This window comes from Pleurodeles waltl, chromosome 11 (genome assembly GCF_031143425.1).
Source record: "Pleurodeles waltl isolate 20211129_DDA chromosome 11, aPleWal1.hap1.20221129, whole genome shotgun sequence".
Lineage (NCBI taxonomy): Eukaryota > Metazoa > Chordata > Amphibia > Caudata > Salamandridae > Pleurodeles > Pleurodeles waltl.
The window spans coordinates 719,940,211-719,995,393 of NC_090450.1; the positions used below are offsets into that span (position 1 = coordinate 719,940,211).

Consider the following 55,183-nt stretch of genomic DNA (forward strand, 5'->3'; position numbering starts at 1 on the left):
TCTCCTGCATTTCTAAACACCACCTAAAAAGAAAAGAACGACCTTACTTACCTTTCACCACCTCTCTCCTATACAAGAACTTTCCAATTTAGGGTAATTCCGTGAAAACTGGAATACCAAAACAGAGGGGAAATAGAACTTGGAGGTAAAGGCAAATCACTTTTAGCACACTTTCTGCCTCATACCGAAAGATAAACACAAATCAAACAAACGTATGAGGCCCCAAAGTGTGACATTTGTTTTGATCACCAAACACAGGTTAATAAAAAGAGCACACGAGCATGGCCACACTAGAGCTGTGTTTAACAATGGAATGCTCTTTTATATGTAACAGAAGTGAACGTGGTTTGAAGGTCACATTGACAATGCATATGGAACTCCCAGGCAGAAATTTTGCCTGTTTGGATTTGAAGAAGAAGGGTAGACGCAAACTTAATATTAACCCCAATACGGAGAAATAAACAGTCCACACTGCACACAGGGCGCTTGCACTTTTTCATGCTCCAGTCTATCGGCTGGCTCAGCCCAAACCTGTGCATTCGTTAAGGCTGCATAGATAAGGCTGATCAAACGTTTGGCGACTGGCAAAAAATGAGACAACAGACCAAGAAATAATAAATTAAAATGTAGCATAGTAGAACAGGGATACAGCAGAGGGCTGGGACAAGAGCAGACTAAGCACTACATCAATTTAGAGTTCACCTAGGGATCAGCTGCATTAAAGGTTTGCCACATCTGTTAATGGTAGGTGTTCGCAAACCTTATTTGTATCTATAAATGTGGAAATATGCTCACGAAGCTGTGTTTTAGTAATTTACCTTTTACACTGCAGCCATTTCCCTCTCGGATATACTTTAGAAATGAACACTGTACCAGCCGCTGTTTCTCCTTTAGGGAAGAGCATCGTCACCCTCCTGCCTAAAATGCCCCCCAGAGATGAAAAATAAAATGGTAATAAAGTTCATTTATTCCCATTTTATTTTCTATCCTCCCATCCTGAACCGAGTTTCAGGACTGGGCGGGGCCACTGCTGGTGAGTGGCAGCAGTGAGCTGAGCACTTAAGTTTAAAGCGCGCATTTTATTTTTGGCCGGCTCTCTTGCAACGACCAGTTAGACATGCATACTTTAAACTTCTCTAACCCAGCTATCTTTAGGCAGCTGGGTTAGAGAAAGCACATGCCTCCAGTGCTCTTGTGAACGCTGAGAGAGGCCTCTGCCTCCAATCCTGATGCTTCTTTCATGCTGGTTACCAGCATGAAAGCAGCACCAGGATTGCTTCTGGTAATTTGCTGGAGCCAGAGAGGAGGCCGGAGTGAGGAGGACATTGGACGTCGCACACTAAGCAAGGTGTTTTTTTCTTTTTGTTTACACCACTCACCTTGCACGCATCCACGCACCCACCAGCACCACATTTTCCCGCCCCCCCACTCTGCCTACATGACAGCTGCTACTGCACTGTACCCTCACATGCACCTCACGGTCTCAATGTGCAGGAACAGTCCAGTGGCTTATGAGTTATCTAGTTCAGTCGACAATCAGATCACTCACTCAACAGAAATCCGAATGAGGATGCTGGCAGCCTCTCAATATGCCACTGGTCTGAAAACACTCAGGAGGGATAGATTTGCAAGCAACGAAGAGGCGGGGCAGGGTGGGCACAAGGGTTGATTGGGGACAGGCCACATGTTATCTCTGCATTACCCAATTGGTGGAGCAGCTATTGAGAGGAAGAAGCGCCAGAGTGGGATCTGGAAACCCCTGCATGACTCCACCCTCCTAATCTTGGAGGGTGAGAAAGGAGGAAACGGATGGAAGAATGAACTTCTCAGTAATCCATCTGAAAGCATTCAAGGATGATTTGCAGTCCTGGGCCTTAAGGCACTATATACTCAGAGAGCGTAACCTGGCTGTGCCATTATGCCTCTTAACCCGTGAAATTAAAGGGTGGTTGTTTTTCTACTTAGCAAAACAATTGTGTTTTAGCATGGTGCACTGTAAAATATACAAGACAAGTGCACAGGCGAAGGCAATGTTTTATGTATGCCATATTTTATCATTGTTTGAAAGAATGTTTATGTTGCAGTGTTTTTGAAATATTATTCTTTATAATCATTATATATTTGACAGAAGAGAAGAACAAGTTACTTACCTTTGGTAACTCCTTTTCTGGTGGATACACTAGCTACCTGTGGATTCCTCACATAATGAATTTTCCCCCATGCACCAGCATCCAACGGAAATTTTCTTCTAGCTCTGCACGTCGACGAGGACGTCACAATTGCCCGACTCCCACACGACGCTGTCTGACATCATCCAGGCAATAAGAGGTCCTCGCCGGCGTGCTGACATCAGTTTTCACCATTTTTTACTTGCCTTTGAGGCGAACAAGTCACAAATTTAGCCCACCTGCTAACATAGATAGATTTGGTGGAGTGTCGCCTGGCCGATAAAATAACGTCCACCACTTCTGGCTGGAGAGAAAAGGAACTCAGATTGCCCCGTTCAATCTCCAGGCATGAAGGTGCAGGCTCTGGGGGTGGGGGTGAAGAAGCTGCGACTGCGAGAGGAGGTCTGCCCTGTAAGGGAGATGGAGTGGAGGGCACAGAGAGAGTTGGAGAAGATCTGAGTACCATACCCTTCTTGGCCAATCCGGAGCTAACAAGATAACTGGGGCCCGGTCTTGGTGAATCTTCCTCAGTACCCAAGGGTTCAAGGGTATGAGGGGAAATGCGTAAAGCAACTGGCGGGACCAGGACCTCTGAAACGCATCTCCCAGCGCTCCTTGCACCGGATACTGGAGGCTGCAGAACGATGGGCAGTGCGCGTTCTCTTGAGTGGCAAACAGGTCTATCTGTGGATACCCCCACACCTGGAAGATGTAAAGGACCAGGTCTGGATGAAGACGCCACTCGTGATCGGTCGAGATGAGCCGAATGAGACTGTCCGCACGTATGTTCAAAACCCCGGCCAAATGGTTTACCACGAAGCAAATCCGATGGTCCTGTGCCCAGGACCAGAGTCGCAGAGCTTCTCTGCAGAGAAGGTACAACCCCACTCCTCCCTGTTTGTTTATATACCACATCGAGGTAGTGTTGTCCGTCAGGACCTGGACAGGCCGACTGCAAAAGGAAGGGAGGAAGGCTTTGAGAGCCAGACGTATTGCCCGCAATTCCAACAGATTGATGTGAAACATCTGTTCCACTGGAGACCAATGACCTATGATCTCCAGGTCCCTCAGATGAGCTCTCCACCCTAGAGTGGAAGCATCCGTTATCACCGTGGCCACTGGAGGAGGTAGCGAAAACGGCCGTCCTTGGGAAAGGTTGCCGCCCGCAGCCCACCATCGTAGATCCGCTGCAGTGTCTCTGGAGATCTTTATCGACTCCTCGAGATCCCCTCTGTGTTGAAACTACTGCCTGCAGAGGCACCACTGAAGAGATGTGCCAGCGTGCATGAGTGACCAACAGAATGCAAGAAGCGAACAGACCGAGCAGACGAAGGACCTTGAGGACTGGAACGACCGCTCCATTCTGAAACATTGGAATCAACGCCTGAATGTCCTGAATCCACTGAGGCGGAGGAAAGGCCCGACTCAATGTTGTGTCCAGTACTGCCCCTATGAACAGGAGGGGTTGAGAGGGCTCTAGGTGAGATTTGGGCACGTTCACAGAAAAGCCCAGATCGAACAACAACTGGGTTGTGATCTGCAGATGGTGCAGCACGATCTCCGGAGACTTGGCTTTCAACAACCAATCGTCCAGGTAAGGGAATACCGCTATCCCCCTCCTCCTGAGTTCTGCTGCAACCACCGCCATCACCTTTGTGAAGACTCGATGTGCTTAAGTAAGACCAAACGGAAGGACCACAAACTGATAGTGTTGCAATCCCACCACAAACCGGAGATACTTCCTGTGCGACTTGAGTATAGGGATATTAAAATAAGCATCCTGCAAGTCGACAGACACCATCCAATCTCCTTCGTTCAATGCCAAAAGTACCTGCGCCAGGGTCAGCATTTAGAATTTCTCTTGTTTGATCCCCATCCTTCTTGGGGATCAGGAAATATCTGGAATAACAACCCAGACCCCTCTCCTGCTCTGTAACCAACTCCACTACACCTTTTGACAAAAGGACTAGAACCTCCTGTTGTAACAACAGGAGATGGTCTTCCGTACAGAAGGATGGGCTGGGAGGGATGGGAGGAGGAAACTCCCAAAAGGGAAGGGCATAGCCTTTCCCCACAACATCGATGACCCAGGAGTCCGATGTTATTGACTCACACATATGGAGAAAACTCAACAGCCTCCCCCTACAGGAGATGCATGTGAAGGGATTGATGGAGGACTAAGGCTGCTTTCACTGCTGCACCCCTCTGGAGGAAGAGGAAGAGGCAGTGTGCTGCTCGGTGGCCCCTCTCGTACAAACTCTACCCTTCCCCCTATATGATCTATAGGGGTGAGCAGTATTAGGTTGCTGACCTGCTGACTGGAATCTCCCCCGAAAGGAAGAGCCAGGCCCAAACCCCGTGAACCTCCTAAATGATCTTAAAGGAGTAGAGGTGGAAGCTTGTAAGCCCAAGGATCTTGCGGTAGCCCTACTCTCCTTGAACCGTTCCAAGGCAGAGTCAGCTTTTGTTCCGAAGAGTTTGTCCCCATCAAAAGGTAAGTCTAGGAGGGTAGATTGTACTTCGGAAGAGAATCCCGACAACCTTAACCAGGCCTGTCTTCTGGTCGCTATGGATGTGCCCATTGCCCTGGCCACCGAATCAGATGTGTCTAGCCCTGACTGGATGACCTGAGTTGACGCTGCCTGTGCATCAGATAAAAGGCTCAGAACATCCTGTGACAACCCAGTCTGTGCAGTCTTGGCCTCCTCCATTAGGGCATAGATGTGCCTGCCCAAGACACAGGTTGCATTTGTCGACTTTAGGGCCATACTACATGAAGAGAAAGTTTTCTTTGCGGACTGTTCCATTTTCTTGGATTCTCAGTCTGACGGGACCCCAGGAAAGGACCCGGGAGCTGTACGCGAAGAACATGAGGCTTGCACCACCAAACTCTCCAGAATCGGGTGTTTTGAAAGAAATCCTTGATCCCCAGGAGCCACTCAGTATCTTCTCACTACAGATCTATTCACTGCTGCAGAAGACACAGGCTTTTTCCACACTTGCAAGATTGGATCCATGAGCGCCTCATTAAAGGGGAGAAGCGGTTCCGCCACAGCTGAAGCAGGGCGCAATACCTCATTTGAGGATGTTAGTCTTAACTTCAGCAGCGGGAAGTAGAAGGTCAAGAAAATCCACCACCTTCCTCACCACTGAGTGAAACGATGCCGCCCCTTCAGTGTACTCCCCAGGAGAAGCCAAGTCCCATTTCGGGGAAGTGTCCAGACCGCTGGTGGAGTCCAAGCCCTGTAGGTCCCCCAGGGGCTCTCCGATCTCACCTTCTTCCCTCCTATAATCCTGCTCTTCAAGTAGTCGAGAAGCTTTTCTCCTGGAGCGCAGTCTGGCCTCAATTCTCGTAAACGACAAGGCGTTTATCGACGCTGAAGACCTTGGTTGGTGTCAATCATCGGATCCATCCGACGCCAGATCCATCTGCGCCGTGGGTTGATGGACCACCCTCCCTGGCGTCGATTGAAGCTGAGGCGAAGACATCTGCGCCGGGGCAGAAGAAGTCGTTGGCGTCACAGGCCTTGTAGGCGACGCCACCGGTACTGGCCCCGAATCAGCACTTCCCACAGGCCAGAAGGGCATGAAGGGCGTCGGTCTGCACGGAGCCGGAACACCCAAGTCAAATGCCATAGAACCTGAAGGTCCAGCAGATCCACCGCCCGGGGCCATGTGGGAAAAGATATTGAACATCGCATTAAAAAATGCGTCTGGATCTGTACCTGGCGCTGGGAATGCCGGGTACTCCTGCGACGCCGGTGCTTGAGGTAGAACCGGCGTCGGCTCGGGCACCTCCGATTGCGCGGGTGAGAAGGCCGGACTTTGATGAGGTTCGACCTCATAAACAGATGGTGACGGAGAAGCAGGAGGTGTCGACGGTTGAGGTGTCAAAGTCGGGCTAACTTCCCAACTTGTACGGCGCTGAGCTGACGGAGACTTCGAGCGGGACCGGTCTTTACTCGACCGACATCGTGAACCATGCCGGTGCTGTGAGTCATGACGACGCCTCTTATGAGACTTCGAAGACTTAGAAGAAGATGTTCGATGATGAGGTTTCTCCTTCTTCTTCTTCGACTTTGCCAAGAATAACTTCGCTTCCCGCTCTTTGAGTGCTTTGGGGTTCATCCGTTGACATGAACCGCATTCCTCGACATCATGATCGGAACTGACACACCACAAGCAATCATTATGTGGATCCGTAACCGACATACGGCCACTACACTCGTGGCTGATACATTATTAACTAAGTATCACTACACAGAGATACAGTTGCTCCCAGGAGCCTTGAAGAAATAACCGTTACTCAAAGGCACGGAAAAAAGGGAACTGACGTCAGCACGCAGACGAGGACCTCTTATTTTTCTGGATGACGTCAGACGGCGTCGCATGGGAGTCGGGCAGAGCTAGAAGAAAATTTCCATTGGATGCTGGCACATGGGGGAAAATTCATTATGTCAGGAATTCACATGTAGTTGTATCCATCAGAAACGTAGAATTTATATAACCCGAGTGTATTCATGTTTAATTAGTTGGCCGGAGTGAAGGCCTATATTTTTGTGCAGTCTGCTTTTGAATGTTTTTCTAAAGCTGCAAGTGTCCGAATCCAAGATTGAGTTATTAGGGAGCTCATTGTTTGAGATGAAATGAAAAGCCCAGCGGAATGCTTATTGAAGCTGTGAGGAATATCCTGGGCTGGCAGCTGTAACTCTTGTGAAATTCGAGAGCACAAGGGTGTACCAAGGTTGACGCCAAAAATCCAGAAGGCCGAAATGTCAATTAGTGTAGTAAAATTTGTGGTCATTTTTTGTACTAGGAAAGGTATTTGCTAATACGCTCATCCTTGATAGAAACAGGATTTAAGTGGGCCTTAGTTAGCAGTAAGCTTACGATTCCCTCTGTCCTTAGCTGAGACCAGACCTTACTTAGATACTTCTCTTGAACTCTAATTTTGTGGCTTCATGCCACCATACCTCTCTTGATGGAAACTTCTTCAGAAGTTCTGTTGTGCTGACTGCTTTCCCGAACAGAAAGAATATTAGCATAGTTGGAGAGAGAGTTAGATGAATGATTAGGCAGGGGAACTTTGATATGTACTCTATGCATCAATTGCTTTCCCTCATTTTCTGCATTGTCGCTATTCACTTACTGGTTCTTTGTATGTTTGTTTAGTTTCATATTGTACAATGTTTTGATTCACCCTTGGTTATTCTGCACATTTATACCATGATTTTGAAACTCATATATGTAAGTTTGACTTTGAGTCTAAATAAAGTCCTTTGAACTATATTTTGGTCTCTGAGATTGCATGTGTGACTATCGAGTTACACTGAAATTAATTTGAATAACTTGATGCATTCTCTCCTCACTCTTCGAAACAGAATAAAAATTAACCGGACCCCAGAATTTAGAGTTAGGGCCAAGAGCTGGATCAGATGGTAGTGACAAGGATGGTTCTCTTTCTGAACTGAGGAGAGCTGGAATTAGGCTCTGGAACAGTGAGTCCCCAGTTTCAACTTTCGATGCTCGTTTCAAGACTTGAAAGATCGGTGGAATCATGGTAATTTAGAGAAGAGTTGACCTGGCAGTGGATGAGTGGGTGTTAACAGGGTTGCAGATTGCGGTAGTTGATGTTATTTTGCGACAATTTTGCAAATAAGTTATGTGTTGCGGAGATGCTTTTGCATGTTGTGTCACTGCAATGATTTATAGCGGAGATTAAAGAGGTTATCGGGTCCAACATGGCCTAAAATCCTGGGATAGTTTAAAAAGTGTAAAAGACACCACAGTAAGTTGTCTTTTTCTCAGAGGTTGTGTCGTTGTGAGACGTTGTTAATGGCATAGTTAAAATAGGAACTTTCTTTGTGTGAATGTGAGGCAATTGGTATGGGGAGCTTAATGCGCAGAGTGAAGCTATACTGATCTCGTGACACTCCGCAGGTCGAGGTTTCATCAGAAGTGACTGTAAACTCTTCTGTATGTTTGAATCTGTTTTAGTAGAGCAGACAAAGGCTTTGTATTTTGTGTGTGTTATTGTGAAGCGAGAGTGCATGCAGATTGTAAAGGAGGGTGGCTGCTGTGAGGAGGTCTAAGTCACAGTGTACAATCGTTGGTGTAGTGTAGCGCTGTTATTGGTGGACAACGTCATACGGCGTCATGCTGCGATTAGTGATTGCATTGAAGCAAGGAATTGTGGATACATTATTGTTCTAATTGAATTGAGGTCTTAATTGTTGGAAAATTAAGGCCCTCATTATGACATTAGCGGTAAATCCCACTTACTGCCATGCTGACTGCCACCAACATACCGCCGCGGATATCCATTCACCATATTAGGACACACACACACCAATCCGTCACTATTCAGCCACATACACATTTTCGCCACTCCAAAGGTCAGTGATAAACTGGCGGTATCAAAACCCACACCGTTACGCCAACAGAACAACGGCCATCACATTATGACCAACAAATCACCACAGCGGACATGCAACGGCGGTAAACCATTTGCGGTACATACCGCTGCGCTCAAAATACACACACACATACAAAACACCACCACATTGAACAATTCAAACTACACACACCTGACACACATACACACACCACACACACCACTATAAAACACACACCCACATTACCCACAACCATATACCATTACAAACAATTGCCACCAGATAGAGACAGCAAGACCACTGACACAAACAGAGCCACATACCACTCACACCTATACACCACTCACGCACCCAAACACATTACCCTACACACCTCACACAACACCCATGCCACCACAAAGGCACCCCCGATTCTCAGAGGAGGAGCTAAGGGTCATGGTGGAGGAAATCATCAGGGTAGAGCCACAGCTATTTGGAGCACAGGTGCAGGAGATATCGATAGCTTGGAAGATGGAGCTACGGCGGAGAATCGTGGACAGGGTCAACGCCATCGGACAGCATCCAAGAACAAGGGATGATATCAGGAAGAGGTGGAACGACCTACGGGGAAGGTGCGTTCCATTCAGCAAGACACCAACTCGCTGTTCAGAGGACTGGCGGTGGACCCCTATCATCTCCCCCACAACTAACAACATGGGAGGAGCAAGTCTTGGCAATCATGCATCCTGAGGGCCTGGCTGGCGTAGGAGGAGGGCTGGACTCTGGTGAGTCAACTCTATACTACTATCACACCCATACCAGCATGCCATCACATACCCCCACCCTCACCCTCACTCCCATCACTCCACCACCTCCCACACACCCCACCATCACATCCCACTCATTCCAATGCCAAGCCCTGCATGCACTACCAATCCATGGACATCACTCACAGCCCTGCATGGACACCTATCACCAAAGCATGCACACTAGAGAGAATCAGCTAGCCCACCACATACCAACTTACACAAGTGAAAGCTGCCAGGGCAAATACAACCAAATAGGGCCACCCTCCGATGCACAATATGTCACACACAGAAACAGTAACACATCATTTACATCCCCACAGGTATCCCAGCCAATCTCACCGGAGAGGAGGTGCCAGCAATATCCAGTCCCACAACTGAAGAGGCCCACAGTGATGACAGCACCTCTGTCACCTGGATCTGGTGACCAACCTGACCCCTATCAGGGACCTCTGGACAGTCTGTTACCCAAGCCCAGTCACACACCACTACAGAGCCTCCCCCATCTGGAAACACCACCACAACACCCACCCAGCATACCGATACCTCTGTCCCCGGGACATGTCAATCAGCAGAGTGTCCACCTCTACAGGGACCCCAGGGCACACCTCATACCCAAGACAATCAGGGACCTGGGGTCAGTAGCAGTGGGCATACGGTTCAGGGGACAGAGGCACAGGACAACAGGGAAACTGGGAGGATTGCTGTGCGCCAGGGGGAGGACAGGCCCAGGGAACCGACTCTCCAGGAGGCACTCACCGAGATCCTGGGAGCCTACCAACAATCCCAGGACACGATGGGCCAGATCCTGGACAATGTGCAGGAGAACAGGTGGCTGCAGGAGAGAAAGTACCAGGAGATCAGGGAGGACTCGCAGGCCATCAACACCACCCTGGTCTCCATAGCAGGGGGGCTGGCAGACATGGCCAACATTATGAGGGAGGCAGTCTCACAAAAGCGGGCCCCTGCCACTAGCCAGACATTAGAACTGCCTTCCACCTCCGCTGCTGCTGGTGGACAGGAGGCCCTGCCACAGGACTCACAGGCCACCAGCACACCTCCCCCTGCAGAAGGAGAAGGAGAACCACCCCGCAAACGTATCCTGCGATCCAGGCAGAAGTTAGACACTATTGACAAGACCCTCACCAGGAAATGAGACTCTCCTGGTTGTCACCCTTGTGTCCCACTCTGTCACCCTGACCACCTTGAACTGCCATTGCTCTCATTCCTATGTCCCATTGGACAATGCATCTGTGCTACAAATAGACTGGAACAATACCCTGAACTTTCCTCCATCATGACCCCATCCCATTGCACTTGCCCCTCTTTTGCTTAACACCCTTGGAAAAAATACAAGTATTGAGTATGTCACATTTTTCAAGTATGTATACGTCCAACCAGGTACAAACATTGCAATTCAACTGTACAGTAAATGAGCACATAGGAAAGACCTGTAGTTGGCTGCAGTGATCACACCAGGAGCTATAGTGGGGCACCAACATCTGTAAAATGAATTGCCAAAGGGTACAGTAAGTGGGCATAGAAGTGGGAAATAACAGCATGCCAGTGCCAAAGAATTTCAAAATAATGACAATGAAATGTGAAGTAACACTGTCTTACCTGTGTGTCACTGGAAGTATTGTTGTATCACTGCTGTTCTGTTATCCTCATCTTCATCCTCTGCCTCCTCATCCTCACTGTCCACAGGGTCCACTGCTGCCACATGGGCATCTCCAGCCTCCTCCTCTTGCAGAAAAGGCACATGGCGTCTCAGGGCAAGGTTGTGCAACATGCAACATGACACTTTTATCTGGCAGACCTTCTTGGGTGAGTAGCACAGGGATCCACCTGTTAGATGGAGGCACCGAAACCTGGCCTTCAGGAGGCAAAAGGTTATTTCTATTATCCTTCTGTTTCGCCCATGTGCCTCATTGCAACATTCTTCTGTACCTTGTCCTGGCATTCCACACAGGGGTCAGTAGCCATGATAGGTTGGGGTAACCAGAGTCACCTGCAAATATCGAGGGACATTATTTAGCCACACACTATCCCATATGGCCCACACCATACCCATACACCAACATATACTGGGTGGGGACCAGGGCTCACCTATTAGCCACACCCTGTGCCTCTGTAGTTGGACCATCACATTTGCTGCTATTCCTCAGGATAAAAGCATCATGCACCGACCCAGGATACTTAGCATTGACATGGGAGATGTACTGGTCTGCCAAGCACACCAACTGTACATTCATGGAGTGGAAACTCTTACGATTTCGGAACACCTGTTCATTTTGATGGGGGTGGGGACAAATGCAATATGTGTTCCGTCAGTCGCCCAAATTATGTTGGGGATATGTCCCATTGCATAGAAGTCAGCCTTCACTGTGGCCAAATCCTCCACCTGGGGGAAAACAATGTAGCTGCACATTTGTTTAATCAGGGCAGACAACACTCTGTTCAGCACTATTGAGAACATTGGCTGTGACATTCCTGCTGCCAAGCCCACTGTCACTTGGAAAGAACCAGTTGCCAGGAAATGGAGCACTGATAGTACTTGCACAAGGGGGGGGGGGTCCCAGTCTGGTGACAGATAGCAGAAATCAGGTCAGTCTCCAATTGGGCACACAGCTCTGTGATTGTGGCCCTGTCAAGTCTATAGGTGAGGATAATGTGCCTGTCATCCAGTGTTGCCAAGTCCAACAGGGGTCTGTACACGGGAGTATGTCTCCATCTCCTATTCATCTGCAGCGGTAAAAACCTGTGTGGAGGGACAGGTGGAAGTGAGGTAATTCCGCTGACGTTGCGTGCCGATGTGGGAGGCTGTCAGGAACTGCTGTGCAAATCCTCATTGGTTAACATTGGGCCCTGTGGGGTACAGTAGCCAATGGTGATGTACGCCGGCGGTGACGGTATGCACCGCCGTGGACATGACCGCCATTTTCTATCTGATCACTCACTTGCTACCTGACCTTCAACAGGAGAGGACCTACACTGCATGTGCTGCTGTGACCTGTGTCTGGAACCTACCATGGCCCGTGTGACTGGGGAAAGGGCTCCTGCCTTCACCTCGGCAGAGTTGAAGCAACCGGTGAATGGGGTCCTACCCTAGAACAGACTGCTGTATGGGCCTCCAGACCAAAAGGTGAGTACACTGTAGGCACGATGCATGTGACATGAATGCATGGAGTGGTATGTGAAGGCCTCGTGTACGGGGGTGGGTGGATGTTCTCTGGGCAGCGTATTGGTTGTGTGCTGGGCCATGTGTGTGGAAATGGTGATGTGAAGGGATATGGTGGGCCAAAAGTGTAACAAGCAGAACTGTCTGACTGATAGTATTTTCCTGTGTGTATTTCCTCTGCAGGTCAGCGCCAATCAAAAGAGGGGTATATGGCGTACCATCATCAATGACATGCAGACCCTGGGGGTCTACGGCAGACAGAGCACCCACTGTCGGAAACGGTGGGAGGACCTGAGACGCTGGGCACGGAAGACGGCGGAGGCCCAGCTGGGGATGGCCTCCCAACGAGGAAGGGGTGCCCGTCGAACCCTTACCCCCTGATGGCCCGCATACTGGCGGTGGCGTATCCTGAGCTGGATGGGTGCATGAAGGCATCACAGCAGCCACAAGGGGGTGAGTACAGTTCCCATCATTACAACTTACGCATGGTAGGGTGGTATCCGGGTAGGGGATGTGTGTCAGTGGGTGCCCCTAGGCCAGGCAGAGTCCACAGACAGTGAGGGCACAAGTGGGACGGAGGGCGAGGGGAGCACCACAGCAGAGACTGGAGGGGACAGTTCAGATACCTCCTCCGATGGAAGCTCCCTGGTGGTGGCGGACACCTCTGTGACCACCCCAGCTACAGGTACAGCCGCCACCCCCGTACCAGCACCGCCCTCCAGGCAGGCCCTCAGAGTTGCACGTGCCCAGTCACCCAGGAGGGTGGGCCTCTCCTTCGCCCCAGGCACCTGAGGCCCTGCCCCAGTGAGCCCTGCTGCCCTGAGTGAGGAGGCTATTGACCTCCTGAGATCCATCTCTGTAGGGCAGTCAACCATTGTGAATGCCATCCAGGGGCTGGCAGTCCAGATGCAACAGACACATGCATTTCTGGAGGGCATTCACACTGGCTTGGCGGCCCAACAGAGATCGATCCAGGCTCCGGCCTCCTCTCTGATGGCAGCCATTGCCCCTGTTTCCACCCTCCAACTTCCTCTTCCCAGTCCCATTCTCCTCAACTCCAACCTATCCCAAGCACACAGACAGACGAGCATGCACACAAGACAACACACAAGAGTGGCACAGGCAAACACAAGCACCACACATCAACCCACAGGCACTCACACAAACACCATCCAGATGCAGCAATACCAACATCTACAATTTCCACTGTCTCCCCCTCCTCCTCCATCTCCCTCCCAGTTCTATCTACACTCACGCCTGCATGCACTACATCCTCATCCACTACCAGCATCACCTACACACCTAGCAGAACACACACCTCACTTGCAGACACCTCTACAACAGCCATGCACACAAACCCTGTGTCCTCTTTCACTGTGTCTGTCCCCCCTCCTAAAGTACACAAACGCAAGCACTCAGACACCCAACAGCCATCCACCTCACAACAGCATCCAGCCATGCGCCTGCACCCAAAATCAGCAGACACCTCCTAAAACCACTCCCTCTTCCTCCACTCCCAAACCTTCTCCCTCTTCCTGCCCAAATGTCCCTAAAAAGCTTTTCCTATCCACCACTGACCTCTTCCCAACCCCTCCTCCCCCACGTCCTTCACGTCTGGCCAGGGTGCCAAAAACCCAGGCAAGAACCCCACCCACCCAGTCCATGGGCCCAGTAGTCGCCACACCCACCCGTGGTGGGAAAGGATCCAGGGCACATGTCCTGAGGGTGAAGAAGCCTGCCCCAGCTGCTGCCCAGAAGACCACGGAGCCTGCCCGAGCTGCTGTCAGGAAGGACAAGGAGCCTGTCCCAGCTGCTGCCAGGAAAAGAAAGGAGTCTGCCCCAGCTGCCGGCAGGAAGAGCAATGAGCCAGCACCAGCTGCTGCCAGGAAGGGCAAGGAGCCTGCCCCAGCTGCCAGCAAGAAGAGCAAGGAGCCAGCACCAGCTGCTTACAGGAAGAGCAAGGTGCCAGCACCAGCTGCTGCTGTAAGGAAGGGCAAGGAGCCTGGAGCAGGGATCTGACAGAGCCCCCACCACCAACCATGGTGGTGCAGCCACCTGAGGCTGCAGGTAATGGGCTGCAGCCTCCCCCCACCAGCAGCAGCAGCTGCAGGGGATGGGTTGGAGCCTCCCCCCACCAGCAGCAGCAGCACAGCCACCACCAGTGGGCAGCTGCCCGAGGCTGCGGGGAATGGGCTGCAGCCTCCCCCTACCAGCAGCAGCAGCAGCTGCAGGGGATGGGTTGGAGCCTCCCCCCACCAGCAGCAGCAGCACAGCCACCACCAGTGGGCAGCTGTCCGAGGCTGCAGGGGATGGGCTGGAGCCTCCCCCCACCAGCAGCAGCAGCACAACCACCACCACTGAGCAGCCGTCACCGCTGGCAGATGGTATGTAGTCCTGCCTCCATGGGCTGCTGTGCGGCCTGTCCCCTGCAAATCCAGTGGGTATGACACCCACCTGAGAGACTTTGACCTTGCACTCCCCAGGATCAAAAGCACAGGGCACGATGCCCCCTCCAGAACCAGTGGGTAAGTCACCCACCAAACCCAGCCTCCCAGGATCAAGAGCACAGGGCACAATGCCCCCTCCAGAGCACGTGGGCAAGTCACCCACTTGAGAGCCTGTGGCCTTGCACTCCCCAGGACCAAGCACAGGGCATGTTGCCCCCTCCAGAACCAGTGGCCTTGGTCCATCTCCCGGCTGAGGTGACCCCCGTCCCCCTGAGGTGCCTGCCTATTTTCCAACTGATGCCCCTGCAGTGTTCTCTCCATGTTGATGCAGGTGACAAGTGGGGCCTTGGACTTTGGCCTGTGGCCCACGCACACTGAGGACTGGGCAGTGTCCCTTGAACTGTACAATTGTATATATCTGTTACATTGCATATTATTTATACTGTGTTGATCTTATTACACTCACTTTAGTAAATTCTTGTTTTCCTAGCATTATTCATCCGAGGTATGGGGTAAATATGTTTTAGTACTGCAGCTGATTGTGTGTATAGTGTTCGGGGTGGGGGTGTGTGTGGTGCGTGTATTTCACTCTCTTTTTCCTCCCCCCTTCCCCTGTGTGCTAGGTGGCTGTACTCACAGTCTTCGTCTTTGCTGTTGTTGGTGTTCGTGGTGGAGGAGGACGTAGAAGAGCATGGGGAAGATTGGGCTCCATGGCTGCGTGGTTGTTCCCTGTGTCTCCAATGGTGAGTCCTTTCCCTTCTGCGCAGTGTTTCAGCCAGGCTTTTGATGTCGTTGGTACCGCCCCGGAAAAGGTGGCGGTTTCCTGGGTCATAATATAGTGGGCGGAAAATTGACTTCCGGCTGGCTGTAGGCACCTACCGCCGTGGTGGCTGTTGTTTCTATCCTGGCGGTCGTTGTGGTAAAGTGGCTGTCTATTGGAGTTCTCACCACCATGGTCATAATTTGACGGCAATTACCCCCAGCCTGCTGGAGGTATTATTGCCACTTTTACACCAACCGCCAGGGTTGTAATGTTTTTCAAGATTAGTGCAGAGGTAATGCTCATATTCCTAGCAGAGCTAGTGAAGTGGCACCTCCCATAGGTACTCTAGGTCATTATATGGCGATTAATGTAGGGCTTCATACATGTGTTTGGCTTGGTCAGTGGTACAAGCTTACAGAAAAGGATGGCCTATTGGATTTCCACAATATGGCACATTTAATTTGTGGATTATTGAAAACTTGAGGAGGGTACAGTTTGAAATGAAACCACCTCCTAGACCTGCACAATACGAAGCACCTAATGCTTAGAACGTGCTGCTCATGTGAAGGAAAGGGAGAGATAACAAGGTAGGGCATAGAAAGCTATGCTTTCTTATGGAGATGCTAGATGGGATGGTGAGCAAAAAAGGTGGAGAACGGATATGAGAGAGGGGGTTAAGCTGTATCTGGCTTTGTCCACAGATGTGCCCGAAAGAGAAGGGGAAAGAAATAAAATGTAGAAAGCAAAAGGCGAAGAAGCAAAAGGAGCCCGATGACATGAGCATAGATGATGATGAAGATTCTGGAGAAAGTCTTTTGGATGTGCTACTGTCTGAATGTCCACCCCGTATAATGAAGCTAGAAATGAGAGTGGGAACAGTGGCATTGGAGGCAGTGGCGTAATTTCCTTTCCTACGCCTCTGGATAAGAGGGCTTATAGTCCTATAGGACCTATTCCTACTAGTGTTCCTTGCAAACTAAGAAGTGAGGGTCTGAGAGAACGTGCCCCAGTTTACCACACCTTGGGTATCATTGATGCTCTCACGGTACCAGCTACTATTGGCCCGGTAGTTCCTATGTATAAATCAGAAGGTTCTTGGAGAAATATGTACAATTTGGCATTACTTAATAGTGCTGCAGGATCAATAAATGCCCCCAAATAATTCAGGTAATAGAGAATTGGTCCCTTTGATTCCTACACGTACAAGCACTCAATATGCAGCAAGTATAGACAGGACTCAGAATATGCTGGGATGCACTTCAAAGGGCACATATCAGAAATTGCCAACTCGGACAACTCCTGTATGGGAACCACCTTTGAATTTAAGGAAAGGTGCTCAGGGAAATGATTCCACACGTAAGATTCCTGTAGTAACCCAATCTATTACTGCAAAGGAGACAGACAAATGGGTACAATTCTTTAATGGAAGCACTCCATCTAAAAAGAGTACAGGCATAGAAAAGAGTCAGGGAACACTTCCATTGACACCAAGAAAAAGGGCTTTGGATGTAGCGAAATTGACAGTAGAACTGGACGCAATAATTGTTGGAAATCTTGGTTTATAACAATTGGAGACCTATCAAGAGGAGGGGCTCGCCTTTTTGTGCGGGGACATCACTAAGCGAGCAGGTCAAGTTCATGATAAATTATCAGAATTGTCTCAGAAATATGAAGATGACCTAAACAAGACTAAGGCTCGGCAAAGGTGCTATAGATTATGTTTTAGTGAAAAGACATTGCTGATATAAGAACTCAGGGCTAAAAACTCAGATCAAAGAATATATTCAGAGTATTAGGAAATGGAACAAATTAGATGAATGGGAGTCTAATTGGGCGAAAAAGATGGAGGTAAAGAAACCTTGAAGTGAACCACCACCGGTTGGAGCAGAGGGAGGTGTTGTAAATGTCTGTTTGTGAGATGTACCTGGTGGAGGTTATGTACACGTGTCATGGAACTGGAGTGATCTTGCTTCATTTACCAACAATTGCTCAAAATTGTGAGAGAAGCTAGTGGAGTGGTATTGACAAGTTGAAAGATTTGTGAAAATGTCACAGGTGTGGATTGATTTGAATAAATTTTTGACATTGTTGTTCCAAGTGACCTGTGGACAGAATTTAAGATAGCTTTTCGATGGCCTGCAGTGGAACTGACTAGAAATACATTGACAAAGGGTCCTTTACCCCTGGTAATGAAGAAATATCATGTGGTTATGACATTCCTGAAAGGGAAGGTGCCTCCTCAGGATGTTGATTGGGTCAAAATTGACAGAACGTCTCAAGAACCAAAGAAGTCGATTCATGCTTTTTATGAGAGGTTGCTGCAAGCATTTAAACAGTATAGTGGTACGGGGACGTTAGAGGCAAATTATATGGTTCATTTTGTGTCAAGGTTTGTGACAGGGTTGAGGCCCGAAATAAGCATGATGATCCAGTAACATTTGATCTGTTATTGATAAAATGTTATGTTACACAAAATATTGCCATGATGAAATAGCTATGAAGCAGAAAAAGGCCAAAAGAAAAACTGATGGTTGCCCAAATGAAAGCTGCACCAAGAACTAGCCAGAAGCAACTAGCAGTAAATAATATGGGCACAATGCAAGGTGTATATACCAGCAACCACAAAATCCTATTCAGGGAAGAGGTCGAGGAGCCTCTATAGATCCGGGTAAAGAGATGGATGTAAATAGTCTAATAAGATCAACACAGTGCCACATATTGAAAGTGGAAATGCAATTTAAAGCCAGCAAATCAGGTCCAAAATGTCAGATTTGTACCTTCTCAGAATAATAATACAAACTAGAGGGAGGGTGTGCAGAGATTTAGGAATCAAAATTTCAGTGTGCCCCAAGCTTCCATAATGTAAGTTCCTCAACATCTGCTGTCACAGCAAAATGCTGTTGGGTTAAGTCAGAACATAAATCAGGGTTCGTGAATGAAAACAAATTTGACACAGGATAATAACCCTTTTCAACAATTTCCTCTGTTTAATCTGAATGATGGAAAGGGCCCGATCAATCAGCTTGATAGTGCCCGAGGGGGAAGGAAGACTGAGAACTTGGCACTCTGGTGGACTATTAATAGATAGTGAGGTGAATGGCCACACTGTGTCATTCTTGGTCGATGCTAGTGCCAACCATTCTACATTGAGAACAGTAGAAGTCCCAAACCATCCCTCTCAGGAAAACAAATCCAAGTTGTTGGTTAGGAGAATAAACAAGTGACTGCCCCAGTTAATGTGAAAATAGGATTGTTCAAGAATAAACACAAGTTTATCATATGTGATCGCAGTCCAGTGAATCTCTTGGGAAGAGACTTACTTACAAAACTCAATTGTGTTACTTTTTGCACTGCAGCAGGAATGGCAGTCCAAATCCATGATGAGGATGCTGTCTTCAAATTGATGAAATATGAGCCGTGTTGCATGATGGTGACATTGCTAACACTTGAAGATTGGCCCCCAAATTTGAGAGAAACTGTCAAACCTGAGGTGTGGGATTTTATTGGAAAGGATATTGGACTGATTAAGGGTGTAGAGCCTGTCCAGATTCTATTAAGCCTAATGCTGAATTTCAGAGAACCCCGCAATATAATTTGACACCAGAACGATTGCTGGGATAACCCCGGTGACTGAATCCAGGATACAGCAGGGAATTCTGAAGAAGATAATGGGAAGTCCTTGTAACTCTCCCATTATGGGTCTTTAGAAACCAAGTGTCATATATTGGATTGTAGAGGGCTTGAGGAAAGTAAATAATGTTGTTGTTGTTGTTCCTTGTTGCCCCATGGTACCGAATCCAGCTGTAATACTGTACCAGATTCCATGTGAGAATGAGTGGTTCACTGTCATTGATTTGTGTCAGGCCTTCTTTTCTAAACCATTGCATGAGGACAGTCAGTTCTTTTTTGCATTCCATCTCAGAAACAGGATCCTAACATGGGTGGTGTCATGCTTCACAGGTGTATAGTGAATTTCTAATCAGATTTTAAAGAAAATTTAGAATCCTTAGTCATGCCTTGCAGCTCAGTTTGGATCCAGTATATTGGCAACCTCATGGTGGCGTTGAATACCCAATAACTTTTAAACAAGACACTACTGTATTTCTGAACCAGCTGGCTGAGAATGGGGATAAAGTTTCATCAGAAAAGTTACAATATTGTCAAAATCAGTCCAGTATCATGGATACTACATTGAAAAGGGAGTGAGGAAAGTGTCACAAGAGCAGATTGAAGCCATACTGAAAATGAGTCTGCCAACCACACAGACTAAAGTAGGGATGTTTCTGGGAATGGTGGGCTACTGTAGACAGTGGATACCTAACTTTTCCCTGATGGCTAAGCCTTTGTAGAGGCTCACACACAAGGCTGTGTCTGACCTTGTACCATTGGATAAGGACTATCTTGTCGTGTTTCTGGAGCTGAGAGAATGTCTCTGTCATGCCCGGGCTCTAGGGATGCTCGATTATAACAAATCTTTTGCATTTTTCTGCAATGAGAGGGAGGTCCGTACTGTCACTGAACTGGGCACCAAACTGAGACCAGACATCAGAGATGTACCATTACCTGAATCTCATTATGTCCTCTATGTTGACAGTTCATGCTTAAGAGACAATGGAGGAAGTCTGAAAGCAGCCTATGCTGTCTGTACCCTTTCTACCAATAGTCAGTACGGCTTTGGTGTAATTCATGATTTTGGACAATTGTGGTCTCAGCAAGGCTTTATGACGTCTTCTGGAACCCCGATCCAGAATGGTAAACAAGTGTGAAACCTCCTCGATGCACTACAATTGCCAGAGCAGATAGCAGTGGTTAAGTGCCCTGCACTTCGTTCTGGAGATGATTATGCTACTTTGGGCAATAGGTACATTGGCAAGGTTGCAAAGTACTGTGCACACAATGTTTGTACATTCAATGGTGAATTCACAAATGAAGCAATGGATGAGACTAACTTTAACCTCTTGTTGACAACAGTTGATACCTGGGATGAAGTGAAGAGGCTTCATGAGGACGTGTCTAAGGAAAAACAACAGAGTTGGGTCAGGAAAGGTTATGTCAAGAGAGATGATGACATTTGGGTTTAAATGGACAGATGATCAGTGTTGCGGAACAGTCTGTTAACTCCTATGGCTAGACATTTCCATGATCTAGCTCATATTGGGGCGAGGGATGCCATGGTGAGATTGTTTAGGCAGACTTGGTTCAAACCTAAATTTAGGTTGATGGTTGAACCATTGTGTCATAGATGGCTTGTGTGTCAACAGAACAATGTTGGGAAAATAAGTGCAGCTACTCTGAGCCATATAGGAAGGTCAGGAAGGTATTTCAACAGAATACAAATGGATTTCATTGAAATGCCTGTGTGCAATAGATTGAGGTATGTTCTGGTTGTAGTGTGTATCTTTTCCTGTTGGGTCGAGGATTACCCAACTAGGCAAAAGGACAGTGGTGGCTGCTGCCAGGAAGGCTTAGAGGGGCAGTGCACGGAGCGGGGCAGAATAATAATAAAAAACATTTTTTTTTAAAACAATACAAATATTTTTTTTTTTAAAAGACGTACCTGCCGTTGCCGGCCCTCTGTGTTCCTCTGCTCCTGCCACCTTGGTTCTTCTCTTCTTGTTCCCCCTCCCCATCCACTCCAGACGCTTCATTCATGCTGTTGTCCAGCATGAGAGAAGCACTAGGATTGGCCTGAGCAGGCTGAAATGCCGCTCAGTTAGGGAGTGGGAGCCTGCACTGGTTCTCCACCTCACGCAGCTCGGTGGAGAGTTCTAAGTGTGCATGTCGGTTTGGCCGGCCTAAGACAGCCGGACAAACTGACATGCGCAGTTAGAGTGCACTGACTACTCCTCCTCCCCTGCTTACGCAGAGGATGCTAGCCGTGCCCCACCCTAGACTCGGCGGACTGGCGGTAGCTAAGCAGAAAAATAAAAATAATAATAAAATAATTGTATTATCATTTTATTTTCCTGATTTTTGCTACCTTTCAGCACTGGGGCGACCCATGCAAAATGGTAGTCTCACTGTAACTAAGCTGTTATTGTGAGAACTCATTCCGAGGTCCGGTATCCCGACCTCTTTCGAATCAGATTGAGGAAATCGCTTCAATAATGCGGTCCTAAAATTGCTCTGCGCAGCATTGCATATGGAACTGCAATTGTGAAGCAGGTGAATGGCACGCTTAAATCCGTATTGGCAAAGGTGTGTGCTTCATCATCACTGAAATAGCCTGAAGCTCTGCCTCTTGTGTTACTGATTTTGCGTAGTATTCCTGATCGAAAGACCGCACTGTCCCCCGTGAGTTCAGAACTGGGAGGGTGATAAGACTGTAAATGCACTTGTGAATATTATTGATGATGTGGTCCTCGATTATTGCAAAGGACCAGCTGATGTGGTGCATTCTGTGTCTCATCAGGTTGGAGCCACCACAACAGTTCCACATTAAGAACAATGCTATGGCCTCAATCCAGGAGACTGGTTCTTGGTGAAGAAGCTTGTCAGAAAGGCATTTTGAACTTTAGAACTTTGCTGGCGTGGACCTTACCAGGTGATCCTAATAATGACGACAGCCGTAAAGTGTGGAGGTCTCCCCAACTGGATATGCGCTTTCCATAATTGCACTGTTGCTTGTCCCCTCGACACAACAGCATCTGTTCCAGAAGAATCAGTGGTGTGAGAGAGAGGACAAGAACAGGACACATAGGCTGCTGGGGATCAAAGGGAGCCAGACACAGTACTAGACCAAGCTGAACGTGGTCTTAAACACGCTATATCTGAACCAAAGGAGAAACAAACACACCTTGGCCTGTGGTGAATAAGAGACTCGGATTCAGACCCTGAAGAAGAAACTGCTGCTGGGAGAAAGTGAGTGGAAGCTAGAGACCATTGGCCTACAAAGAAGGAAAGAGAGAAAGTGAGTCTACCCAAGGAACGTGTGCCACCAACAATTGCTGAAGAAGCTTAAAGTTCTGATTTGAGTGGAAGTGACGACAAAGGTGTGGCACTAAGAAGGTGAAAGAGAGAAAGAGTGCCTAGTCGTAGGTATTCTTCACCAGAGTGAACTTACTTCGCAAATGACACAGTCACAGATAGAGTTCAGGGAATGTTGAAGTGAACATACCGGTTCAGCAGAATCTCTATGAACTGGATGTCAAGGTTGAGTTGTATTTTTAATTTTCACTGCCTTCAATTAACTTGGTTCGTGTAGATGTTAGAAACATTGTTGTTGATTGGGATAGATAATTTAGAAGATTTCCAAGGTTTCAGTTAAAGAAGGAAGAGGGTTGTCATTTAGATGAACACGGAGTAGTGTTAGGGAAGTTTCACAAAGATTTACACATTGTTGCTCAATGAACTTTGAACTCTGTTGCTATTCACTTTTGTTAAACCAACAAAGATATCTTGCTGCTGCAGTATTTACTCTACTAAGAGATCTGATTCTAAAGACGACATGGAGCCAAACAAGAAAAATACGAGTAGATACATAAGTGCCTTATTGCTTTTTTTCCCTTGTAGTATTAGTAGTATTACTAATAGGAGTGTTTTCTTCTGCACATTCTGAAGGGAAGAAATTAATTAATAGTGTTCCCCCACAAGCCCTTAGTCCTAATGACAATAATGTTTGTATGTTGGATGATAAAGCATTACACTTAGATGAGTCTAGAGGAGATTATTCAGATAATGTATATTTAAAAATGTTGTACGAGTATGTAAATTCAATGAATGCTAGAGACTGCTATGTCTGTACGCAGATATGTCAGAATGCATCACATATCATCATATCCCACTGATATATGTCAGAGTGATCCACGGACCGCCAGTGGTCTGTGACACATTCCCAGGGGGTGCCTGGGCCGGCAGGAAGGCATTTCTCCAGCTGCGGCCTCTGATAAACGTGTATCTTAATATTTATTACTTCCTTTGTGCAGCACTTTTAAAAGCACTGCAAAGTTCCTTAAAAAACAAAAGTGTCAAGATAACTCCAGTGATTAATGTACCTGCTGGAGAGAGAGATGGAGTTTAGTCTAGTGGCAGTTTTGGCTCAAAGGTAACGGAGATGGTTAATATGGCTGCTGCAAAGAACGTGTTTCATGCAAAGACCAGCATTGTAGGCGCATAGCACATTGGGTTACTGCTTTTGTCAAAGAGTTTCTTTTGTTACTGTGCAGTTCATAAGTTACAATCATAATCTAGCACAGTGAGCTATAAACTGCCATTAAAGAGCTGCATGCAAACTGTAAGGCACAAATTAGAACGTTGTTTTATTCCCAGTCTTTTATTTTCCTTATGTTGCTAAAAAAAGGTTTGCTTGCGTAGAAATACATTCTTATTATTAAAGGCAGAACTAGCCACAGTGTTGTCATCTGCACAGCCAGGAAACACAACTACGTGGGGGTGTGGTTCACAGAAAACAACACAGTAGGGGCACAGAAAAATGCAATTAGACACAAAGCTCATTACATATGGGCTTGCCACATTAAATAATCAACTCAGAAGCGCCTCGGCCGCACCAATACTGAGAGTGACATTACTCCGTGCTCTGCAATGTGGCCACCTGGCATTCCCGGGGTCCTAAGAACCCACCATAGAACAGGTCCACTGCAGAGCATACTTAAAAATTTTACAACAACCAAAAGTACACATGTTGCACCAGGCTTAGATCGGAAATGGGCCTAATGTCACAGCTGATAGATTGTCAAGCCGCAATCTTGAAATATTACATCAGCCAATTTGCTTACGTTAAAACATCACCTGAGAAAGATTTTCGAGCCTCTCGGCAACCCGTGGTACACGCAACTAAGTAAAGCACAGAAGACTTTCATAACGGGAGCTTCCATTCAGCTGTCAGACACAGTGACCTACAGCGTTTGGAAAACATTGATTAATAAAAGAGCAAAGGAACTCTCTTGAGAGTTAAATATATTGATAACTAAAACCCCAACAACAGTGCCAGCAATAAATGATTCATATTTGGTCGTAGCCCCTCAACCATAACTCCTAGAAGCAACAAATGCAGACGTGCGGCATCAAATCCTCTATATGCGAACATTAGTCCTCCCAATTAAGGACTTTAATCCTTCTTGGTCCGCACACAGGCAAAATAGCACCTGTAAGCTCTGCTCTTACCACCAAGAAAGCTGGCTACACCTTCTGTGCTGCTGTCCTAAATTAACAGCTGAAAGAAGACTGCTAATAATTCCAGTAGTGCTGGCTCAGGGAGCACGGTCCTGTATGGAGGCATCCAACCTTTGTTTTTCACATTTCGCGCCCTGGGCTTTGGCAAGATGTTCTAAATATGTGACAGCCCTCAGGAGGCTGCTAGCTCAGGCAGGTGGAGCAGCTAGCAGCGCACATGACGGTTCTAATTGTTTGTAAGAATCCCCTTGTTGCAAAAGAGACAATACAGAGACTATTTTTACTGTTTTTTTTATTTAAATTTCATTAGCTTAATAATTAACTTTGAATGTACACAGTGTTTATTTTATTTTTAATAGTTTTAATTAACTGATCAATAAATTGACAAATACACTGTGCTGTGTTCTGAATTCTGAATCCTGAGTTTGTGCTTCTCTAGACTAAGCACTCTTAGAAAATGCCTACCAGTGTGGAAGACATGTGAATCTTACATCTTGTAGTTCCCTGTAAAGTGCTCTGACACCCTACACTAGTATGAGAGGTGATACCAAACAAATTAATTACATGTGACAGAGATGCTATGGAGAGCTGAGAGCCCCTTATGGTTTTACTTCCTTTCCCCACCACGTATTTATGTGTTTTGAATCATTTTTGTTAGCTTTTCAGAGAATACATACAAAACAGTTATGATATTGCTGTACACATCATTCCACGGATATTTCAATGTCCAGTGGTAGCATTGTACATATGCTTCTAAGGTGAGACAGGAGTTACTGGTTCAGTCATTGTAACTTCTAAGCCAGCAAAACTTAAATCAAACAAACAAACTGGAAGATTCATGTAAACAAGTGGCAATAGGATTACAAACAAGCACATTACATCTCTTACGGAAAGGTGGAGTACAATGCCCCGCACCAATTGCTGTGTGTCATTGTGAGCGATATGTCTATATATTTATGACATCCCGGTATCCCTAGCACCCCACCTCCTATAGCCTGCAATAGTAAACCAGTCGCCTTCTACATTGCCTAGGATGAGATATTGATATGTGGTACCTGATGTGTGGATGCCAGACGGGGGACACCACATATTTATGTGAAAGCTTTCTCAAATCTTAGGTACCTAAAAAATAAAAACTGAAATCGCTTGGGAAATGTAGAATCTGACCTGGGGGTTTAACTTTCCTAAATAAAACATTGAAAAGTTAGTCACCCAGATGCAGCGCCAACCTTCCGATTACAATGTTTCAACTTTTTCATATTTATTCACTATAAAAAATGTATATCTTTAGTAACTCAAGAATTTGTTTGGTGTGTACGTGTTTGTGCATTTTTTGCGAATTACCATTTTAATGTTTGAAATTTAAATCGTACAAATTACTTGGGGGTCCCTGGCTTCCAGTAATGATTCATTGGGAGTCGTCAGGTGTCAAAAGATTGGGAACCACTAACGTGGTATTTCTTGCAGTTTGCTCCTAAGTATATTTTACAATGAGGGAAGTTTTTAATATTATTTTTTGAATTACGACTTGGTGTTGCCAGGCGATCCTTTCTTTAAACACCTGAATAAGAATCCGTATTTTAAAGGTGCAGAGATTGCAGGAAAATATTTTGTGTCATTTAAACCTTTGGACACTGCATGTGCACATAGACACAATTTGACCTTTTCAATGACTGAAATAGAATAAACGTTTTTAAATTTAGTGGAGGATAGAAGGAGGGAATTAGAAACTAAATCCAAACAGATAAAGATCTTTCAACACAACACAGATGGAAGAAGGAAAAAAGAGAACATCAAGTGCAAGGGAATTTACCAGCTTTAACCTTAGACTGGCAACATAAAGGGAAACTGTGCATACACATTGATCTGAGCTATTTTGATCCTTTGCTCGTAGGGAAGAGTGATTGTGAGCATGTGTTTGATGTCAGAGAAAAGAGTGAATTCGTTTTTTGAAGGCAAGGATCCTGTGATACCTGGAGTGTATTTTATTCGTGGACCGTATACGTATTTTAAAGGATGGCATGATACATGTTATCTAGTGATAGTATTTCCAAAGATCTATCATTTGGAGCATCTTGAAGATCTTGTGTGGAAGGTGCAACTCAGAATTAAACTAGGGGCTAGTGCTGCAGAAATACTGAGAGATTATTTTTGGTGCACTGATTCCATCAGTAGGTGTGATTTTGAACGACCTGAAGATTAGAAAGCGGTCTACAATACCGGATATGCTGGCTACTAACACAGTGAACTGGTTGGCAAATACTGAGATGGTTGCAATAATATCAGTGGTTTTACACAATCGACTTACATGAGACTTGTTGCTCGCAAAAGAGGACGGAGTCTGCTGAAGGCTGAAAGTTCCTTTGTTCCAGACAAAAGTAACGATTTCGAAAGATATATCCAGAACCTTTCAGGATTGACAAACGATTTGAAGAGGTCGGAAGCGACTGGTGCATGGGAGGCAATTGGAAATGGATTTTCTGCTGTAGGCAGGTTGATTGGGAATTTGGGAAGTAGAATTGTATGTTTTGTGTTGAGACCAGTGTTGATTATTTCAATAGTGGGGATAGTCTTGTTGGTTGGATACAAAATGTTTCAAAGGAGGAAGTTCCAGAGAGGTCAGAAGAGAAAGAGAGCAGACGTGGGATTGGAAGAGAGTAAGTGTAAATATGATGATATGAAACCTTTGGAAGAGTCAAGGCAGAAACTGTTCAAAACAACTAGGTTCTAGAGTTTCATTTAAGACTGAAAGGGATTTATGATGATTCCAAAAGTCATCAGAGGGAGGGTTGAGAGAGCTTAACCTGGCTGTGCCATCATGTGTCTTGAACTATGAACTGAAAAGGTAGTTGTTTTTCTACTTAACGAAAGCATTGTGTTTTAACATGTAGAATATACAAGACAAGTGCAGAGACAAATGCTTTTTTGTTTTATGTATGCCATTTGTTATCACTTTGACAGAATGTTTAAGTTGCAGTGTTTTTTAAATATTATTCTTTATAATCTTTATATAGTTGATGGAGGAAGCTGGCCGGGTGTGTGGTGAGCAGCTATGGTGTGATCGCCTTATACCATGACGAGGTATCCTCTATTAGTGAAGTGTAGGCAGTGTATAGTAAGCCAGGGCTCTGTAAAGGTAGCTGTGGATGAGCAGCCAAGACTTACCTGGGAGACATGCAAAGTGTATGCAATGCCACCATAGTCACACAGCACTTACACACATGAAAGAACCAACCAGTGTTACAACAATAAAGGTACATTGTAAGGTGGGACTATCTTGCTCAGGTTCCTAGAATCATAGAAGTCCTCCCTGATCCTGGTTTCCCTAAGTCTAAGACTGCTGCCACCATGGGGTGATAACCCCAAATCCTGTCTCTCCCTTTCCACTGCTAAGGCCTTCTATCTAGGGCTAGCTGTTGCTGCTGCAGCCTCAGCTTGGCCTCCTCCAGCCTCAGTTTCCTAAGTTCCCTATTTAAGGAAATGTCCCCTAAGTTGGAGCAGTGGATCCCCTCAGATATAGAGGAGACATGGATATTGACAGAGGAGAACCTGTCCCTCCTTCTGGGAACTCTCTGAACCAAAACCCTAGGAATAAAGGTGGGCCTACTGGAGTGACCCCACTTCTCACTACCTGTAGTGCTCCTAACAGGGCTTTGATGTTCCCCAGCTTCTTCCTGACCCTTCCCAGTGTAGCTTAAATCTACCCTATCTAGGACTGGAGGGTAAGTTTCTACTTCCTCCTCCTTTTGCTGTCGGCATTGTCTTGGTCAGCCTGGAGGAGTAACCCTAGAAGCAGACACTTATTGCGATTTCTCCCTGTCTTCAGTTTTCTAGAGGCACACATCTCCCTCAGCTCTTGGAAAGTAAGACCCTCACAGTGAGAGTCTGGGGCCTGAGAGTTGTGCTCTACTGAAGACATTCTTGCTAGAGTGGTGTAGGTGTACCTAACTATTCTAACAACTAGGCTCTCTAGGAAAGTGTGGAGCAAATGCTATGCTAGGCCCCTAGCTTACCCAAACTTAGGAGACTAGAAATCCTAACAACTAAATGTAGTGTGTACCTAACAGCTATTAATAGTCCTTCCTGTGGGAAGTAACTAGTGACAGAGTGGTAGGGCAATTGCAAGTGTCTTATCCCACCGCTGCACCTCAAATGTAGGAAGCTGGCCTGGTTTGTGGTAAGCACCTATGGTGTTATCACCTTATACCAAGTCCAGTTATCCCCTATTAGTGAAGTGTAGGCAGTGTCTAGGAAGACAGTGCAGCTCTAGAGGTAGCTGTGGATAAGCAGCCGAGACTTATCTAGGAGATATGCAAAGCTTATGCAATACCACTACAGTCACACAGCACTAACACATATGAAAGAACCACACAGTGTTACAAAAATAAAGGTACTTTATTATAGTACCACAAATACTAAAATACTGTATAGGGAATACCTCAAATGGAGGTAAGTAAACACACTATTATATACACATTTGCAATCAGTAAATAGCATAGAAAGCAACAGGCACTGGTAAAAGCAATAAGAAATAGTGAAGGCCCTACGGGAGGGCCAAACCGTATACTAAAAAAGTGGAATGTGAAAGGCAGTCCCCCACACAAGGAAGTGGAATCAGTAGAGGGGAGCTGGAGGAACTAGGAACCCCAGGAGGTGAGTACCAGGCTGACCCCCAGCGACCAGGAGAGCAGAGGTAAGTAGCTGGTTTTCCCCAAAACCAACAGGAGGACTTTGGAAAAGGATTGTGCAAGACCCACACAAGACTGGAAGAACCCAAAGGTGGATCCTGACAGAAGAGGACCTGCAAAGGAAGGGAACCTAGTCCAGTTCAAGTTGGAGTGTCCGGTTTTGGCAGGAGCCACTACCCACCCTTCTGCGGATGCAGGGCTAGTTCGACGGTGGACGAAGAAAGACAGCAGTGCTGCATAGGAGCAGAAGTGTTGTTCCAGAAGTGATGCAAGTGACGTCTCATGTCGGGAGTCGTGATGCAGTCGGTTAGTTGTACTGGAAATCTACCAACAAGCCTTGGCAAATGCAAGAGTTGGAGCAGAAGGTTTTGCAAGGCTGAAGAGGACCAGCAAAGTCCAGGGGACCGGACCCAAGGAGGGCAGTCTGGGGTGAACCTCAGTAGCTAGGAGAATCAGAAGAAGAGGAGGAGGAAGCAGCCCCCACAGGCAACCCACTAGCAGCAGGCACAAGAGTCGCGTGAGGCCCACTCAGCACACCTGAAGAGGAGTCCCATGTCGCTGCAGCAGCAGCAGGCAGGAACCTGTGTTTTGCAGGAGGGAGCGCTGGAGGCCGGGGCTACAGGGAGCCTGAAGATCCCTTGGAGGAGGAACAAACAAGCCACAGTAGCTGCAAAACTCACGGTGCACAGGGGAACTTTCCTGCAAGGAAAGGTAAGGGCTTACTGTCTCCCAAGTTGGACAGCTGGTAGAGAGGACCAAGGGGATCACTCCAGACCACCACCTGTGAAGCAGGATCAACGCAGTTCCGGAGATGAGAGGACCCACAAAGCCGGTCGTCATTGCAGTTGATGCCTGCGGATGCACGAGAGCGACTCCTTCACTCCAAGGGAGATTCCTTCTTGTGCAGGCTGAAGACTCGTCATCCTCAGAGGATGCACAGCTGGGGAAATGTTGCAGGAAGGAGCTGGAGAAACAATGTTGCAGAGAGGAGTCGTCGCTGTAGTTCCTGGAGAGTCCAGTTGCAGTCCCGGTGGGCAGAAGATGAAGTAAACGATGCAGAGGAGTCCTGCTGGGATTTTGAATGTCGGATCTGAGGACCCATCCAAAAGGGAGACCCTAAATAGCCCAGGAAGGGGGATTGGTCACCTATCAGGGTGACTACCTATCAGGAGGGGCTGTGACGTCACCTACCTGACCTGGCCTCTCAGATGATCCCACCTTGGATTCACGATAAGAGAATCAAGTGGACACCTGGAGGTGCTCCGGGCACCACCCCTGGGTTGGTGATGGACAGGGGAGTGGTCACTCCCCTTCCCATTGTCCAGTTTTGCACCAGAGAAGGGCCCGGGGATCCCTGGACTGGTGCAAACCGGTTTATGCAAGGAGGGCACCAAATGTGCCCTTCAAAGCATACTGGTGGCTTGGGGAGGCTACCCCTCCTAAGCCATGTAACACCTATTTCAAAGGGAGAGGGTGTTATCTCCCTCTCCCACAGGAAATCCTTTGTTCTGCCTTCCTCTGCCTGAGCTGGTGTTGAATAATCCAAAACACTTGGATCTGTTTTCCAATTCCTTTATTTGAAGTCTTCTTCATAAAGCCAACACCTCTGTTTCCTTTCAACTCCAGCTGTTATCTAACTGCCCCCACATTTCATCCAGTCATAACATTCTCTCCTACCTCACTACATTCTTCCCATCTAAACACTAATCAACATTTCATGTAATACATAACACATCTTCCCCCTTATATAATGAAAAGAAAGAAAGAAATGACAAAGGCGAGATATAAAGATACATAACCTTAGGACAACTTACTTCACAATATAATCTTGTAAGATAATGGTGGTTTGATAAAATGCATAACTTTATGACAAACTACTTCAGAATATAATCTTGTAAGTATAATGGTTGTTTTGATAATTCTACCTTGTTTACTCTTATAGGTTTCATTCCTCATATCATGTCCAATACATTCCTTTGTAGCATCAGCATCCTCACATGTAGAACGTCCCTCTCCAATTTCATTCTTAATTTCCTTCCTAGTTGTGGCATGATCCTCAACGCCTTGTGCAGCATCTAACCAATAATAATTTTTTGTTGAATCCTTACCCAGAACTGTTGATCCTGTTTTGCATTTTGCAAATCGACACATGTGCCACACCCGGCCATCACTCAACTTGGCAGAATTCTTGTAAAGAGATTTTTAGATCTCACAATCCATCACCTTTAGCAGTCAGGGTATAGAGAGGATAGGACAACCCTCCAATATTCCTTGTACTTTACACCTGAGAAAGCCATGAAACAGTCAAGGTAACTGGCTGTTTGTTTTCCTCTTCCTTACTCTACAATATTGCATTTGTTGGTCCATAACTGTACCATGCAGCTGTATTCTCCCTGCCGACAGGCCCTTCCCTACTTTTCCGTCACCTCCGCTGTGCTGATAGAACTGAACCAGGAATATAGAGAAACTCCAGAGCAGTATAATACATTTTGCCCTCAAGACACAATAGGTATGTGTGCCCGCTTTGTGTGTCCCTAGGGCACAATGGCATTACAGAAGGGGCCACAGGTGCTTGTACAGCCCTTCTGCAATACTGATAGCACTAGTGCACATGTAGCACCATTGCTATAATGAGAGGATGTGCCATCTTTTGCATGGGGGCATGGCCCCCATGCAAATGAGGGGAACTATTTGCCTCTGTGCCTGTGCCATATTACAGATGCAGGCACAGATGCAAACAGGCCACCAGAGTTAGCCACAAAATGGTGGCGCACTGTCAGTGGACCTCCTGAAGCCATCCTCCTGGAGGGATTTAAGCGGGTCCCATGGACTCTGTAGCAGGCTCTCAGTATTTCGCTGATTGTGCTGCCCCAGTTGTAGTGCATATTTACTGCTGCCCCAAGGGTAGCACATTCATCATAATAGCGCACACCTTCACTGTGTGTCAGGTGCACCTATCCAAAGGTGCACCGTGACGCTAACAGGGAAAGTGCACTATAGTTTTAATACAGGCCCATTATGCCATAGAAGTGGGAGAGCCGAACTAGGGATCAGGCTGTAATAGCCTATCAGAAGCCGAGCCGTGAAAATATTTGGCATTTAAATCATGCAATAAACATCATAAAAAAATATACTAATATTTGTTCAAAATTCAAATAAGTGTATCTCTTTAACATGCAGAAGACTGAAGGCACTATATAATTTCAACACACAAAGTTCTTTTGCTTAAAATGATAGAACTGGCAGAACGTGTCTCTAAAGAGCACTTGTCAGGTATTTAGATTGAAGGCCATTGGTTTAAACCTAAATCACAACTCATAAATAAGAATGACTGATAGTTGCTCAAAAAATGCAAAATTGCCACAGAAAAACCCAGTAGCATGCAGCAAAGTATACATTTCTGTGCCACAAAATGTTCACATCCATGCCACAATATCCTTCGCGCTTATAAAGTAAAAACGATGCGCCATCTGACTCCAGCCAGAATGAAGGCTATGTTTGGGGGCTCTGATGGTGCTGGATGGACTGTCAGATAAGAGGCTCTATGATGCATATCTGTTATTCCTCTGATTCAGCTATATTTGGTATCTTTATTACACCTTATAGAAGTTATAACGGGCATTGTCATGTTGCTTGATCCAGTTGTACTACTGCTGGGACACCCAGGGGGAGGACAGGGTATACCCCAATCATTCACATACTGGACACCTCACAATCAGGATTCAGAGACAACCACAGCACTGAGACAGCCCTCATCACCGCACCTGACGACATTAGCTTCCTGCTCGACAGAGGAGATTCAGCAGCCCTGATCCTGCTCGACCTCTCCACAGCCTTCGAGACCGTCTCCCACTGCATACTCATCCACCGTCTGAGACAGATCGGAATCACACATGATGCGCTCAAATGGATGGTATCCTTTCTCTCGGGTTGCACCTAGAGAATCTGGCTCACCCTTTTCCCCCCGAACCCAGTCACACCATCTGTGGCCTCCCTCAAGGTTCCTCCCTCAGTCCTACACTCTTTAATATCTACATGACTCTACTTGCTGACATCGTCAGAACCCACAAAATCCCAGCTCATCCTCTCGCTCTCAGCCAACCCCATCACGACAAAGACCAATTTCTGCAATTGCATGAAGAACATCTCAGCTTGGATGAAGAACCACTGCTTGAAGCTCAACACGAGCAAGACTGAAATACTGATCTTCAGCAGATACCTCCCTCTAGAATGACTCCTAGTGGCCATCTGAGCTCAGATTCACCCCCACTCCAAAAGCCCACGCCCACAGCCTCTTCATCATTCTGGATACCAAACTCTACATGAAGCTTCTTCCTGCTTCCACACTCTTCCCTTGCTCTGCAAAGTCTTTAAGTGACTCCCAGTCAACACCAGGAAAATGATGACGCAGGATGTCATCACAAATAGACTAGACTACAGCAACGCACTCTATGCCGGCACCAGCACTGAACTAATGAAAAGACTCCAGACGATCCAGAATACAGCAGACTGATCCTCAACCTGCCAAAAAGGGCCCACATCACCCAATACCTGAAAGACCTCCACTGGCTCCCCATCCAGAAATGATAACAATTCAAGCTCCTGACACATGTCTACAAGACTCCCTACAACCAAGGACCCTCCTACTAGAACCATTGCCTGAGGTTCTACCTACCTTCCAGAAACCTCCACTCCGCTCACCTAGCCCTCACTCAGACACCTCACATCTGGCGCTGCCACACCAGAGGCCGCTCCTTTTCCTACCTCACCGTCAAGTCATGGAACACCCTCCACCTCTGCACTTCTCTTTCGCTGACCCTCTTCAAGAAGGGGCTCAAGACCTGGCTTTTTGACTGACCCAGAAGCACAGCGCCTGGATACCTGCCCGGGTGAGAAGCTGCACTATATAAATACAGTTTGATTGATTGATAAGGGAAAATTAATCACACATCTTCTGCTAGTTAGTAAAACCTCTCTGGACCACTGTTAGAAGCAAAATACACTACATCCCCATTAGGCATATGGTGGGCAGAAATCTGGCACATTTACTCAAAGGAGAAAGTAATACAGATAGTGGCTGACGAGATGCTTAGATTTGAAAGAACTTGTGAACCAATTACGATATATACCAGCAACCAGATGGAGATGGAGAATTCCAAGTCTTGTTCCCAACCTGGTAAGGAAGGGGCAGCTCACAAAATGTCTGGCTTTTCTGAAGATGATACGTAGCCTAGGAGGCTGTTGGGGACTGTAAAAGCCATAAGCAATGGTCCTCCCCAAACACTGAAAGTTTGGAACAACTACATAATCAAATGAAACAATACAACAGTGTTTTCCCCACTTTGCAAAAGCAAGCTTCTGTGCCCCATTTCTATTTCTCTCTCCTTCCTTCTCCTCTTTCCTCATATATTATTCCCTGAAGATTACAGCAGATTACTCTATTTTAATTTATCTATTAGGACACAAACTAAATAAAGGTTGAAAAACGTATTCACAAAAGCAAAGAAACTTCATGGGCACAAAGCCAGGAAAAAGGCATGATTGTCATGACTAACCGAATACAAATCTTCTTCAGCAATAGAATGTGGGGCATCTCCCTACTAAGCTGAAGGCCATCTTCACAGTTATGTTAAGCCTGCTTGGCTCTGCCTTTGTGGCCTTAATGCTTTCTCTGGTTGTACTTTATTTAATTAGACGTAGCGTAATACTACACTTAAGGTCTGTAATATTGGCACATTTTTCTTTTTTTTTATATATTTTTTTATTTGCATTTAAACCCGGACATAACAAGTCCGGAGAAATAATATAACTCAGGCAATAGCTTTCAATCAGATACATGATTAATATGCATGTTAGAAAACAGAAAGAATCTCCCTCATCTCCCAACACCCCCCAACATTTTTTTATGACACATTCCTTCAATAAGTACTCCTTCCTATAAAGTTTTCCCACGTCCCTCTGATCAGCTTCTGTACGGGAGCCCCTTAGGTGTGATGATCTTTCATTGTCTATCCTTATTGGCACATTTTTCATGTAAAACTCATTTTTACATATTTGCCAAATGCAAATGTCAGTAAAAGTGATGGAGACAAGCACAATACATCAATTCAAAAAGTGATATAGGCTTTGGAATGCCAAGGTGGCAACAACGAGAACTTCATTCTGCAGAACATTGCAGTCATCTCCTTAGTACTAGAGAAGTTAAATGACTAATTTGTTTCACAATGCCAAAAACACAATTGGCAAGCAAAGGCCCATGATAGATTATTTCTGAGAACTTGGAACACATAGTACAAAGAACTGGGTATCAATTACTGGATGCCACAGGAATGGATGCATACTATGGGGGCCATTTTTGTGGCAATCAGTGACCAAAACAAACTCCATTTGGGTGCTTTTAAACTGCTACTCACTACTTCTTTTCACTCTCTATGAGCACTTACAGGCTCTTCATTTGGTGGATAAGAGTAGTGTGCACCATGACTACGGATGTCATCACGGCCAACCTGTACAATCACCTTTGTCTTCTCTACTTACGTTTGAGACACCAAAGCATGGGCCTTCTAAAGCATGCTGTAAGCTTGTTTGTGGATTTGTCCTAGTTGTTCTTAAAGCCACTGCAGAATGTGGGGGTCTTGCTGGCAACAAACTGAAGCAGTATTACAGAGCAATGATAAAATGGAAAAACTTGAAGGAACTTCATGTCAGCAGAATTAGCTATAATATGACAGGAAGATACTACACTGAAGTAAAATTAAAAAGCAATCAGACATGCCTTACAACCCACCTCACACTGATGGCTGATGGTAAATGGTGTTAAACCATTTACCATCACCAGACATGAAGATCCTGCCGATTATGAAGGAAATCACTGGAGCAATAAGCCCATTTGTGATCAGTTACTCAACATCATTAAAATAAAATAGCTCTATAGCACCGATGTCCTTTACTAAACAGAGTAAAGTTGTTTACACTATTTGACTTAACCGCCCAGTTTTTACCATGATGAAATAAAAAATAGTTGCATTAAATCTGTTATATGATGGCTGAACCTGAAGACTGCAGCTTCTGTACTATCCAAATAACAATTACAGAAGACCTAATGAAAGGTTTAAGGTAGTCAAAGGACTGTGATCATGGGCCAGTTGTGAGATTCATTTAGTTGATTAGGTACTGAGAAGATCTCTCCAACTTTGGATTTTCGCAAAGGTCTGAAATTATGTGTGTTGTACCGTTTTAACAAATCGGTCTTGGTAATTCGTTACTCTCTCTTTCCATGTCCCACCCCATTTAACTAATTCAAAATTAAAAGACTGAGTATTTTCCTACTGTGATCTTATTTTGATAAATGAGTGCTTAAAATCAATAACATGTTTACCTATTGAACAATGCTAATAAATGAACCTGTTTGTCACCCGACCGCCAACCTGTGAGTGGCAAGTTTCAGAGGTCCGACCATCACTTATTCTATTCATCCAATATCTGCCCTCTTTAAACTGACTGCCTAGCCTCATCCATCAGGGTTGGACTACAGACCTGGGTATTAAAACAAAAATGGCTCCCATTATCAGTCCGCTAAAAAGTTGCCCACATTAGAAAACTGGGGCTGTTTTGAACTTGTAAATACAAGTTATATAGGTCTTTTGCAAGGTATGGGAGTGTAAAGAAGGAAGACCATGCAGGTAAGTACAAAAGTTGGTAAAGTTTATTCAAAGGAGCCCGTTTGTAGCCTCTCACTCCCAGGAGCGCCTCAACTGACTGCCAAGACAGCAGTAAAAAAAAAAACTGTTTGTAGTAAGCAGGAACATGGAATGTAATACAAAAGAATACACCCATAAACAATTACAAAGCATGCATGCATGCAATAGGTGAGTGTGAGAGTGAATAACACTTGGCAACAGCTTGCGTGTAAGCAAGGGGAATCTCGCTTACATGTTTCATACACAAAGCGCGAGTACAAAGAGCATTACCACATCATCTTCCCCCTTTAAATAAAATTAAATTAAAAAAAAACGCTACTGCATGTAAAAATCTCTGAACCTAGCAGAGCGACTCACACTGTGAGCTGGTCTATCCTGAACCAATTTTACATTTTTCCCCTTCATCATTTATTGCAGGTGCTGAGAGATCATTAGGTGAGCTTACGGAGCTTTCCCCCACACCCACAACCTTGTGCGATTAACTGGGGTCAGGAGCAAGATCATTTGCATCCATCCACCACAAACATTCAAGATGAGTGGATAGACCTGTTTTAACCAAAATCTCTGCTTGTGTGATCTTCTCAAGATGTCTCTTGCTCCATCACCCTTCACCATCAGCTAAAACTGCATGTTTAGGCACCTTTACAATTTTAAACAGGGGAAATTAGGCTCACCCTTGCTTTCCTTGTGTGGTTTCTTGATGAGTGCCAAGTCATCAACTTCAAATATGAGATCTCGGTTTTTTTTCCTATCAAATAGTTCTTTGGAAAATCTTTGAGAAACCTAGCTATACACTGCAGCATCACTCACAGTGCCAGCTTTATGTCTCAAGCAGTCAGGGCATAAATTTGATCTAGGATCGTGTCTTCTCAAATGTTTAAATGGAGACACACCCGTGGTACTATGGAGTGTGACTGACTACGCCCACAACATTTGCCTTAGAAACTCTTCCACATCTAGACCAATAGCTACAGTAGTCTGTATGCCTTCCTTCAAAACCAGTTGACTCTCTCAACCAAGCCATTTGATGTGGGAGAGTACAATGCTATCAGGAAAGTGAGAAATATGATTGACATCAAATAACTTTGTTATAATGGCAGAGCTGAAGTGTGTACCATTGTCAGTAGCCAGAAAAGAGGGCACACCTTCTGACTGAAAGTTTTTTTTTTTTTAACTCTATCACAAACAATGTGGGAGAACTGACAAATTCATAATATATCCATTTAGAGTAATAATCAACCAGCACTAAGCGGAACCTTTTTCAGGTGGCAATATGTCAAAGGGACCAGCAAAATCTAAGGCAACCTTTTCCCAAAGATTCTCAGGCAGTTAAGTGACATGCATGGGTGACTCAAATGTTTTCCAGTGCTTGTCAGAATGAAGACAAGCACTGCTTGCATCTATCGTCTTCACCTCCTGAGAATCCATGGAGGTCCACCAATAGTGTTTCTTCAGATTCTTACATGTGGCACTGACACCCAAGTGACCTCCATGAGCAAGACAAATCAGGGAATTCTGAAGTGTAATAGGTGGGGTACACAAATCATTACGCATGAGCTGACCATCAATGGCAGATAACTCTTTAGAGATTTTAAATAAGGGATTGAGATCAACATTCAAGTACATCCTCTGTGGCAAACCCTGGTTGATAAAACCAATAACCCTTCTTAACACAGCGTGAAATTCAAGCACCTCCAACTATTCAGCTTTGGAAATTGCTCCCTTTTTGTTCAGCAGGTCATCAAAAAAAGCTACAACACACTCTACATCTTCCTCACTATTATCACAGAATTAGAAGGCAAAGGTACCCTAGACAAGTAGTCTGCTCTACTGTTTTTCCCACCAGGGATGTACTTCGTAGTGAGGGAAAAATCCTGAAGTCTTGCCAATAGTCTAACCAGCCTAGACGATGCCTTACCGGTACAACTCCAATCCAACATTTATATGAGTGTGTGACCGGGCCGCCCCGGGCAACAGCGGGGAACCGGCAGAAACGGAACCGCTACGGCCGCGTTCCCAGGTTCCCCTGGAAACGCGTCCGCAACGAGGCCAGCGTCCTGACGTTGCCTCGGCAACCTCCGGTGACGAGGAGGCTCCGGATTGGCCACCAGGCGGCCAAAAGACGGAAGCTCCGGTCGAGAAGGGGAGAGCCGGGAAGGGAGAGAGAAAGGAGAACGGCGGCGGCGGCGGCGAACCGAAGGAGGAAGAGAGAGACGGCGACAAGGACATCGGAGGAGGACCCCAGTGGCCTGGAAGCGGCGGAACCCGAACCCAGAGGAACAGCGCCCGACCGGAAGCAGGGGAGACCAGCCCAGACCGACGAGAGGACCTCCACAGAGCCAGCCACGACCCTGGAGGGTCGTGGCTCTACAAGGTACGGTCCTTCTGGACAAACCGAGGGGCACAATAAAAGGGGAGAGACGCTGGGGAAGGGAGGAAGGCAGGGTGAGGGGAGGGAGGAGAGAAGGGCACTTTAGAGAGCACCGGGAGAGCACAAAAGGGGTAAAGTACGGAATATACACAAGCCCTGAAGTCCTCACTGGCACCTATATCACACATAAAACCCCCCCCTCCTTAAACCTTTTCCCAGCAAAACATATAAGTAGAAGACGTGGTATAAGGCGTCCGTTCCACTCACCAGCGGTATGTGTTCCCTTTTTCTTATATGTCACATCCGGGACCTGACGAGGACGATCCGGTACGCCACCTAGAGAAAAGGAAGAAAAGGGACACAGATTAGAAGGAAGATATTCACCACTCCAGAGAAGAAACTGGCGCTAAACGTCGTACTGACTTTTCATCAGTTCTTATTTCAAATTACTAATAAATACTTACCTCAAAAACCCAAATTTACCTCTCCTGAGTGTCTATACTGTGGGGACTGTCTACAGTGGTGTCAGAAGTGGGATCTTGTTTCTAATCCCTCTCCATAAAACAGTCCAGACAGTATACACAATGAGTGAGAGTCCATCGTTAGAGACCGTGATTAAGCAACTAGCGGAAGGGCAAAGACACTTACAACTAGTATGGGAGGCCCAACAGAGAGAGGCCAAAGAAGACCGAGAAACCTTACAATCTGCGCTGAAGAGCCAGGCGACCATACTGGCGAACAACCAGTTAGTCCATGAAAGTGCGATGAAAAAACTAACGGAGACTATCGCCGCTAGTAAGGTACATCCGAATGTACCTAGTTCCGTATTACAGAAGTATCAGGAGGGAGAGGATCCGGAATCCTTTTTCACCAACTTTGAACGGGTAGCCTCCTCCGCCCTATGGCCAGAAGATAAATGGGGACAATATGTGGCCCCCCTGCTCACCGGTCTCTTACAATCAGCATATCAAGCCGCTAACCCAGGTGGTGTCAACCCCTATCAAGACATAAAAACAAGTATACTAGAAAGGGTGGGTCACGACACAGAATATTACAGGATGAGATTTCGTAAAGCCAAATGGGACACCAACGAAGACCCTAGAACCTTTTATTTTCGTGTGAAGGATCTAGCATTAAAATGGTTAGGCCATATTGGAGATAGTCGGGAGGAAGTCATCAAAACCATTATACTGGAACAATATCTCGATGGTCTACATCCATCCACAAAACACTGGATAAGACAACACCCAAAAGTGGATACTGAGACGGCCATCGATCTGGCCTGTGCTTTTCATCGATCCACCGATGTCAGAAACTGTCCCACGCGAAGTATCATTAAACCAGTTCTACCGTCCCCAAAGACATTTGTAAAAAGTCCACCCAACTATCTAGTACCACGTAGGATTCCTGAAGGCCCGCCTACCATGGGACCCCAATGTTATAGTTGTGGTGAATGGGGACACATCGCACGTATGTGTCCCCAGAAACAAGAAATGGGAGAACCCATGGAGATAGGGATGACAAGGCGAAGGGTGTTATGTACTGGGAAGGGCGCCCTAAAATTTAAAATGATGATACAAGTGGACGGGAAAAGTGTATATGCCCTGGTTGACTCCGGCTGCAGCCAGTCAGTAATTAGGAAAGACTTGATAAATAATGATATAGAAGAGAAACAATGGGTATCTATATGTTGCATACACGGGGACAAGGCCCAGTATCCTATACAGGTACTCCAGATCAGGTGGGGACCCTATCAGGACTTCCTCCCAGTGGGGATAATGCCCCGGTTAATCGAGGAATGCATCATTGGGACAGACTACATCCACTTCCAAGAACTATTAGACTACGTCAGAGATAGCAAACAAACTAAGGATTGGTGGGGAGAGGCACCTTTTTCAGAGAGTGATATTGAGTGTCCGCTATATCGTAGAAAGTTGTCACGAAGAGAGAAACGACAGGGAAAAGGGGACTATCGGAAGACGAAAGGTGACAACACCTATGGAGAGATAGTGGCAGAAATTCATGAAGTTCCTAGTACTTTTTCCCAACAACAGAGAGAGGACCCCTCCCTTAACAATGCCTGGAGGTCGGCAGTAACAGAGGAGACAGAAGAGGTGGGTCCCTACTTTATAGTGCAAAAAAACTTATTATATCGGGTTACTACCACCCGACGGGGAGAACGTAAACGCCAACTTCTGGTACCTACCCACTATCGGGAACATGTTCTTACACTAGCTCATAATCACCCAGGGGGAGGACACTTTGGGAGAGAAAACACCGAGGAATATTTACTCAGAAGGTTTTATTGGCCTGGAGTGTACGCCCACATACGTAGGTATTGCGCCCAATGTCCCCGTTGTCAGTTAACCGAACCTAGTCGGCCTAGGAAGGCGCCTCTCCTACCCCTTCCCATCATCGATATCCCGTTCAAAAGAATAGGGATGGATCTAGTGGGACCTTTGATTCCTTCGTCAAAAGGACACACCTACATCTTAGTCATTGTAGATTATGCTACACGATACCCAGAGGCCATTCCCCTGACTAGTATGACAACCAAGACAGTGGCCCAAGCTATGATTAACGTATTTTCTCGTCTTGGGTTTCCACATGAAATCCTCACGGACCAGGGGACCCCTTTTATGTCCACCTTAATGAAACAAGTGTGTAAAACATTGGGGATAGCTCAGATCAGAACCTCCGTTTACCATCCTCAAACGGACGGATTAGTCGAAAGATATAATCGAACCATTAAAACCCTGCTGAGAAAGACTATCAATGAGACAGGGAAGGATTGGGATCAAAAGTTACCCCTAGTGTTATACGCCATACGGACACATGAGCAAGCATCCACGGGGCATAGCCCCTTTGAGTTGGTCTTCGGACGCCAACCTCGGTCCCTTTTAGACATGGCGGTAGAATCCTGGGAGGCCGAGGCTGAGGAAGCAGGGACTCCTTTGTTAGAATATGCGGAAAAATTGAGGAACCACCTACACAGCTTATGGACCGACGTACACGCAAACCTGGAACAGGCCCAACAAACACAAAAGTCCTATTATGACAAAGGAAGTAAACTACGGGTTTTACAACCCGAGGACCAGGTCCTAATAATGAGACCCACCTCCGACCATAAACTCCTGGCCAAATGGCAGGGCCCATATCGAGTAATCAAAGCAGTTTCCCCTGTCACCTACCTTATCGAAATATCCTCCCGTCCAATAAAAACACAAATATATCATGTAAACCTGCTAAAAAAATGGGAGACCCCCGCACAACCTGAACGTTCCGTAGAAATGGGTCAGTTTGTGTGTCCCGACAAGACCCTAGATATCGAGTTCTACCCTACCAACCCCGATACTGAAAGTACCCTACCCATAGTAGACGATATTTTACCTGAAGGGCAAAAGCAACAAGCCCTTAAGGTTTTAAAGCAATGGCAACCACTCTTTTCAGAGAAACCAGGAAAGACGTTTTTAATTCACCATAATATACGCACAAGCTCAGGGCAGATCACCAGAGAACGCCCGTATCGTATTCCAGAAGCTAGAAAACACATAATCGAAGAAGAAATCAAAACAATGTTATCCCTAGGGGTCATCGAACCGTCCACTAGTCCCTGGTGTTCACCGGTTGTCCTAGTACCGAAGCCTGATGGTAGCGTCAGGTTTTGCATAGATTTCCGCAAACTGAACTCAAACTCCCTATTCGACACCTATCCCATCCCTAGGGTGGACGATGTTCTCGAAAAACTAGGGAAAGCAAAATACATGTCTACTATCGACCTAACTAAAGGGTATTGGCAGATTCCCTTAGCCCCTCCAGATAGAGAAAAAACAGCTTTTTCTACCCAGTCCGGGTTATATCAATTTACAGTACTGCCTTTTGGGCTTCATGGAGCCCCTGCAACCTTTCAGAGGTTGATGGATAGGATTCTAAAACCCTATCCTGCATTCTCCGCTGCGTATCTAGATGATGTAGTCGTATTTAGTGAAACATGGGAGGACCACTTAATACACCTACAGAGAATATTCCAAGCCCTTCAAACTGCTGGTTTGACGGCCAATCCCAAGAAATGTGTGATAGGTAAAACCGACATCTCCTATTTGGGATATCGGATTAATCAGGGTACACTACAACCTCAAAATGGGAAGGTGGATGCCATTTTACATGCCCCTCTTCCACACACGAAAAAGGAATTACGCTCCTTTTTAGGATTAGTGGGCTATTATCGGCGCTTCATTCCACATTACTCCACCTTAGCAGCACCTCTTACGGACCTACTCACTAAACGATATCCCAATCGACTTTTGCCTTTTTCGGAGACGCAAAACGCGAGTTTTGAACAGTTGAGAGTTTCCTTAACCTCCGATCCCATCCTGCACTGCCCAGATTTTACGAAGCCGTTTCACCTCTACACTGACGCATCGGATGTTGGGCTTGGAGGGGTTCTGACTCAGCCAGATAGCGAGGGGCTTGACCATCCGGTGGTCTACATCAGTAGAAAACTGGTTTCCCGGGAACGTAACTATCCAATTATAGAGAGAGAGTGCTTGGCTATCAAGTGGGCCATTGACTGTTTGCAGTACTATCTCCTAGGGCGGCCGTTTATACTATTCACGGATCACGCTCCTCTTACATGGCTGGCTGCGCATAAAGATTCTAACTCCAGGATACTGCGATGGTTCCTTGAACTGCAACCATTCTCCTTTCAGGTTCGGCACGTCCCTGGATCTCACCAGGCCCCCGCTGATTATCTGTCCCGATTTCCTCTGTCTTCGCCTGTCCTGGAACAGGACAGTTCTTGGGGAAGGGTGTGTGACCGGGCCGCCCCGGGCAACAGCGGGGAACCGGCAGAAACGGAACCGCTACGGCCGCGTTCCCAGGTTCCCCTGGAAACGCGTCCGCAACGAGGCCAGCGTCCTGACGTTGCCTCGGCAACCTCCGGTGACGAGGAGGCTCCGGATTGGCCACCAGGCGGCCAAAAGACGGAAGCTCCGGTCGAGAAGGGGAGAGCCGGGAAGGGAGAGAGAAAGGAGAACGGCGGCGGCGGCGGCGAACCGAAGGAGGAAGAGAGAGACGGCGACAAGGACATCGGAGGAGGACCCCAGTGGCCTGGAAGCGGCGGAACCCGAACCCAGAGGAACAGCGCCCGACCGGAAGCAGGGGAGACCAGCCCAGACCGACGAGAGGACCTCCACAGAGCCAGCCACGACCCTGGAGGGTCGTGGCTCTACAAGGTACGGTCCTTCTGGACAAACCGAGGGGCACAATAAAAGGGGAGAGACGCTGGGGAAGGGAGGAAGGCAGGGTGAGGGGAGGGAGGAGAGAAGGGCACTTTAGAGAGCACCGGGAGAGCACAAAAGGGGTAAAGTACGGAATATACACAAGCCCTGAAGTCCTCACTGGCACCTATATCACACATAAAACCCCCCCCTCCTTAAACCTTTTCCCAGCAAAACATATAAGTAGAAGACGTGGTATAAGGCGTCCGTTCCACTCACCAGCGGTATGTGTTCCCTTTTTCTTATATGTCACATCCGGGACCTGACGAGGACGATCCGGTACGCCACCTAGAGAAAAGGAAGAAAAGGGACACAGATTAGAAGGAAGATATTCACCACTCCAGAGAAGAAACTGGCGCTAAACGTCGTACTGACTTTTCATCAGTTCTTATTTCAAATTACTAATAAATACTTACCTCAAAAACCCAAATTTACCTCTCCTGAGTGTCTATACTGTGGGGACTGTCTACAGAGTGGTTTGTGGTAGTTAAATATCTCAAATTTAGAGCCCCATAAAAAAAAAAAAATAATTTCTCCACCTCCCAACAACAAGAAAGAGCCTCATGCTCAACTGTGGAATAGTTGGTTTCCTGCTGTCTAAGGCAAAGAGCAGCAAATAACACAGTCTGTTCTGTACCATCAACTTACCTTGAAAGCACTGCCCCTAAGCCCACCGGACTGGCATCCACTGTTAGAAAGCATTTTCCATCAGAACCAAAAGGTGCAAGTGCTGGAGTTGAGGTGTTCATTTTCTTAATAGAGGAACACGCTTCATCACTTACAGTGTTCTAAATACATGCTGTGCCTTTCTTGAGCAAGGTCCGCAGGGGCTGAACCACAAAGGCATATCCCTCAATAAACCTAGAATAATACTCACTAAGCCCTAGGAACGAGCAAAGTGAGTCTTTATCCTTGGTTGGAGAAGCCTCTAGGATGGCTTCTATTAAAGAAAGTTTTGGCTTGATACCCTCAGCAGTTATATGGTGTCCTAAATAGTCTATCTCCTGAACAAGAAACCTGTATTTATCTGCCCTAAGGGTGACTCCCACCTCTTTGAAGATTTGCAGCACTCTCTCAAAAATGGCTTTATGTTTCTTCACAGATTTTGCATATATTGGTACATCATCCTGAAATGCCTGGGCCTCAGCTACCTCACTCGGAATGATATCCATAAATCTCTGAAACACACTGGCAGCTGAGGCCATACCAAAAGGATGACGTAGAAATTTTAAACATCCCGAATGGCGTGACAAAAGTGGTTAGCTCTTTGGACTCTCCAGTGAGAGGAATTTGGTGGTACACTAAGCGTAGGTCAGTAAGTGTGAAAACGTTTGCCTTTCCAACACTTGCAAACATATCTTAAATCTTAGGAAGTGGGTGGCAATCAACCACTATGCTTTTGTTTCAGGGTGTGAAGGACCGCACATATCCTGAGCTCCCCAGAGATTTTCTGTACAATAACAACAGGACTGGTCTATTCTGTTGACTCTGTGGGAACTATGACCTTCTGTGATACCAACTTTTGCAACATCTTTTTAAAGTAATAATTTCTCGCACTCAGGGGAACATGTTGTACTTTATGGACAATAGAGAAAGCACCAACTGTAAGTTTGATTTTGTGTTCCAAGTTTTTAATGGACTCTACCTCATCCTTGAACACTTTAGGAAATTTCTTGACAAAAATCTGTGCTATGCATTTCAGTACCATTAATGGACCCACCCTCATTGCTCATAGTGGGATGAGTCAATACTACAGAATGAAAAGCAGTGGACAAACAGTTGTTCACCAAAGACAACTATGTTTGTAGATTGGCACCCAAAGAGTCAATAGCCACTATGGGTGTTTCTGCCCCAGGAATTAGCATAAGACCTAATTTGGCTAGATCAAGCCAACTCACTAGATTACTGCCCTTCACAGCAACATAAATGTTAATAGTGGTACTTATGCCCAGGCATGTCACAGAATCTATAAAGTAACCTAGGAGATCAATATCCTGCCCCCCCCGAAGGCTTTGGGAGACATATCAGGTTGTTCAAAGGCAACGTTTTCACCCCAATGGCTGCAGAAATACACATCGGATATAAGTGTGATTGGGCCACCTGAATCAGCCATCATATTGATGTTGTAACTATGGCCCTTTAACCTTACTAGTCAAAGAACACGCAGCTGATGTATTTCCTTGATAATCTCTTTGAATATTAAGGATAATAGTTGATAGACTTGAAATACAGTTCTCAATGGAGCATTCACAGAGACATTCACATTGCTAATCTTAATATATGGTCTATCTCGATGTTTGCAAACATTTTGGAAATGTATCATTTTTTTTTACATTTACTGCAACGTTTGCCCAATGCTATACAGACTGTGTTATTACTTATGTGAGACCTAGACCTACATCTGAAACAGAAACCTTGATTTTTACTTTGCGCACCTTTGTGAAACTTACTTTTGTTGGAAATTACACTAATAAAAGATTCTGCAGAATATGAATATACATTTACCTGTGAAGTAGAAGCAAATTCTATGTCAGGACCGGAGGCTTCGGATTATGCTTCTCTTTCTTTACTGGTCAAAATCAGCAGCCAAAGAGTTAACAGCAGTAACTTCAAAAAACTACAAATCCCATAAACATTAGTAGTCCAGACTGCCCAATCCCAGGCAAGCCCCAGCTATAAGAGTCTCCATGACAACCGCTCCTCCTCTTTCTTTACTGCTGCGCAGCCGAAGTTGAGTTCTCTATTTTCCTCTATATACGGTATTTATTTAAGAATATGTATTGTCTGTATGTTTCTATTATTGGCCCGTGGAGCGGGAGCAGGGCTAGCGGCACTCGTTTATAGGAAGACGGGACTGTGTATTCCTTGTCGATTTATTAAAGAAATGTGTGCGCGTCGTGAACGGTGATTCCCGCCCGATAGCGTCTCTTAGTTGAGGTGCTTCTCGCCCGCGACGCAGTTAGTTTAGTTCTCTGCATTCGCGGGACGAGAAAACCTGATTTACTCGGTCGCCGAGGGAGACCGAGCGAGTGCTGCACTAAGAGAGCAGTCCGCTCTCTATTTCTTATCTTTTTTCGGTCCGCGCGTGCGTGGAGCCGGGGATTCCGATTTTCATCAGAATCTCCGTCTCAGCAGCGCGCGGAGCGCAAATTAGAGTTTTCAGCCCTGGTGAACGCCCGACGGGGTGAATAAACTGTCAGGCCTCGTCTAGGAGGCTCTTTGCAGGTGCTCCCTCCACTTGATTTGGGCCCTAACAAATAAATAAAGATTGCTTTTGGGCAAATCTTTGATTACATCAAAGAATCAGTTTACCTGCTCGGGTTGCCTCCCCCCCTTGAACTCCATTTGTTCCTGCCATGGCTTATTTTGCCAGGGAGGATAAATATTACCAGGAGGAAGTGGAAACTCCCTTCCCAGAGCAAATGGAGGAGAGATTGGTGCAAGCCCTTGGACACCATGTTCAAGATTCGGTTAATCAAGCTTTACTAATAAAAGCACTTAAACCATTTACCAGACCCCTGGTCAGATATGGACAAAGAGAATTGATGGGACCCCCCCTTCTGGGTCACGAAGCTTTGAATCTCAACCCAGAGACCCTGGGTTTACCAATATGGGACCGACAGGCTCATTATCTTCAGGAGAGAGCCTTTCCCAAATAGCCTCGGCCATGTTAAATGATCACGAATATAGCTCGGATCTTCTCCATCCTTCTGATAACTTTCCTACTCCCTCAGACTCACATAAGGATCTGTCTCAATCTTCCGACTCTCACTCGGATTCAGATATATCAGAACCCAAGCTCTCAGGCAAACGGAAACGAAAGTCTAAACGTTATGCTGTCGATGAAGGATCCCTTCAGGGAAATCTACTTTTTGACCCAGAGAATCATTGTGCACCCTAGGTCAACGGAATGGGTCCCTTGCACTGAAGTAGCCCATTATGTACAAGATAGACTTCGTAAAGGCTTTGATAAGGATGTTTGGAGTGTTCTTCTGTCAGAATGTCCCCGCCCCTCTTTGGTGGGAAAAGTAGCTGACACGCCGGAACTTGATCCCAGTATGGCGACATTTCTCAAAAAGATTACTAAGGATCCTAAGAAAGGCCTGGATCGGGCCTGGAAAGGATGCCAGGATAAATTACTGGACCTGTCTGGCCCCATTACAAAGATTCTGGATCTCGCAGTGCAAGCTAAGGAGACCAATTCGATCTTAGACCCTCAAAATGTGCTAGAATGGGCCCAAAGAGCCATCTGTCTTTTAGGGAATGCGAATTGCGCCATGTCTTCCGAACGCAGAAAATCCTTTCTCATGCGGATAGACCCTAAATTAGCGGCGTTAGCACCCACTGAACCGGGTCCCCTAGCTAATGGTCTCCTATTCGGAGAGAAATTTGTGAAAGACTTGGGCAAGTACGTCTCCACTTTTACGGCCCTTGACAAGGCTCAATCCTCCATGAAACGAATGTTCACAGGTGGCCTTTTTAACAGGGCCGGACGCTACAGAGGTCGGGCGTCAGGCCGTGGTTTCCAGCAGACCTCTCCCAATTATGCTCCTAGAGGTCAGGGATACTACCAACCTTCAGGCTTCTATCCCTCCAGAGGCCGACGAGGCCGGGGACGTGGCTTCAGAAATCGCGGTTCAGATCAAGCCCAAGATACCAATGCAGGTGAGAATTATTCATTTTTCGGATGTGATTCTTGGGGGGGGATTGGAGAAACACGCTCAATCATGGGAGCGCATTTCTCAAGACCCTTGGGTCCTTCAGACAGTCCGAGGTTACAAACTAGAATTTTACGACACCCCTCAATAGAGTTGTCCTCCGTTTCCTCACCTTTTTTCCCTAACAGAAAGCAATTTTATAGACGCAGAAATCCAAAGTCTTTTGTGCAAACAGGTGATAGTACTTACGAACCCGCATCCAAAAGGGTTCGTCGGTACCATCTTTTTGGTGCAAAAGAAAGGAGGAGGTTTTCGCTTGGTGCTAAATCTGAAAGACTTCAATCACTGGATAGTCTATCATCATTTCAAGATGGAGGGTATCCATATGTTGAGTGATCTCCTTCAAGAGAAAGATTGGTTAGTGCGACTAGATCTCAAAGACGCCCATCTTTCGGTCCCCATTTTTTCTCCGCACCGGCGATTCCTTCAGTTTCAGTGGAAAAACCTATGGTACGAATTCAAGGTACTCCCCTTTGGTCTTTCCTCTGCTCCGTGGTGCTTCACGAAACTCCTCCGTCCAGTGGCCCAATTCCTTTGAGAAAGAGGCGTGCGCCTCATCATTTATCTCGACGATATTTTGATCATGGCACAATCCAGAGAGTTGGTCCTCTTTCATCTCTCCTGGGCGATTCAAATTCTTCAGGACCTTGGGTTCTTGATCAACAACGAGAAGTCAGTAACGCTTCCCTCGCAAAGTATAGAATTCTTAGGTTTTCAAGAAGATTCTATTCGGGTTCAACTCAAACTACCTCTAGCGAAACGAGCCTCAATCAAGAAAGAATTACGGAAAGACCTTGTCTCTCTGACTATATCATTACGGATTTTAGCCCGATTGGTAGGGCTTCTGGCTTCTTCCATTCAGGCGATCTTCCCAGGTCCCCTACACTACAAGGCTCTCCAACGCCTAAAGATATTGCACCTGCGCAAAGATCTATCCTATATGGATCAGGTTCCCTTATCAGAGGAAGCCAAGACAGAGATTATTTGGTGGCTTCGCCACATGGAAGCCTGGAATGGCAGAGCCATCTTTGCATCCTCTCCGGAGATGATCATCGAATCAGACGCCAGCCGTTGGGGCTGGGGAGCTCGCTGTGGCTCAGTGGAGACAGGGGCCGTTGGTCCTCGGAGGAACTGAACCTCCACATCAACTGCTTAGAACTGATACCGGGAGCATTTGCGATTCGTTCGCTCTCCCCCAACAAAACCAGCTGTTGCATTCTGTTAAGGATGGACAATGTATCAGCAGTGAGATATATCAATCGCCTGGGAGGTACCAGATCTCACATGCTGGCGGAGATTGCCAGGGATTTTTGGCATTACTGCCTTCAGAACCAGATACATCTAATAGCAGAGTACATTCCAGGTCGCACCAATGTGGTGGCAGACTGGAATTCTCGATTTTTGAGGGACAGCAGCGATTGGATGCTGCATCATTCAGTGTATCAGAATATAGCGAAGAGATGGGGTCCCTGTGTAACAGACCTGTTTGCGTCTCGACTCAATACCCAGCTCCCGAGATTATTCAGCTGGAGACCGGACCCAGTAGCAGTGGGGACGGATGCCTTTCTCCAAAATTGGTCTCACAACATTCATTATGCTTTTCCCCCTTTCTCTATGATTCAGAGGGTCCTGACGCAGGTAAAGAGACAAATGTCAGATATAGTACTAGTGACACTGCTCTGGAAAGCTCAAGCGTGGTTTCCGGTGGCGATGGCATTATCATGTGCATCCCCAGTACGTCTGCCGTTATTCCAGTCCCTTCTTCTGGATCCCTCGGGCTCCCCCCATCCTCTAGTCATTCAGAAACAACTACATCTCATGGCATGGAGACTTTCAGGAGACGATGGCAAGTGCCGGGAGTTTCAGGAGACTCTTTATTCTTTTTGTCTCAATCCTGGGCCCCCTCCACCTATAGACGATATGAGGCATCCTGGAGGAGATGGGTGGGTTGGTGCAGTGAACGGGATATTGATCCCGTGGGGGCCCAGATTTCCATGATAGTGAATTTTCTTTCGGATTTGGCTATAGGGTCTTGCTTACAGAACAATTAATAATTTCAGATCTGCAATGTCTGCAGGACACCCCCATGTAGATGGTAAACCTGTGGGTGAGCATCCATTGATTTCTAAAATTCTTCGAGGTATTCGAATGGTAAAACCTCCTCAAACACGTTATTCAGTTTTGTGGGACGTGGATATTGTCCTTCGGTTCATTAGGGCCTGGCCTTGCAATGATGATTTGTCATGCAAACAACTGTCGGCAAAACTGACTGTGCTCTTGTGCCTTATTTCATGCAGACGCGTCTCAGATGTAAGGGCTCTGGATCTGACAGGTAGAGCATTTACTCCTACAGGAGTTTCGTTTAATATTTCTAGAAGAAGAAAGACTGCTTCAAGATGTATTTCATACCCAGCCTTTCCTCATAATCAGAAATTATGTGTAGTTCAATGCTTGAAAGTTTATGAGTGTGTTACCCTGGATTCTCGAAGAGATGCAGGAGGCCAATTGTTAATATCCCTTCAGAAGCCGTTTGGTCCGGTTTCGTCAGCCACGTTGGCTAGATGGGTCAAGTGGCTTTTGGGAGAAGCTGGTATTGATACCTCGACGTTTGGGGCTCACTCCATTAGGGGAGCCATGGCGTCCAAATCCTTTGGAGCGGGTTCCAGATTAGAGGATATCATGGCAGCAGCAGATTGGTCTTCAGATAATACATTTAAAGTATTTTATCATAAGCCCATTGTGGATATTGCATCTAATGTGGTGGATCAGCTTTAAACTAGCATAATCCGAAGCCTCCGGTCCTGACATAGAATAAAACAATTTCTAGCTATCGCGTCAAGAATTTTCAATTCTATTAAGGACACGGAGGCGAGGATTATCCCACCCGTATTTTATTGACAGCTACAATGTATGTTATTGGAATATTCACATACTAATTTGTGATGATGAAATGTTTTCAGATTCATGTTTTTCCCCCCCTTGAGATTATTTCATTTCCAAAAAATTATTACAGTGCATTTCTTTCCATTTAAGTACCGTTTCCAAAGGAGATTGAAGTTCGGTCTGAGATTGATCTTTTCTGTTGTGTTTTTCATGTTCGCCTACGTGTTCAAGGGCAAGTGTGAAGAAGTGAAATGTGATTTGTCTATCGCAAAGAAAGAGGTGGAGCGGTTGTCATGGAGACTCTTATCGCTGGGGCTTGCCTGGGATTGGGCAGCCTGGACTACTAATGTTTATGGGATTTGTAGTTTTTTGAAGTTACTGTTAACTCTTTGGCTGCTGATTTTGACCAGTAAAGAAAGAGAAGCATAATCCTCGCCTCCGGGTCCTTAATAGAATTGAAAATTCTTGACGCGATAGCTAGAAACATTTTTATTGAGACATGGAGTGTGCCTTAGCTTTAGCCACATCAATAATTTCAGCTAGGAACGGTCCCTACTGCTGAGCAGTCGCGCCTGAGTTATTATTTTTTTAAAGCAAGCACAAAAAAAATTGGTCTCTCGAGTAAGTGTCAAGAGATGCACCAAAATTGCATGTGGAACCAGGTACATGCAATGCAAAAATAAACTTTTCTACAGACTCATCAGCTAACTGGTTCCTTATAAAGAAATTAAATCTCTCCAAAAGGACACTTGCTTGTTAAGCAACCTTATTTTGTGAAAGAGCAGCTGCCTCTATGTACTCATTCCATCCTTCACCATCACCACCAGGTGCTGGTACTGTGGGAAGATTGTGAAATATCTGCTGTCCTTCATGGCCAAGATGGCTAAATAACAGAATTAGCTTCCTGTTAGTTGTACACTTGGTAGCATCAATAGCGACACCAAAGTTCTCAAATACACAAATTCATTGTTTCCAGGGAACATGAGATTTGCCTGGATTTTGTTAAAAAAAAAAGGAGTTATTTACACTGGATATTGGCTACATGGTATAATATGTAAATACAAAAGGTTAGACACTAAAATAACTTACAAACTGTATAGCTGAACGTTACCTCGAGGTACCCGACTTCTCCATGAATCATCCTTTCAAAATGAGAAATCAGACACACACCCAGATGTGAGGTGTATCACAGTAACCAATAAAACAACTGTTTTTAAGACAAGCATGATGTTCAAAGCCAATAGGAAATAAAATCATAGTCAGCCAATGAGAATGTTAGAAAGCGAGCCTATCGCTGAGTAGGCACAAAGTAGACTGAAAGCAAACCAATCGCTGAATCGGCTCAACGAAACATGACCGAATTGCAGTCACTGTATTCATAGCCATAAGCAAAAGCCCAAGAGTAGCGCTCCAGGAGTGTCTGGAGAACAGTAGCTGACAAGTGGCAGTCACTGAACTGCCAATAAACAGCACAGCCTCTCCCCAGGCGCTGTGAATCTTCACAGTATGGCAGTAGCGCCGCCACAACTCAGCACAGCCACTGAGCTGCCACAGGACAGCACAGCCTCTCCTCAAGTACAGAGAACTTCACAGCACGGTCGTAGCCTTGCCTCAGATCAGCACATAGAAGCACACTGGGGCAAGTAAAGTGCCGTCAGCGAAATGCTGCACCTCAGGTGGGCCTTCAAAGGACCGCAGGCAGTTGCTGTTTTAGTGTATTTATGATACAGACATATAAGTTATGCAGCCACTCCAGCAGATCTGATAAAAAAAATAGGAGGGAGCCACAAAATGACCGCAAAAGCTCTAAAACACCAGTTATCCAATGTCAGCAGGGAACAGCAACAAGCGTTGCTTAAAGCTGAGCAGATATCCAAGTATGCTCCCAAATTTAATGCATCCAAAAGAAGACATCCTCACAGCAGCAGCTGCAAAATTTCATAAAAAGGCAAAAAATGGGCCCCAATATTTGTAAAACATCCTTGTCACAAAATGTAAAGAAGGAAGTCCATGCAGGTAAGTACAAAAAATTGTAACGTTTATTCATTCAAAGGAGCCCATGTTCGCAGCCTTTCACTCAGGGTCACCTCAACCGACTGCTGAGACAGTGGTAGAAAAACCCTGCGGGTAGTGAAAACGAACATGGAATGTAATACAAAAGAATACATACTTAAGCAATTACAAATCATGCATGCAATAACAATGAGCTTGCACGTGAGCGCAAGAGTGGACAACGTGGCAACAGCTCGCGTGCAAGCAAGGGGAAACCGACTTACATGCTTTGTGCACAAAGCTCGAGTACAAAGAGTATTACCACAGGGAGACTGCGTTGATTTTCTAACAGTCCCACAAACAGCCCAAAAAAACTTCCAACACACTGACTGATATGACAGTCCTGTCCTTCTGGAACTGCCAGACTGCCTTATCTGCAGGGCTGCTGGAATTATTCAATACGGTGGCTGTCTTTTTTCGCATAGTTATGGGTTTGCCACATACTCCAGCACCTCCTACACCAGTGGTTCCCAACCTGTGGTACGGGGACCCCTGGGGGTCCACGACTGTTTAGAAAATTAAATAATATTAATAGATTCAATCCCCAACTTTCAGTAATGACTTAGCAAGCGGGCCCCAGATTCCAATAATGATTCAGTGGGGGTCCCCGGGTTCCAGTAA

At 46.2% G+C, this 55,183-nt stretch overlaps 1 protein-coding gene across 1 annotated transcript; it reads left to right on the top strand.

The window, feature by feature from the left end:
- Positions 1-14,191: 14,191 nt before the first annotated feature.
- Positions 14,192-45,309, top strand: LOC138265137 (uncharacterized). The gene is made up of 6 exons (XM_069212680.1): positions 14,192-14,512; positions 16,441-16,637; positions 20,334-20,491; positions 36,162-36,365; positions 39,209-39,633; positions 44,340-45,309. Exons 1-6 carry the CDS (start codon positions 14,192-14,194, stop codon positions 44,898-44,900), a joined length of 1,866 nt encoding a protein of 621 aa, XP_069068781.1. The 3' UTR covers positions 44,901-45,309.
- Positions 45,310-55,183: the final 9,874 nt, after the last annotated feature.

What these genes read in the sequence shown, in the direction of transcription:
- LOC138265137 (XM_069212680.1), top strand. Translation starts at nt 14,192, where the DNA reads ATGGGCCCAGTAGTCGCCACACCCACCCGTGGTGGGAAAGGATCCAGG. An exon ending in TGCCAGCACCAGCTGCTGCT is followed by an intron (nt 14,513 to 16,440) that starts GTAAGGAAGGGC and finishes CTTTGTCCACAG; the next exon opens with ATGTGCCCGAAAGAGAAGGG. An exon ending in GTGGCATTGGAGGCAGTGGC is followed by an intron (nt 16,638 to 20,333) that starts GTAATTTCCTTT and finishes CTATGTTGACAG; the next exon opens with TTCATGCTTAAGAGACAATG.